Source organism: Lepidochelys kempii, chromosome 3, assembly GCF_965140265.1.
Source record: "Lepidochelys kempii isolate rLepKem1 chromosome 3, rLepKem1.hap2, whole genome shotgun sequence".
NCBI lineage: Eukaryota > Metazoa > Chordata > Testudines > Cheloniidae > Lepidochelys > Lepidochelys kempii.
In genome coordinates, this window is record NC_133258.1 from 160,121,003 (window position 1) to 160,181,719 (window position 60,717).

Genomic DNA, 60,717 nt, shown 5'->3' on the forward strand with positions numbered 1-60,717 from the left:
CTCAAACCCCTCAGTCCCAGCCCAGAGCACCCTCCTGCATCCCCAACCCCTCGTGCCCAGTCCCCACACACCCCGTCAGAGCCCTCACCCTCTGCCCCAAACCCCCAATTTCGAGAGCATTCATGGCCCGCCCTACAATTTCCATACCCAGATGTGGCCCTCAGGCCAAAAAGTTTGCCCATCCCTCGTTTATATACTCCTCATTGTTGCTTGGTGTGTTTGGACCTCAAGAAACTGGCTATTGCTGTGGGGAGCTGGATGGCTTTTTAGTATTGCTTTGTACTACATAAGACGCAGAAGCCAGACTCTAAGTGGAGGAGCTTATATTCTAAATGAATGGCCAAGACAAGAAGTATTGAAACATCCACAGGAGAAACTTTAATACAAGGACTTAGGCTATAGTGATTCTTAAAACACAGGTCATGACATGGTTCAGCCCTTCTCTATGGAAAACACATTCCCACCCTGCTAGCTAGAATTGCATATAAACATAGTTCTTGCAAGAGTATAGATGTGGCCCAGGAGTGCAATACTGAGGTGAATCCCCAACTTCATATTTTATTTCCATTGGGGAAAAAACCCCTCAACACTTAAAACCACCACCATGTGCCGGTCTGCTGAAATGACGACCAGATAGGATAGGAGAATAAATAATCAGCTTCAAATATTTAAAGTATACACAGCACCCACAACGTACCCTGACTAGAACAGGAAAAGACAACTGTAGCATCAAGGAGTTTACAATTTAAGGGGCAGCAGCTTGCAGGTTTGAAAGCCTGAATAAAGCAAAGGGCATACGAACCAAGTTCAGGCAACAAAATCTTTGTCAGTTGAGCCTCCATGAGTTTGGTAACATCCTTGTCTCTAAATTTTTTTGTTTTAATTAATACTGATCATATAAAATAGTTACAGGTAGGTCTACTACAGTGCTGAGGGCTATATAAGTACCTACAGATGTACTTTTATTAGTAATAGGTTTCTCAAAATTTCTGGAAACAAGTAGTTTAGGCATTTCTTGCAAGAAATGCTGAGGAGGTGGTGGAGGTACCAGTGATGCCCATCTTACAACTTTTAGCCCAGTGGTTAGAGCACTCACCAGGCATGTGAGAGCGCTGGGTTCAATTCTCTCCTCTACTTGATGGGGAGAAAGATGGGAGACACTTTTTCAAATCCTATCACAAGAGTGCCCTATGCACTAGGCTGTGGGATATTCTGATGCAGGTCTCTCTCAGCCTCTCCTAGTGAAGCTGTTCCATTGGTTAGACAGCAGCACCTGAGCAGGGGTATTGTGAATGCCAATGGCATCTAAATATCGGACTACAGCATCTATGGACCTTTTTGTACCTTCTCTGTTAATGTTCTGTAGTTATTACTGTTTTACTTGGGCTCAGGTCTGGGAAAATTCAGCAGAGAGCATCCATCTATTACTAAGTCACTTTTGTTACAGACAGCAGTGAAAAATCTGTATAGCCTGTCTTATTATCTTGTAGCAGTCACAATGCTCTCTATTCCGATTGCTTCTGGTTCTCTCTCTATGGAATACTGTAGTGTATACGTAGTCCTTTACTGCAGCTCCAATAAAACAGACTTTATTTCAATCCAGGCTACTGGTTCAGATATCTCATTGTCAACTGGAAACCACAGGGTGCGTTCCTAGTTCTGATGTGGTTTTCTATTCTCTGGTCAGAAAAAAACTGCTGCTTTGTAAGTTCTTTACTGAAATCTACACGGTCAACTGTGAATCTAACCCAGAAGTCTTTTTCCTTCTCTGTGCCTCTCTCTTTTCCTGACTTTAGGTTTATCATGTAGCGGAGATCCAAGTATTTAAATTTGTGTGTTATGGATACAAATATCCACAATCACACTATTAAAAAAAAAAAAAAGTCAGAAGGAATAACACTACATTTCAGGTTTTAAGACAATCTCTAACTATTATGAGGTTAGGGAGATACTCTTTTGGGAGGTAGATCTTACATCTTATTGTGGCATTTCTTACACCTTCCTCTGAAGCATCTGGTGCTGGCCATTGTCAAAGATGGGATCCTTGGATTAGATGAACCAGGCGTCTGATCCAGTATGGCAAATGCTATGTGTCCAGAACGTCAATTTTTTCATCAGTGATGTTTTGTATTTTATCTGATTTTGCTGTTTGTTCTTCCCACATGACTGGGCTTCTCTGAATGTAGTCTTTGGTACTAGAAAAGCCACTCTGACTTATTCCTCCTGCTTCTTCACCATGGTGGCACGCACACAAGTCTGATTTTGCCAGCCTCTTCCCTTTTGGCATTCTGTACACAAGCACATTGCCCAGTGTCAAATATTTCTGAGATAAAAAATGTTTTAGCACTTGGACAAACACACAGCCCAACAGAGCTGTGTAGCTTAGCAAATGGGTTATAGTAGCTTTCCAGCACTGCTTCTGTTTCAATTCTCAGACTTTGCCCAATATTTCAAGTTAACTCAGATCAACAAGTATCAAAATGAGACTTGGTAACCAGACGAAGTACTTCATCCATTTTATGAGATCTTGTATTCAACTTTTCTTTTACTTAGAAAAACCATCTACAAAAAAATACAACAGTAGTAATCTTCACATGGCCACAAGAAACACATGTGTAATTATCAATTAATTGGTTAAAATTAATCAGGCAACAAACCAAAAATACAGAAAGCGAGAAAGTCCAGCTCTAAGAGCTCAAGTTCATTGTGGTACATCATTTTGTTATAAAATGATCAAATTGTACTATAATCTCACAATAAAAGATTAGCACCATTTCAAAATAAAAGATTATTAGTTTTTCAAAAGGTGGGGATTAACACCTGACTGTCCCCTCCACACACCAGTGTAACTGTTCACAGGGTGCCCAGGACTGAGAGTCACCTTGTTACCCTCCTGTCTCCAGTGAGAAGGAGACTTGCTTGTGCTTAACTGGGTGTCCTGTCAGCACCCTAACAATCTCTGGGCTTTGCCAGCCCTTACGTTGCCTTGCAGGTTAACGGGGGCACCCCAGTACCCAAGCCCTTTGAAGCATTTCCTTTGAGTGTTCAGTGTATGAGGAGCTGAACGCTACGAGTAATACCAAGTATGCTGCCCCAAGGGAATAGAATACACATTAGCTTGAATGATTCAGCTCTGGTTTAGCTCCTTGTACAATACCACAATACTTAGATATAATTTTTAGTGAAAACAAGAATAGGTTTATTAACAAAGAACAGAGATTCAAAGATTCATGTGAGCAGTGATTAAGGATAATGGAAACAGAAGGGTTTACATATACAACAAAATCAATACATGCTTTCTAGGGACCTTTAATAAGCTAACCTCCTGTCTAGAGTCTTATCTCACACACAGCCCTTTTTGCAACGCTTCCAATCAAGGCTGCCTAGAGTCCAGTTTTTGTAAAGGTAAACATACTGTCCATTTACTTCCTAGGTGCAGGATTACAGGGTGCTTTCCTTGTTCCCCAGGTAAAGTCCAGTAAATCTTTGAGGTGCACCCTCAGATTATGCTCTTTTCCCCCTGCTGTTCTTCTTTCTGTTAAATCTCACAATTCTTCATCCGCATTTAGCTCAAACTGCTGATTGAAATGAAAATTGAGTAATGTCTCATTCATATCAGATAAACATACACCTCTGGTCTGGCAGGAAGCCAGTTTTTCACCTCTACTGTGGAGTAACACCTTGATACAAACTGTAGGAACATTTTCAGTACATATACATCACTCCTTATATAGTAGCAATACATATATTTTTCAACAATATTTATAACCAGGGTGACACTGGTTTTCCTTTGATTCCTTATACAATATTCTCTGGTGAACCAGGATGTACACACCAGAATCACAAGATTCTTGTAACCCCCTTTACCAGTTGCCATTCAGGAGTTCTTAGGGTCACAATCCCTTACCTCCAAACTCTGCTTCCCTGCCTGTCCCCATATATACACACCTGTTCCTACAACCAAAGACCCTCTGTTTCCAATCCTCAAATGCATTACTAATCCCTACAAATCCAATGACACTTACCTAACCCTCTTTCCTTAAACTGTGCATACAAACCTATCCCTGACTTCAACATCCTCTGCTATATCCCTGCATAGACTACCTATCCACACTTCAGAGAACTCCCCCACTTCCAGTCTGCTGCACTCCTGTTCTTCCCCCTACATATATCCAGAAACTGTTCTCCCTTTTCCCTACCTGCGTTCTCCTATGCACTACCCCATCCCATTCCAGCCATACATGGTCCCCCCCTGCCCCCCATCATTTCAGTCCTCCACAGCATTCATACAAAAGCCCACCAAACCTTTCACTCTCATTCTTATCCTTTTCCGCTTCCTTGTCTGTCCCCCACACTGCCCCTTCCCCACTTTCACCTCTAAACAAGGACAAACACATTTAATCTGCAGCTGCAGGCACTAACAAAACACTGTCTAGTAAACAGCCCCACTCACTTCCTGTGGGATGGACAATGAAGCTCTGAAAGTTTTTAGTGTTGTACTCTAGTAATAGAACGAGCCTTTAAACGAGCTCACCCCTGCCCCCCTCTTTTTTTAAACTATTATTTCTGTCTTTAAAAAGGACTACTGGACTCCTCAAGGTAAAATGTTACATTTGTAGAATTTGCTTTTTACTGAAATATGATTAGACACTTTTAAAAGGAAGCCCATTCCATCTGCACACTTGTACCATCCCATTAAAATCCTGACCTGTCCCCTGCCCAATGCTCTCAAATAAAGCTTAATTTTGTTAAAATCTTTAACTTATCTAATCTTCTCTCAAGAGTTTGTAATCTCTATTTTGTCAACCATTCTGTTTATCATCTAATACACCTGGAGTGAAATTTATTCTTATGTAATACTAGATACTCTATATCAAGCTATTCCAACGCAGTGGGAAGGAAAGAAGAGCCACAGGAGGCCATGGCTGAACAAGGAGCTTTTAAGCCATCTAAAAACCAAAAGGGACACATACAGGGAATGGAAGGAGAGGCACATCACCAAGGAAAGTATATATGGGGTTAGTGCAAGTGTGTCGGGACAAAAATCAGGAAAGTCTAAGCAAAGAATGAATTATAGCTGACCAATGTTAGAGACAACAAGAAGGGGTTCTTCAAATATGTCAGACAAAAAAGAAAGATCAGGGACAGTGTGGGTCCACTCCTCAATGGAGACAGTGGGCTGGTAACAGAAGATGATAGGAAGGCAGAGCTGCTCAGTGCCTACTTTGCTTCAGTCTTCTCACAAAAAATAAAGCGACTGGACGACTAGCAAAGATATCAGAGACAACGAAGGGGAGGGGATGCAGATTGGGATAAGTAAAGAACACGTCAGAGATCTTTTGAACAAGTTGAAAGAATTCCAATCAGCAGAGCCTGATGTGATTCACCCAAGGGTACTAACAGAATTGGCTGAATAAATCTTGGCATCACTGGCAATATTTACAAACTCTTGGATGACAAGAGAGGTCCCAGAAGACTGGAGAAGGGCTAATGTAGTGCCCATCTTTGAAAAAGGAGGAGCTGGGGAAACTATTGTCAGTCTGACTTCAATACTTGGGAAGCTACTAGAGCAATGTATAAAATATTCAATTTGCAAATACCTGGAGAGTGAAGGGGTAATCACTAGCAGCCAGCATGGATTACAAAGTACAAATCATGCCAAACCGTTTTGCTTTCCTTCTTGACAGGGTAACTGGTTTGGTGGATGAGGGATACAGTGGACATAATATACCTGGACTTTGTCAAGGCTTTTGACACAGTCCTACATCACATTCTCATAAGTGAGCTGAAGAAATGTGGGCTCTGCAGAACTACCATTAAGTGGATACATCATTGGTTAAATAATCGCAAACAAAGAGTAACTATTAATGGAATGACGTCAGATTGGAAGGCGGTCTCAAGTGGTGTTCCACAAGGAACTGTTCTGGGTCCGGTGTTGTTTAACATCTTTATTAATTATGTGCTATCTTCCTACATCCAGGTACTGATCAAATTTGCAGATGACACAAAGCTGGGGTGGGGGGGTTGTCAACACTTTGGAGGATACAGCTAGAAAATTCAGAGGAATCTTGATAAATTGGAGAACAAAATGAAATTCAACAAAGACAAATATAAGTTGTTACACTTAGGCAAAAAACAAATACAAAATGGGGGATAACTAGCACTGCAGCATCACTGCTGAAAAGCATCTGGGAGTTGTGGTGTATTACAACCACAACATGAGTCAGCAATGCAATGCTGTTGCAAAAAAAGCAAATGCAATATTAGGTTGCATTAACAGACAAGGCATGCAAGTCAGGGGAGGGGACAGTACCGCTCTGCTTGGCACTGATTGGACACAGTACTCTAGCTGAGGTCTAATTTTGGTCACCAATGTATAGAAAGGATATGAAGAAACCAGGAAGGATCCAGAGGCGAGCAACAAAGATGAGCAAAGTGACAGAATGCAAGACATAGGAGCAAAGGCTGAAGGAACTGGGTATATTTAGTTTGGAAGAGAGGAGATTAAGGGGGGGACATAACAGTCTTTAGTACATGAAAGGCTGCCACAAAAAGATGGAGAAAAGTTGTTCTCTCTTGCCACAGAGTGCAGGACTAGAAGCAATGGGTCCAAACTACAGCATAGCAGATTTAGATTAGATCTCAGGAAAAACTTCCTAACTGTAAGAGCAGTAGGACAATGGAACAGACTGCCTAGGGAGGTTGAGGCTTCTTCTCTGGAGGTTTTCAAAACGTGTCTGGATAGCCATCTGTCTTGGATGGTTTAGAGCAGGGGTTCTCAAACTTCTTTGCATGACAACCTGCTTCTGACAACAAAAATTAGTCTACAACCCCAGGAGGGGGAATTGAAGCCTGAGCCCGCCTGAGCCCTGCCGCCCCAGGCAGGGGGACCTGGGGCAGCAGGCGGCTTTCCCCCCGCCAAAGCCCCACTGCTCTTGGTGGGGGGAAAGCCGAATCCCAACGGCTTTAGCCTCAGGTGGGGAGCCTGTAACCTGAGCCCCCCCACCACACACACACTCAGAGTTGAAGTCCTTGGGCGTTGGCCCCGAGCAGTGGGGCTTTGGCTTCAGCCTTGGGCCCCAGCAAGGCTAATTCCAGCCCTTGGCAATCCCATTAAAATGGGGTCCCGACGTACAGTTTGAGAACTGCTGGTTTAGACACAACAAATCCTGCATCTTGGAAGGGGGTTAGACTAAATCAGTGGTTCTCAAACTTTTGTACTGCTGACCCCTTTCAGACAGCAAGCCTCTGAGTGCACCCCCCCACTATAAATGTAAAACACTTTTTAATATATTTAACACCATTATAAATGCTGGAGGCAAAGCAAGGTTTGAGGTGGAGACTGACAGCTCATGACCCCCATGTAATAAGTTCGCAGCCCCCTGAGAGGTCCCAACCCCCTGTTTGAGAACCCCTGAGCTATATGACCCTTGCAGTCCCTTTTAACCCAATGATTCTATATACTTAATGCATCTTTTTCCACAGTTAATGAAATTATTCACGTGTAAAGTTAAGTGCATGTACATTTTCAGTATTGGGGCCTCACTTAGGCCATGTCTACACTAGCACTTATGTAAGCAAAACTTTTGTCATTCAGAAGTGTGAAAAAAAACACCCCGAGTAACAAATTTTGCCAGCATAAGCACTCACCTCCACAGCACTATGTCACCGGGAGATGCTCTCCCACCAACAAAGCTACTGCTGCTCATTGAGCTGGATTTATTATGTTGATGGGAGAGCTCTCTCCCATCAATACGGTGTCCAGTTAAGTCTACACTTAAGACTTATTCACACAATGTCACAGCAGCATAGCTACAAGTGCTTTAGTACAGACACTACCTACAACACCAACAGGAGAATCCCTCCCATCCTCGTAGGCAATCCACCGCCCTGAGAGGTGGTAGCTAGGTTGATGGACAAAGTCATAAGTTGACCTAGTACAGGCTACACAAAGTTAGGTCATCTTAGCTATATCTCACAGGGGTATGGACCTCTGACAGACTTAGCTATGCCAATATAAGTTCTCAGTGTAGACTAGCCCTTATCCTGTACTGTACACACTCCAGTTTAACTACATGCTGCTACTGTATCTTGGCTTTTTAGCATTTAATTTGGTTTTATATTAAATCTAATCATACTTATAGGACAATCACTTACCTAAGTGATCAGAGTAACCCTACTTTGCACTGAATAGCTCCCTGTTAATAAATAAAGGAGGTGTATACCTATTTTTTACAGAAATTACAGAGTTATATCATAGCACATGAAAACAGCCACCTAACCTGAAGAGGAGCTCTGTGTAGCTCGAAAGCTTGTCTCTCTCACCAACAACAGCCGGTCCAATTAAAGCTGTTACCTCACCCACCTTGCCTCTCTCATGTCCTGAGACGGACATGGCTACAAACAACGCCACACATAACCTTGCTGTAACCCTTGTCCCCTCTCTCCCCCACCGTCAGCAGTAAAAAAGTGGGGCTTTTTCCTTATCTCACAAGCCGGGCCCCGGCCCTAGCGCTGTACGAGGCAACAGATCCAGGCTCAGGCAGGAGTCCAGGGCTGGCTCTGCGTTACCCAGTGCCAGCGTCTGCGGTCACAGCAGGCCCCGAATCACATCCAAGCCCCGCAGCGCGGAGTCACACGGGAGCCCGGTCCCGCGTCAGAGGGCCGCGCCCAGCGGGGTTGCGCTGGACACGCCAGCGAGGACCGGACACGCCCCGCGCGGCTGGGGCCGGGGCTGAGCTGAGCCCAGCTTCAGCCTGCCCGGGCTGCCGGCGCCTCCCCCGCTAGAGCCGCCCCGCAGCCTGGCTCGGCTGCGGCTCCTGCCTACTGGCCCCTCCCCCATTCACTGAGGGAGCGGGCGCCGCCACAAGGGAGGCGGCGGGAGGGGCCCGCACGCACCGCACCGGCCGCGGCTCTCAGCGCGCGCGAACACCCAGGCGCACGCGCCGATCCCTCCGTCAGTCACAGGCAGCTTCCCCACTCCCGACTCCGCCGCCGGCCCCAACACCGCGCGTGCGCATCAATTCGGCGGCTCCGCCCCGTGGGTCAAAGTCACGCGTTAGCGCGTGTTCAGAGCGGCCTCTCGGCACCCGCTTTTAAACCGCAATGTCGCCGAAACGGCGCGCGGCCATGTGAGTAGACCCCGGATAGACTCGGTTGCGCAAATTCCCCCGTGGCCGCCTCCCTGGAGCCGTGCGGAAACGTCCGTTGGGAGCGGCCCAACCAGGAGGGAGGGTGGGGCGCTTCGGGCCCTTTGCCCTGCGGGGCCAGGGGTGAAAGGGCCGGGCTTGGGCGGATCCCTGGCTCCTGTTTAGTGGGCTTAGCTGCAGTGGCTCTGCACAGCCCTGGGCTGAAAGCGGAGAATCCCGTGACTCCCGGAGCTGGGGAGTTAAGGCCAGTGAAAAAACCATGAGTTGGCAACCCTGGGGTGGCCTTGGGCATTAGGCACTGACCTGGGCCTCAAGAGTTCTCGATTTAGCTACTGGCTCTGTCAGGGGCCCCCTGTGTGATTTGGGTAAGCCAGTCTCTGTGCCTCAGTTTCCCATTTGTAAAGTGATGCTCTTGTAATAAAACTACTCTGCTTCCCTATCCCCTCTCTTATAAGACTTTAAAGAAACGGTACATATCTTCATTATTTCATGTGTGTCAATTTTTTTCAGGTGTAAAAGTTTTCCTCGCACTTTAAAGACATGGACAGTTTTGTTGAACAACTGAAAAGGGGGACAGAGGAAGAGTTTACAGAAGAGTCTGCATGGGATGGGTCTGCAGTAAACACCACAAGCAGTTCACTTCCGGCTATCTATTTACCTTTACTCCCACGGTACCTTCTGCATCCAAGTAAGTGTAATTCTCTGTTGACTGCTTATCCTTACTAGCACATGCTGGTAAATAACATAGTAGTATTAGAGATGTCACTGCCGCTGAACTCACTGGGAGTTGAGGGCTCTCCCACAGTACAGGACTGGGAGGTGGGAGTGCCATAAAGATGCTATCACTGCTTTCTGTGTCTTGACACAGACCTGACTGTACCCAATTTAAAAAAAAATGCCACGTTGCGAACTTCTAACATCTTTAATGCTACTATGTTAATAGTATACAGTACCTGGCTCCTTAGCCAGGATTGAGGCCTCTATTAGCTTCTAATACAAATACTTAGTAAAAATAGAGAATGGGTCAAAACCAAAACTTTAGAACAGAAATCTTCTATATTTTGAGAGAGTCTGGATCTGAATTTTGCAGCATGGACCCATCTCAAGGGCAGTAGTGTACAATGAATGACCCTTGTGTAATTCCAAAATTTCCTTAACTCAAACAGGTGAGAGTGCCATTTAACTTTGCATTTATAGCCCTTGCTATGGTCTTTTGCTCCTCTGCTATTTTTCAGACAATATGTTTCTCTGAATAACTTCAGATCCACACAGGTGAAGATAGCTTTCCATAGCTTCCAAGGCAGATATAGTTTAAGAACAAAACATACTGGGTGGCCATACTGGGTCAGACCAATGTTCCATTCAACCCAGTAGCCTGTCTTCTGACAGTGGCAGGTGCTAGATAGTTCAGAGGGAGCAAACAGAACAGGTGAATCCTGTTAAATTGAGTGATCCATCCCCTGTCATCCAGTAAAAGGTATTGGAACACCCAGAGCATGTTTGTTTAGGTGAGCTGCATTCATACTGGTGAGCAGTTTTAAGAGCTTGCAGCTTGCAGGGTTGAGTCCCTGATCATCTTGGCCAATAACCATTGATGGACCTATCGTCCATGAACTTCTTTTTTTGAACCCAGTTATGCTCTTGGCCTTCACTGTGCTCCCTGGCAACGAGTTCCACAGGTTGGTTGATCATTGTGTGAAGAAGTACTTCCTTATTTTTGTTTTAAACCTGCTGCATGTTGATTTCAGTGGGTGGCCTCTGGTTCTTGTATTATGGGCAGGGGTAAATAACACTTCCCTATTCGCTTTCTCCACTCCCTTCATGATTTTATAGACTTCTACTGTATCCCCCTTAAGTCATTTCTTTTCTAAAATGAACAGTGCCAGTCTTATTAATCTCTCCTTACATGGAAGCTATTCCATACCCCTAGTCATTTTTTATTTCCCTTCTTTGCACTTTTTCCAATTCTGATATATCTTTTTTGAGATAGGAGAACCAGAATTGAATGCAGTATTCCAGGTGTGGATGACTGACGGATTTTTGTAGTTGCATTATAATATTTTTTGCCTTATCTATCCCTTTCCTAATGATTCCTAACATTCTGTTAGTTTTTTTAACTGCTGCTGCATATAGAACAGATGTTTTCGGAGTACTATCCACGATGACTCCAAGATCTGTTTCTTGAGTGGTAACAGCTAATTTAGACTCCTTCATTGTGTGTGTAGTTGGGATTATATTTTCTGATGTGCATTACTTTGTACTTATCAGCATTGGATTTTATCTGCCATTTTGTTGCCCAGTCACCCAGTTTTGTGAGATCCCTTTTGTAACACTTCACAGTCAGCTTTGGACTTTAACCCATCTTCAGTAATTTTGAATCATTGGAAAATTTGTCACCTCACTGTTTACCCCCTTTTCCAGATAATTTATGAGTATGTTGAACAGCAATGGTTGCAGTACAAATCTTTGGGGACCCTGCTGTTTACCTCTCTCCACTGTTAAAACTGACTATTTATTCCTACCCTTTGTTTCCTGTCTTTTAACGGTTACTGATCCACGAGAAGATCTTTCATCTTATCCCGTGGCTGCTTACTTTGGTGTGGGACCTTGTCAAAGTCTTTCTGAAAGTCCAAGTACAGTGGCTCAACGTGTTTGTTGACCCACTGAAAGAATTCTAATAGATTGGTGAGACATGATTTCTCTTACAAAAGCTGTATTGACTCTTTCCCAGCATAGTGAGTTCATCTATGTGTCTGAGAATTCTGGTCTTTACCATACTTTTAACAAATTTGCATGGTACTGAAGTTAGGCTTGCTACATTGTAATTTCCAGGATTGCCTCTGGAGCCTTTTTTTAAAAATCAACATTACATTAGCTCACCACCAGGCAGCAGGTACAGCGACTGATTTAAGCCATATGTTACATACTAGAGTTAGTAGTTCTTAAATTTCATATTTGAGTTCCTTTGGAACTCTTGGGTGAATGCCATCTGGTCCTGGTGACTTATTACAGTTTAATTGATCAATTAGTTCCAAAACCTCCTCTACTGATGTGTCAGTCTGGATCAATTCCTCAGATTCATCACCTAAAAAAAAGGCTTAGGTGTGGGAATCTCCCTCGCATCCTCTGCAGTGAAGACCAGTGCAAAGAATGACAGGTTTCAGAGAAGTTGGTTAGTCTCTAAGGTGCCATAAGTACTCCTTTTCTTGGTGCAAAGAATTTGTTGCAACAGTCTTGTTTACCTTGAGTGCTCCCTTAGCACCTCCAACATCCGGTGGCCCCACTGATTGTTTGGCAGGCTTTCTGCTTCTGATGGACTTAAAACAAATTTTGCTGTTAAGTTTTTGTCTATCCTAGTTGCTCTTCAAAGGTTTTTTTGGCCTGCCTAATTATATTTTTATACTTGACTTAACAGCGTTTATGCTCCTTTATATTTTCCTCAGTAGGATTTGACTCCCAATTTTTAAAAAAAGAAAAGGAGTACTTGTGGCACCTTAGAGACTAACCAATTTATTTGAGCATAAGCTTTCGTGAGCTTCCGATGAAGTGAAGTGTCACGAAAGCTTATGCTCAAATAAATTGGTTAGTCTCTAGGAGTGCCACAAGTACTTCTTTTCTTTTTGCGAATACAGACTAACACGGCTGTTACTCTGAAACCAATTTTTAAAGGATGTCTTTTTGCCTGTAACTGCCTCTTTTACTTTGTTGTTTAGCAATGATGACTTTTTTTTTATTTGGGATATACATTTAGTTTGAGCCTCTATTGTGGTGTTTTTAAATAGTTTCCATGCAGCTTGTAGGCATTTCGTTCTTGTGACTGTTCCTTTTAATTTCTGTTTAACTAGCTTCCTTATTTTTGTGTCATTTCACTTTTTGAAGTTACTTGCTACTGTGATGGGTTTCTTTAGTATTTTCCCCTCTACAAGCGTTTACATTTAACTTCATTATGGTCGCTATTATTGCGCGGTTCAGCTATATTCACCTCTTGGACCAGATCCTGTGCTCCACTTAAGACTTTCCCCTTGTGGGTTCCTGGCCTAGCTGTTCCAAGAAGCAGTCATTAACGGTTTCTAGAAATTTGATCTCACATCTTTTTATCTTGCATCCCATCCTGAGGTGACATATATCCAGTCAGTAGGGGATAGTTGAAATCCCCCATTACTATTGGTTTTTCTGTTTTTTGTAGCCTCTCTAATCTCCCTGAGCATTTCACAATCGCCATCACGATCAGATGGTCCGTAGTATATTTCTACTATACTCTCATTATTTAAGCATGAAATTGTTATCCACAGAGATTCTATGGTAGTGTTTGATTCATTTTAGATTTTTACTGTATTTGACTCTATGCTTTATTTCATGGGATAGTGCCACTCCCACACCAGTATGATCTGCTATGTCATTCCCGTATGTTTTGTACCCTGGTATCACCATGTCCCATTGATTATCATCATTCCACCAAGTTTCTTTGATACCTTATATCAGAGGTGGGCAAACTTTTTGGGTTGAGGGCCACATCTGGGTGGGGAAATTGTATGCAGGGCCAAGGCAGGGGGCTGGGGTGCAGGAGGGAGTGTGGGTTGTGGGAGGGGGTGCAGTGTGCAGGAACGGGCTCAGGGCAAGGGACTGGGGCAGAGGAGGGGTGCGGAGTGTATGAGTGGGCTCAGGGAAGGGGGTTGGGGTGCAGGAGGGGTGCAGAGTGCAGGAGGAGGCTCAGGGGTGCGGACTGCGGGAGGGAGCTCAGGGCAGGGGGTTGGGGTGCAGAGTGCAGGAGGAAGCTCAGGGCAGGGGGTTGGGGTGCAGGAGGGGTGCGGAGTGTGACGGGGCTCAGGGCAGGGAGTTGGGGTGCATGGGGCTCAGGGCAGGGAGTTGGGGGGCGGGGTGCAGGAGGGGTTTGGGTTCTGGCCCGGAGCCGATTACCAAAAGCGGCTCCAGGGTGGCAGTGGCGCACACTGGGGTCAGGGCAGGCTCCCTGAATGCTTGCCCTGGCCCCACGCTGCGCCGCTCTGGGAAGCAGCCGGAACCACGTCCCTGCACGGCCCCTTGGAGAAGTAGGGTCACAGGGCTCTGCACCCTGCCCTTGCCACGCCTCCAGGTACCTCCCCCCGAAGCTCCCATTGGCCGCAGTTCCCCTTTCCCGGCCAACAGGAGCTGCAGGGGGGGACGGTGCCTGGAGGCAAGGGCAATGCACGAACACCTCTGGCGCCTCCCAGGGCCCCAGGGACGTGGTGCCGGCCGCTTCTGAGAGTGGCGCGGGGCCTGTGGCACCACGGGGGGCAATCCCGTGGGCCAGATCCAAAGACCCAAAGGGCAGATCCAGCCCGTGGGCCATAGTTGCCCACCCCCGCCTTATATCAATATCCTTGTTTACAGCTGGGCATTCAGTTTCGCCCATCCTAGTATTTAGACTTCTAGCATTTGTATACAAGCACTTATAAAATTTGTCAGTGTTTAGTTGTCTGCCTTCATGTGACATAATTGAAAGGGATGGTGTCTTTGACTGTTTCTCTTCATTTCCCACCTGTTCTTTATCAACTTCTATTCTCTCCTCTTTATTAAGATATAGACCATCCCCTTTAATTAATCCTCCCCTAAGGTATGTTTCTGTTCGAACCGGGTGCTCCACACCTCTGCACCTGTTGGTTTTTCCCCAGCTCTTAGTTTGAAAACTCCTTCGTAACCTTTTTAATTTTACATGCCAGCAATCTGGTTCCATTTTAGTTTAGATGGAGCCCATCCTTCCTGTGTAGGCTTCTCCTTTCCCAAAAGGTTCCCCTGTTCCTAATAAACTGAAATCCCTCCTCTGAACACCACTGTCTCATCCACGCATTAAGACCCTGCAGTTCTGCCTGTCTAACTGGCCCTGCATGTGGAATTGGAAGCATTTCAGAGAATGGTACCTTGAAGGTCTTGGACTTTAATCTCTTACCTATCAGACTAAATTTGGTTTCCAGGACCTCTCTCCTACCTTCCTTATGTCAGTGGTACCTGACCACTGGCTCCTCCCTAGCGCTGCTCTTATATCTATGTAGAGGTCCACAACCTATGCCCCTGGCAGGCATTTCACCTTGCAGTTCTCCTGGTGCAAATCAAACCCATCTATGTTTCTAATAACTGAATTCCCCATGACTGTTACCTGCCTCTCCCTATAACGGGTTCCCTGTCCTTGGAGATGTATCCTCCGTGTGAGAGGATAACATGACATCATCTGGAAGGAGGATCCCAACGATGGGATTGTTTCTCTCCACTCCACCTTGATGTTCTCCTTCCTCAAGACTTTCATCCTCAGCACAGAGGCTGTCAGACTAGGGGTGGGACTGCTTTATTGGGTCCCTGAAATTCTCACCTGTGTATCTCCCCGTCTCCCTTAGCTCTTTCAGTTCAGCCATGCTAGTCTCAAGAGTCCGTATTCAGTCTCTGAGGGCCATGAGCTGCTTGCTCTGAATAGACGTATATGCCACCAGTCCATAAGGCAGGTAATCATAAATGCTGCAATCAGTGCAGTATAGTGGATACCCCCACTCTGCTGCTGGACTTCTGTCAGCATTATTTCTACTCTTTCAGGGTTTTTGATTGTTTTGGGAGGGGGGGAGTGCTGATCTCCGTTTAGCGTATGTTAGGTGTATCTGGCTTTTATGCTCCTTCTCTAAACTCCTGTGTTTGCTGCTTCTGTTCACTAGCTTCTCTGTTCATTTAGGAGCTGGTTTTTTAAATCCCTGTTCTCCCTGAGTTTTTCCTACCCCCTTGTCAAGGGATCCGAAAGGGATTAAGGATCAAAGGATGGAAGACTAGAGCCTTGTTATTGGCAAAGATATAGATACTAAAGTAACAGCTGTGCTGTTTTGTTTTTGTTTTGTTTTGTTTTTTAAAGATCACAGTCAGTAGTTAGCCACTAACCTTATTTTTTCAGCAACCAGAGGTCGAAAGTCAACAGAATTTCAGGAGACTAAGAAAGCTTGTTTAAATTACATTCAGGATGCCCTGCTACAACACCAGTGGCAGAGGGCTGCGGAATTCATGACTAACTATTTGGAAACATTGGAGAATACTTCTGCTGAACAACGGATGGCTGCCCCAGAGGCAAGTACAAAGGAAAAATCAGTACGCTTTTCCTTAGTTGATGGAAATAATTTAAAGGGGTATCTGGGATAATCCAGGACCCATACTGATGCTTTGTTTATGTAAAATATAAATCCCTAAAACTTCACAAAAGTCTAATTGTGTCAAAGATGTTTTCATAATTTTCAGGTGTCACCTCTCATCTGTTTGCACAACAGATAAGAACATGGGCCCAAATATGAATAAATAGGCCACATGTCACACCAGTAGCATGTTCCACTTAAAATACAAAAAGAAGTACTTGTGGCACCTTAGAGACTAACCAATTTATTTGAGCATAAGCTTTCGTGAGCTACAGCTCACTTCATCGGATGCATACTGTGGAAAGTGTAGAAGATCTTTTTATATACACACAAAGCATGAAAAAATACCTCCTCCCACCCCACTCTCCTGCTGGTAATAGCTTATCTAAAGTGATCACTCTCCTTACAATGTGTATGATGATCAAGTTGGGCCATTTCCAGCACAAATCCAGGTTTTCTCACCCTAACCCTAACCCCCCCCCCCCCACACACACACACACTTTAGATAAGCTATTACCAGCAGGAGAGTGGGGTGGGAGGAGGTATTTTTTCATGCTTTGTGTGTCTATATAAAAAGATCTTCTACACTTTCCACAGTATGCATCGGATGAAGTGAGCTGTAGCTCACAAAAGCTTATGCTCAGATAAATTGGTTAGTCTCTAAGGTGCCACAAGTACTCCTTTTCTTTTTGCGAATACAGACTAACACAGCTGTTACTCTGAAACTTAAAATACAGGTTTTCATAATCTCATTCTGAAACAGAGAAATAAGCACATTTGCCACTGGGTTCCCCTACATATTGGTGTCCATTTGAAAACTGCATCTTGTTTTTAGTTCTCCACCATCTTTCTCCAGTACTGCATGAACCTTTTTGCTAGTCCCTTCACAGCTTCCTCTGTGCATCTCAACAGATGGAAAGGGTAGTAAATTACATTGACAAACAGCCATTTAAAAAAATAAATTCAATGCAGAGATCATTGGATGCTGCCAGTTTGTTGGAATTGCTGATCTAATTCTGTAGACAAATCTTGATCACAGAGATATTTGGGGGAGGGGAGGGTGTGTCCGGATGGAGGGGATGTATTTCAATTTACAATTCATCTAATTATCCTTACATTTGTTGTATCAAGGTAACATGAGCTACCTACACCCTACATTTTAGTGGGGTAACATGAAAGGAAAATTTCTTGTTTGCTTGAGTTGTTGTCAGTCCATGGCAGGCACCTTCTGGCTTCTATATATCGTTTTGGTGTGTTTTGTTGAAGTATGGGATTTTGATGACCACTTGTGAAGTTTCCATTGCATTTAAACTTTATTTTCACTTTTACTACATGCCGGTATATTTTACTATAGCAGCAAATAATACACAATATTTTCTATTTGCAATTTAAACCACACATAATATGGTTAAATATAACGGCCATAGTGCAGTGATGAGAGACTAATGCTGTTCTGGCTGTTGTGTGCAGTGTGTTTTCACTTCTGAAATTTTAATTCTTTTGGGATTTTTTTTTTCTCCGTTGGCAGGTGATTTGGAGAATAGGAACTGAAATTTTGTGCCATCATTCCAAGAGCAGCGTTGAAGAGTTCAACTATTTTGCTGAGCAGATGAAAAATCTAGGAGTGAAAAAGTATTTAGGGGTGAGGATAGCCTTAAAGGGACACTACAGACTTAAATCATGCTTCTCTCTGAAAATTTTACCTTCTGGTATTACAAGCCACTCTTAAGAAACTCTTAACAATATTATCTCTGATAGTTAGTTAGTATCACTGATTATAGAATCAAGAGACCGCACCTCAGATTTATGTAATGGCATTATTTTTTCATCCCATTCCTTATATAGCCTAACGTCTTGTTTGCTTTTTTTGACTGTAGCTGCACATTCTGCTGAAGTCTTCATTGAGCTGTCCACAGGTCCCTTTCCTAAGTTGATAGTTAATTTAGAACCATGTCATGTATATGGATAGCCTGTAATTTTTTTCCTTCCAATGTGTATTACTTTGCAGTTATCAATATTGAGGTTCCGTTACCATCATGTTACCTGTTCACCTGGCTTAGTCAGGTCTTGTTGTAGCTCCTCACAATCTGCCTTGATCCTGGTTAATCTAAATAACTTGGTCATCTACAAATTTTGCTGCCTAATTCCTTCCCCCCTTTCCAGATTCATAATACATATACAAAACACAAGACTAGTCAGGAACTTTGAGATACTTTTCTGTAAGTCTTTTGTTATGATTAAATTTTTCCATTTAGTCCTACTCTTTGCTTTATCTCCTTGCCAATTTGTGATTCATGACAATATTATTTTTTATTGCCATACCACTGAGGAGCCCTAGTCATGGAACAGGACCCAATTATGTTAAGTGCTGTACAAACACAGAACTTGAAGAGAATCCCTGCCCCCAAAGGTTTGGTTCGACTCCCATGCCATGTCTAATTAGTTTCTTTACTAGACTTTCGTTAAGGACCTTTTCAAAGGCCTTTTCAAAGTCTGAATAAATAATCATCTGATTCTCCTCTATATACTACTTTATCAACCTGTTAAAAGAATTGTAATAGATTAGTGAGACACGATTTTCCTTTGTTGAATCTGTGCTGGTTAGGGCACCATCATATTGTGATCTTACAGATGTTTTCTTGTTCTAGTTTATTGTGTTAAACCAATTTGACATTTACAGATGCAAGGTTTACTGGTATGATTCACCAGATGGCCACCATTTCCTTTTAAGAAAAAAACAAACAAAAAAACAAACCCTCTGTATTTTTTAAATTACAGCACTTGCAATCTCCTGTGTTTTCAGGATTTTATTTTGTTCAAAATTTCCCAGAGTTTATTACAGAAATTAAAAAGTGGGTGAAAATCAGTGCAAAAATTAACCTCAGTTTTCTGGGGAAATATCAGAGTTAATATTGGGATGGGAGGACAGAAAAAAAAATCAACCAATAGAGAATCATCAGGGTATTGTAAGTAAAAGCAGTTTAATGCTGTGACTTATTTTGTGAACTGTACATTACCAGTACATAAACGTGTGTGTCTCTGTCTGTATCTTCCCCAACGCTGCCTTACTTTAACAGACAGCTTCTCATTTACACTTAGACAGATTTATTAACAAAAACACATCGACCTAATGTAACGTGTTGGATTTGTTTAACATAATTAGTATTTTCATGTATTTGTTCAAAATTCAGGTGAAAAGCAGTTTAATAAAAAAGCATTTATAAAACCTGGGAAACTTTTGGTAAAAATCAGTAAACTGAAAATGAAGGGCCTTTTATAATTCTCTGGAATAGTGGCTGTTTTTAGTGAGGGATTGGATATTTTTGCTAACAGCTCAACCACTTCATACTTAAGCTCCTTCAGAGGTGTTGGATGTATACCATCTGGCTTGTGACTTATTGCTTTATAAACTGCTTGTCCTAGCACTACTTCTTTTGACACCTCCATTGCTGACAGTACCTCGTATTTATTACCACAAAAGAGCAGGTCTGGGATATGTCTCCCCAGCATCATCCTCTATGGTGAAGACTGATGCAAAAAATCATTTAGTTTCTCAGCAATGTCCACACTTACCTATATCCATACATTTTTCTCTCTCCTTTTCCTAATATTGTATTTATCTCTAACACGTTCTCCAGATACATCATGTGAATGAAAGAATCTATGCAAAATAACTAGGGCTGTTAGTCACAGTTAACTCACGTGATTAACTAAAAAAAATTAATCGCGCTTTTACGATAGAATACCAATTGAAATTTACTAAATATTTTTGGATGGTTTTTCTACATTTTCAATATTGATTTCAGTTACAACACAGAACACAAAGTGCACAGTGCTCACTTTATATTTTTGATTACAAATATTTGCACTGTAAAAATGATAAAAGAAATAGTATTTTTCAGTTCACCTCATACAAGTACTGCAGTGCAATCTATTGTGAAAGTGTAACTTACAAATACAAATTTTTTTTTTTTTTTTGTTATGTAACTCCACTCAAAAACAAAACCATGTAAAACTTTAGCGCCTACAAGTCCACTCAGTCCTACTTTTTTGGTCAGCCAATCACTTGGACAAACAAGGTTGGTTACAATTTGCAGGAGATAATGCTGCCTGCTTCTTATTTAGAATGTCACCTGAAAGTGAGAACAGGCATTCACATGGCACTTTTGTAGCTGGCGTTGTAAGGTATTTAAGTGCCAGATATGCTGAACATTTGTGTGCCCCTCCCATCCTTTGGCCACCATTCCAGAGGACATGCTTCCATGCTGATAATGCTCCTTAAAAATAATAATAATAATGCATCAATTAAATTTGTGACTGTACTCCATGGGTGGAGAATTGTATGTCTCCTCTGTTTTACCTGCATTCTGCATATATTTCATGTTATAGCAGTCTCAGAGAAAGAACACTTTCACAGCAGATTTGACAAAATGCAAAGAAGGTACCAGTGTGAGATTTCTAAAAATAGCTATAGACCCAAGGTTTAAGAATCTGAAGTGCCGTTGAAAATCTGAGAGGGACGAGGTGTGGAGCATGCTTTTAGAAGTCTTAAAATAGCAACACTCTGATGCAGAAACTACAGAACCCAAACCACCAAAAAAGAAAATGAATGTTTGTTGGTGGCATCTGACAGATGAAAATGAACATGAGTCAGTCCTCACTGCTTTGGATCATTATCAAGCTGAACCCATCAGCAGCATGGAAACATGTTCTCTGGAATGGTGGTGGAAGCATGAAAGGACATATGACTCTGTAGTGCATCTGGCATGTAAATATCTTGCAATGCCAGCTACAACAGTGCCATGTGAATGCCTATTCTCACTTTCAGGTGACATTGTAAACAAGAAGCAGGCAGCATTCTCTCCTGCAAATTGTAACCAGCCTTGTTTTTCTGAGTGATTGGCTGACCAAAGAGTAGGACTGAGTGTACTTGTAGGCTCTAAAATTTTACATGGTTTATTTTTGAATGCAGTTTTTTTGTACATAATTCTACATTTGTAAGTTCAACTTTTGTGATAAAGAGATTGCACTACAGTATTTGTATGAGGTGAATTGAAAAATACTATTTTTGTTTTTTACAGTGCAAATACTTGTAATTTGTTTAACAGCGTGGTTAATTGCGATTAATTTTTTTAATTGCTTGATAGCCCTAAAAATAACTTCTAATTAAAATATTCCAATTCAGTCACAGTTCTAATTAAAATGTATTTAGACTATGTTGTATTGATGCCAATAATATGGCTCTTTTTTTCAGGTGTACGGTTAGGAGGTAAAATTGCAGTGTGCTGTCAGGACAGTCTGATCTGTATGACATAAAATTCAGTATTATAAATTGTGTAAATTGTTGTAGGTCTGTTTAGAGCATGTCTTTCACCTCCTGTGTAATGGACTGATAGATGATGCCTACCAAAACCTGTCCCTGGCAGAAGGCTGGAGGTATGGAGAACAAACAATTGCTCAGGATAAAGAATTGAAACTCATTCAAGCTTACAAGGGGCTGCTGGACTACTATAACTGGGCCAAAAAAAGAAAAGCCGTGTTAGAGCTTGGTGAGTACCAGTGCTGCATTCTTTAGATAAAAGGAGCTGTTCAGCTTAGTCATTCTCATAAGTCACTGTGGCTTGCAGATGATTCTTAAAGGAGGAAACATTGGTGGTGAACGCTGCATTCAGTCTGATTGCTTGCAGCAGAGAACTTTTAAAATTCTGACGCACGCTTTTTATTTAAAAATAAAATGCGTTCATCCATTGGATCTGCAAGGTCTCCTCCAGAAGAACTGTTCTGAGTGGAGGACAAGAACCTTGGCTGCCTTCTCAGTGAGAAAAATCTGAATTTCTGGGTGTAATTTTCTATTTACTTCATGATAAACTCGATCTGATTGAGGCCAGGTTTATAGTGGCAGTGTCTTGGCTTCCTGAGAAATCACCTCCGTGTACCACCATGGGAATGGAGATCAGCTGGGACATAGGAGCTAACAGTCCCCACATTTAAATGAGGAAAAGGGGAAGCTGGCTCGTGTTCACAAGGGCAAGCCCTTGACTCTGGAATTCCTTTCTCATGCTTTTTCATGCCAGATAGTTGGGGGAGGAGGTGGAAAGTCACACTGGAATCTTGTTTGACATTTGTTTAAAAAGTCATTTGTTGTATCTATGTGCCCTGAAACTTTTGCAAGAAGTCATATTTATTATAAGCCAAATTTAAAATTAAAGTTAGATGAAAATCCAAGCTCAGGATCCTGGTCATCTAAAAAGGTTGTGTGAGCCCTTAATTCCTCTTACATTCAGCAACTGAGAGTTTTATCTGAATGAAAATTATAAATATTACCTATAAAAATACTTTCTTCTTAAGAGAAACACCATTTATTTTAGATTTTTGCAAGTAGACATTAAAAAACCACCTACCTGAAGCTCCGTGTCCTTGAAAATATTCTAAAACTATACTACTAAAGAGACTTGTCAATTACTGAGTTCAGATAACTTGGCAACAGCATAAATGAGTCTCAAAGATCTTTGGTTCCTAATGGAGAATACTTAATCAAAGGAGTTCCATCAGAAAACTTTTTTGTTTATAGGTAGTCTTTTCTGCATGTCAGCTGCCTGCCATATATGCATATTTAGAAGCTGACTTTCATATTTAATTGTTAATTCTTTAGTTTATTACCTTTGTAGAGCTGACAGGATTACATGTATTATTTGAATAAAATGGACATTTATTTTATTTACCTATTTTGCTGTAACAGAAAATGAAGCTTCAGATAATTTAGTCAGACTGTCATGTCTATAAGGCAAGATCCGTAAGATTTGTATAATTTGTATAAGTTATTATTTGATAATTAACTTAATTGCCAAAACACCCACACCACAAGACTAGTTAGCTCCACAGTTCATTTAACTGTGGGTGGGTGGGTGGGGGGAGGTGAGGCAGGAAGATGGTTACTAATATTTTTCAGCTAAGATCTAATCCTCCCAAACCGAGCTCCTTAAATCTCTATTCAGTATAAAAATATTTATTTCTTACCTTCTGCACTTGTTTTATAAATATACTAACTCTTCCTTTGTCCTTCTCATTTTTAGCTCTCACTGAGCTCCATTCTTTTGGGTTAAGGTGCTTTCTTTGAAGTTGGATTCAAGATGTTGACTTTTTTTCTGTAAAGCCCACCATGGCTTGAGTCCTGACTTTGTGAGACTATCACTCATGTAAATTTTTAAAAAACCTTCCATCTTTTGGCAGATGGTGATTTTGCAGACTCTGTTGAACAGGAAATGCACAGTTTCTTTCGGCAGGCAGCAGTGAATCTCAAGGAGATAATTAAAATACCTGGAGTTTGGGACCCTTTTGTGAAGTGCTATGTGGACGTAAGAGCACTTTTTTTTTTTTTTTTTTTGCAAATATTACTTAAATGCTCCTTTGTCTAATCTTAGACAAAATGCTTAGATCAAAGTATAACGTTTTCTGATGTTTCATCACTTGCAATTATGTTACAGTTAGGAAAGGGACACTGTGAAAATGCTACCTTTTTAAAACAATATATGTAGTGTTTTCATGTCAGATCTGCTTACATTACTTATGAAAGCAAGTTTTTATTCCTGGTGGCACTGCAAGTCCAACATAACTATGAGAATACAAGCAAGGAGTTTACTAGTAAAATCACGAGGTAAACTGATTGCAGACTTTTTTGTTACTGGTGATGGTGCCAGAATTAGAGTATGGCTTGATTTTTTTTTTTTTTTTTCAGATCACAGGTTGTATCTACTGCACAAACGGAACAATCCTCTTTTAATTATCAGCTGATTGTAGTTGGATATTGAAGTCACAGAACAAATATGGAATCCCACAGTCTGATTTTCTGATTATAACCACTAAATCAACTAACTTTTAAAATTGAATTAAACTTAAAATAGCTTTGGAACAGTTTGATTTTTCTAGAGTTGCTAATGGCACTTGATTTTCTTTAGTGCTTGCCTGCCTCACATGATTCTACCTCCTCCTGGGGCTATGCTGTCTCATTAAGAGAGACAGCAGTCCTGTTCACTGAAAAGAAATACTGAAACAGTGAGAGCAATTATTTAATATATAAATATTTAGCTGTTTAATGTATTTGCAGTGCTTTTAATGACTTCTAGATATGAATATTTTCATATATGTAGTGGAAAGTGAATTGCATGTAAGAGGAGCATTATTAAGATCCATTAGATTTAAATGGAAATCTATTAGCATTGTTAAGTACTAGTCCAGAAGCATCTAGTGTTGCTGGGCTTACTGTATTGTGCACTGTAAAATCAAACATTTGGTGCCTCACATGGTTACAGAAAAGCTTCACCGCATTTTTCCTTAATTTTCGCTAGTCTTAGTCCAATTCCTATTTAAATCTAAGGGAGTATTTCCTTTGACTCCAGTAGGATTTGGATCAGAGTCTTTGTTTTCAGAGCTGCAAAGACGTCCAGGATAGAATTAGTCATTGGGAGCACTAACTTGGTGCTCAGAGAGGATCTCTCCAGGTTAAAGTTGGAATGCATTAGAGGTTGTATGGGGAAGCTTGCAGTGCAGTTACTTCTATCTGACCTGTAGAGGACTTAATTCTTCAGGGTTGTCAAACAAGGACCTCTCAAACACTAAAATGGGTTTAAGAGTAACATTTTGAACTACTTTGTGTAACGATAGCAAAAGGCTCCTTTCCATCCTAGTGGTGGTATGAACAGGATTGTCATAACTGTACAGTTTGACAATCTAAAACTAGTTGTGGATATTTCTGATCATTATTACGCTATCAGGCACCAACAATGTGCTCACATTTTCTTTTCCATAGCTATTGGAATTCTATGAGGATTATGATGAAGTCCGGCAGGTGTTAAGCGAGTATGCTTACAACTCGAAGTTTCCTCCCAATCCCAATGCTCATGTTTATTACTATCTTTTCCTAAAGAGACGTGGTGAATCAAAGAAGACACTGATGTCTGTGCTCAAGGTACAAGTTTTGGACTGTTTTAATAGATGGTTTTATAACTTTATTTACAGAACATAAATTAAATTAAAAATTGTTTTTCAAAAGTCTGTCTCAGCTTTATGCTGATGACCTGTATCAGCTATTACAGATTTTGTCCAAAATTTTTAACACACTTGGACAGAAGAGAAATCAAATTCTACCCTCAAAATATTGCGAGCCTCCTGACACCACATAGCAAATCGTGTGAAGTTTAAAATAAACCCTTGAATTCCCCCCCCACACACACACACATGTTTGGTATCACCTTCTACAGCCCTGTAAGTTTTATATTTGTGTTTAACTGAAATGTCAGGAAATTTCTGGATCAACCTGTTCCAGGGAAGGAGAGGTTGATGTTTCATTTAACGTATGCCATAGTTATGGTCTGCTTTGTTAGTTTTAAAAAGCACACAGGCAATTACTTAGGCACCATGTTGGATTGAGAATTTGTCTCATGGTAGTTCTCCTTTTTAGATTATTAGTATTTACCATATAACAATAACAGGTATTCCTCTGAGATTAAACATACAAATTATTTCTGAAGAATAGAGTACCTGCCATTGTAAACACAGAGAGTTGTTGAGGAAAGAAACTCTCTACTTCTCTAGCACTAATGTTGATCTGCCTGTGACTTAACAAAGGTTGTCAGAAGAAAAAGGGGGGGGGTTAAGGGTCGTGTCAGTTTGCAAGGTATTTGAGGGTGAAAGATAGGTATCTGTCTGCAGACAGGTTTCAGAGTAACAGCCGTGTTAGTCTGTATTCGCAAAAAGAAAAGGAGTACTTGTGGCACCTTAGAGACTAACCAATTTATTAGAGCATAAGCTTTCGTGAGCTACAGCTCACTTCCTCAGATGCATATCGTGGAAACTGCAGCAGGCTTTATATATACACAGAGAATATGAAACAATACCTATTCCCACCCCACTGTCCTGCTGGTAATAGCTTATCTAAAGTGATTTCCAGCACAAATCCAGGTTTTCTCACCCTCCACCCCCCCACACACAAATTCACTCTCCTGCTGGTGATAGCCCATCCAAAGTGACAACTCTTTACACAATGTGCATGACAATCAAGCTGGGCTATTTCCTGCATAAATCCAGGTTTTCTCACATCCCCCCCACCCCCATACACACACAAACTCACTCTCCTGCTGGTAATAGCTCATCCAAACTGACCACTCTTCAAGTTAAAATCCAAGTTAAACCAGAACATCTGGGGGGGGGTAGGAAAAAACAAGAGGAAACAGGCTACCTTGCATAATGACTTAGCCACTCCAAGTCTCTATTTAAGCCTAAATTAATAGTATCCAATTTGCAAATGAATTCCAATTCAGCAGTTTCTCGCTGGAGTCTGGATTTGAAGTTTTTTTGTTTTAAGATAGCGACCTTCATGTCTGTGATTGCGTGACCAGAGAGATTGAAGTGTTCTCCGACTGGTTTATGAATGTTATAATTCTTGACATCTGATTTGTGTCCATTTATTCTTTTACGTAGAGACTGTCCAGTTTGACCAACGTACATGGCAGAGGGGCATTGCTGGCACATGATGGCATATATCACATTGGTGGATGTGCAGGTGAACGAGCCTCTGATAGTGTGGCTGATGTTATTAGGCCCTGTGATGGTGTCCCCTGAATAGATATGTGGGCACAGTTGGCAACGGGCTTTGTTGCAAGGATAAGTTCCTGGGTTAGTGGTTCTGTTGTGTGGTATGTGGTTGTTAGTGAGTATTTGCTTCAGGTTGCGGGGCTGTCTGTAGGCAAGGACTGGCCTGTCTCCCAAGATTTGTGAGAGTGTTGGGTCATCCTTTAGGATAGGTTGTAGATCCTTAATAATGCGTTGGAGGGGTTTTAGTTGGGGGCTGAAGGTGATGGCTAGTGGCGTTCTGTTATTTTCTTTGTTAGGCCTGTCCTGTAGTAGGTAATTGTGGAAAAGCAGCATCACTTGCCCCATAACCTCAGCCATGCGGAACGCAATGCCATCCACAGCCTCAGAAACAACTCTGACATCATAATCAAAAAGGCTGACAAAGGAGGTGCTGTTGTCGTCATGAATAGGTCGGAATATGAACAAGAGGCTGCTCGGCAGCTCTCCAACACGAGTTTCTACAAGCCATTACCCTCTGATCCCACTGAGAGTTACCAAAAGCAACTACAGCATTTGCTCAAGAAACTTCCTGAAAAAGCACAAGATCAAATCCGCACAGACACACCCCTGGAACCCCGACCTGGGATATTCTATCTACTACCCAAGATCCATAAACCTGGAAATCCTGGGCGCCCCATCATCTCAGGCATTGGCACCCTGACAGCAGGATTGTCTGGCTATGTAGACTCCCTCCTCAGGCCCTACGCTACCAGCACTCCCAGCTACCTTCGAGACACCACTGACTTCCTGAGGAAACTACAATCCATCGGTGATCTTCCTGATAACACCATCCTGGCCACTATGGATGTAGAAGCCCTCTACACCAACATTCCACACAAAGATGGACTACAAGCTGTCAAGAACACTATCCCCGATAATGTCACGGCTAACCTGGTGGCTGAACTTTGTGACTTTACCCATAACTACTTCACATTTGGGGACAATGTATACCTTCAGATCAGCGGCACTGCTATGGGTACCCGCATGGCCCCACAGTATGCCAACATTTTTATGGCTGATTTAGAACAATGCTTCCTCAGCTCTCGTCCCCTAAAGCCCCTACTCTACTTGCGCTATATTGATGACATCTTCATCATCTGGACCCATGGAAAAGAAGCCCTTGAGGAATTCCACCATGATTTCAACAATTTCCATCCCATCACCAACCTCAGCCTGGTCCAGTCCACACAAGAGATCCACTTCCTGGACACTACAGTGCTAATAAACAATGGTCACATAAACACCACCCTATACCGGAAACCTACTGACCGCTATTCCTACCTGCATGCCTCCAGCTTTCACCCTGACCACACCACACGATCCATCGTCTACAGCCAAGCTCTGCGATACAACCGCATTTGCTCCAACCCCTCAGACAGAGACAAACACCTACAAGATCTCTGTCAAGCTTTCTTACAACTACAATACCCACCTGCAGAAGTAAAGAAACAGATTGATAGAGCCAGAAGTTACCTACTACAGGACAGGCCTAACAAAGAAAATAACAGAACGCCACTAGCCGTCACCTTCAGCCCCCAACTAAAACCCCTCCAACGCATTATTAAGGATCTACAACCTATCCTAAAGGATGACCCAACACTCTCTCTCAAATCTTGGGAGACAGGCCAGTCCTTGCCTACAGACAGCCCCGCAACCTGAAGCAAATACTCACCAACAACCACATACCACACAACAGAACCACTAACCCAGGAACTTATCCTTGCAACAAAGCCCGTTGCCAACTGTGCCCACATATCTATTCAGGGGACACCATCACAGGGCCTAATAACATCAGCCACACTATCAGAGGCTCGTTCACCTGCACATCCACCAATGTGATATATGCCATCATGTGCCAGCAATGCCCCTCTGCCATGTACATTGGTCAAACTGGACAGTCTCTACGTAAAAGAATAAATGGACACAAATCAGATGTCAAGAATTATAACATTCATAAACCAGTCGGAGAACACTTCAATCTCTCTGGTCACGCAATCACAGACATGAAGGTCGCTATCTTAAAACAAAAAAACTTCAAATCCAGACTCCAGCGAGAAACTGCTGAATTGGAATTCATTTGCAAATTGGATACTATTAATTTAGGCTTAAATAGAGACTTGGAGTGGCTAAGTCATTATGCAAGGTAGCCTGTTTCCTCTTGTTTTTTCCTACCCCCCCCCCCCCCCCCCCCAGATGTTCTGGTTTAACTTGGATTTTAACTTGAAGAGTGGTCAGTTTGGATGAGCTATTACCAGCAGGAGAGTGAGTTTGTGTGTGTATGGGGGTGGGGGGGATGTGAGAACCTGGATTTATGCAGGAAATAGCCCAGCTTGATTGTCATGCACATTGTGTAAAGAGTTGTCACTTTGGATGGGCTATCACCAGCAGGAGAGTGAATTTGTGTGGGGGGGTGGAGGGTGAGAAAACCTGGATTTGTGCTGGAAATCACTTTAGATAAGCTATTACCAGCAGGACAGTGGGGTGGGAATAGGTATTGTTTCATATTCTCTGTGTATATATAAAGCCTGCTGCAGTTTCCACGATATGCATCTGAGGAAGTGAGCTGTAGCTCACGAAAGCTTATGCTCTAATAAATTGGTTAGTCTCTAAGGTGCCACAAGTACTCCTTTTCTGTCTGCAGACAGAAGAGGAAGGTTGATGGGATGTACTTGCGCACAATAAGCTCAACACATACACGTTCTTTTCCCTTTGTTAATGCTCTTACAGATTCTCTCACCGTGGAGCTGTAATTTTCAGATCCGGTAGATGTATGTGCTCTAGCTTTGATCGAGCTACTGTGCTAAAAATAGCAGTGTAGCTGTGGCAGCATGGCTGGCAGCTCAGGCTAACTGGCTGAGTACAAAACTGTGGTCCTGGGTGTGATTATACTCAGGCAGCTAACCTACGCCACTGCTCGTGCCAGGGCAGCTACACTGCAGTTTTTAGTGCGCTAGCCCAAGCTAGAAATTACACCTCCAGCTGCAGTATAGGCATGCCCATGTAGGCCCTGATGCAGTAAAACACTCAAGCATGTGCTTAACTTTACATATATGCTTAAGGGCTTTGCAGGATCACAATCTTAGTCTCTGAAAAAACTTATCTTTTTCTTTTGGTTTTTACAGCCCAGAGCATCATCCGCTTCTTGTTCTGTTCTTTCTCTCTACTGTTTCACTCCCATTATGTTCAGCCAATCACACAGTTAACTCAATAAGTTTCATATTGTATAGCTTGCAGCACATGAGAACTCTTGGCTATCTTGTTTCATTTCTTTGTATAGTGTGCACATGGTGTTGCTGCAAAGTAGAACTTATCCAACCATTTTGGTAAGTCGTATTTTGCAGTCTGCAGTGTACACTGATCATAAAGGAAGTGGGATGCCTAGGTGAGATTGACAGGACACCAAAATGCAGACTCAAACTTGGAATTGGTAGAGTGCAGAGCAAATAACGTCTTCTACTGTCTTACTTTCACACGGCATGTCTAAATTCAAATCTGTCTGTTTAGTCTTGATCAGTTTTGGGACTGATTTCCATTTTATATGTTAACAGTTTCCAGTTAGTTCAGAAAAGGTGTTTGGTATAGTTTTCTGGACCCACGTAAATAGGCTTGCATACAACATACATTGCTGTTGTCCTAGTTTTATCTTTACATTTAATTTACTGAAGAAAACAATTTGGTGTTTGCTCTTTCTGCACACTGATTTCAGTCATCCTGCCTAGCAGTTGGTTTCTCTGACATTTTCAGTGAACTGTGGAACTAAGATACAGTAAAACTTCCTATTACTGTTGTCCATTGGTAGTTGTGCCCTCTCTACGCTAAGCTAATTTTGTTCCCTTTAGGTAATTATGAATTGATTTGCCCTTGCTCCCCAAACTTCAGTAAATTTTTTTGCTTACTGTGTTTATAATATTTTTAACCACTTGGTGGCACCAAAACACTTCCATTAATGTGTATGTTCTAACATTGCTTCATAAGTTTGACTTGTTTTTAACTTAAACGTTGGTGCACCAAATGTTCCTATATTTTACAAAATTGCATATACCCAGTACTATTGTGATTTTCATCTCACCCAGGAGTTTGGGATGAACTAAACAATAGTTCTGCAAATTAACCTCTTTCTACAAATTGGAGTCAAAACAAAAAATTGCACTGAAATTTCTTGAGGGAGGAGACAAGGATGATTTTTACCAGTTTGTCACAATTTTTCTAAAGAAAAATCTTACAAACTATTTGGCAATTAAGAAAGCTCTCTTCTCTTTCAATATAGCTGATTTTCACTTGTAGTATCTTAAATAATATATACAATATTGACTTTATATAAGTTGTTTGAAAATGGGAAAACAGACCATTTTACCAATAACGATACATGTGTACGCAGTGTGCATATCACAGTATTTATAAGGCACAGACCTAGCGATATAAATAATGAGGTTCAGTGCTTTTAAAAAGCCAATAGCCTAATCTTCGAGATGGGGAAAGTAGGCACAGAGTGTGCAATCCTGACACCATTGTAGACAATAGCAAAACTCCATGAGTTCACTCAGATTGAGTGACTTATCCAAGGGCCCATAGTCAGTGACTGGGTTAGGACGTAGAAACCAGGTATCTCTTCCCAGTTCCTCGCTAACTAAAAGGCAATGTGGTCTAGTAATCACAATGCCCCTTTGAGGGCAATGGTTTATAGACACTTTTATAGCGAGGTAAGGTGAAACTCAGTAAGATGAAGTTACTTGTCCAGAATTCCCCAATTAGTCAGTGGCTGTTCTTTGTCTTTTTTTGTATTTTGAAGTTTATTTCTGTTCACCATGTGTTTTGAGATGCTGAGATACTATGGTACCAAGGGCCATAAAAGTACCTAATGAGGGGAATGCTGTTTACCACTGTACCTTAAGTCTTTGATTTAGACTATTTCCATATACTATTCTTTCTACTAACTAATGCATTTTTCTATAGTCTAATGATCAAATAAGTACAAGATATACCTCTTAAAGCTCACCATCTGGATAAACGTTTGTTTAATCTAGTTCTCTCCAGCTGTTGGATGATCTCTTTTCTGGTCTTAGTAGATTTCTTTACTCCAGTCATTAAAATAAATAAATGGAACATCTGACTGGGTCAGTCAAAATGGAAAAGACTGTGCAGAGCTAGTGTACTAAAGAAACCCTGGGGGAAGAGTGAAATTAATGCAAAAGAGGGAAGTAATGAACACTATGAGCTAGGTTGTGCCTAGTCCTATGTGCGTGCACAAAAGGGAGGGCAGGCACAAGGAACACACCTTTCCCCTCTGCAGTGAATTCTCAGTCTGCGCGCTCCTGCTATGCAAGGATTGTGGACTAGCACCAACTGTTGCATTAGAAACTCCAGAGAGAATGAGTGTGGGAGAAAATGAGACCAGCACTAGTGCATCACCAGCCAATGGAATTGGGTCTCTCCAAGAGGAGCGCGCACAGCACTTTGCTGAAGGGTGTATTATATGCTGCCTCCCACAGCTCCTGATAAATGTTGTCTGCATTGGGCACAATGCCTCTGTGAACTGCCTGCCACCGAGATACTGCTCCTCCCCATCATACGAAGTGTCTTAAAACTGCAATCTAGCCCTAAGTGTTGTTTGTTGAAGTTGTTCTGTATGACCAAATTAAAGGACCAAATTGTTTGTTTTAATAAACTGATATCTGGGTGAAGCAGAAGTGTGGACTCTTCAAATCTTTTTGAAGATTCTATAACATAAACTTTTTTTTTTTTCCAGATTTTGCACGAGATTGTTCCCTCTCATGAATTAATGTTAGACTATAATGCCATGCTTCAAAAATCAAGTAAGTCTTTGGATACCTGTGTTCTTTTCCTTTAGGTTATTCTAAATACAAGTTTCCTAGAATGGCTGTTGGCTTTTTCCTATTTTAAAAAAAAAAAAAAATTGTATTTTAAACATACTAAAACTAAGGTGTAAGGAGAACAGGAGTCTAGAAGACAGTTGCATTGACAGATAGTTACAAACCCCTGCAACCAAATGCTTGTCTAAATAAAAATATGCAGACACTAATTGTCAGTATGTAGGCAAACAACCAAGATCTCAATATTGACTAGTGATTTGGGGTACCTTAGTGTCAGGTGCCCAACGTGATACCTTAATGAGGCCTCTGACTTTCAGAAAGGATTGATGTGCAGCACTCTGCCTGAATTCAGTATGTATTATTCATTAAATCCAAGAACAAAACCCACATCTCCTCCAAATGGATCTGATCTTTGTCTATCTGAAAATAATCTCCAGAATTGGCCTAGCCCCCATCTTGATGTGCTAATCACTTACAATGTAAGTCAGACTCTTTTCTCTTGAATTGATCCTCTGAAATGTAGTATAGTGTAGCATGTAGGCAGTGTGGTGATGGTTCTTTAATTCCAAGTTCTTTTCTTCCTTTTCCCCCTGCCTCACTTGTCTTCCTTATAAAGTTCCCCTTTAGGCTGAAGTATCTCTTGTGTTATCCGCGCACACATGATATTTTTGGAAAATCCATTTAGCTGTTTTGAATGATCAGTTTGGCAGGGAACATCTCATATATTAGGATAATTTTTCAGATGCTTTTAAATTAGTGTGCTACCTGGCCTCCATGTGTGTTAAGATTTATTGTTCATTATTGTATTTTACTGTGTGTAGTGCTGAGTCACTTCAAATGAGGAACAAACATAGCTTCCTTGATCTCTTACTCTGACATGCTGCAAGTGAAATTTAAGAACTGTATTCATAGCACGGGTCTGACTATAAGAGAAAAGTATCATTGTATCTAGTAAACAGTAGTAAATGTTGTCTTGTTGGACTATCCTGGAGGTCTGTGGACTAACACTGTGGGTTGCTGTAGGGATTTGTGATTGACTCAGTTTTTTCTCTATGGGCTTGAGGGAACTTGGAACAAACCAGAAGCAGTGTGTTCAGGCCCCTCAGGAAGGGCAGATGATCTTTGGTAGCAACCATTACTGACCAGTCAGGAGCATCATTATTGAGCTCTAGGGATCTGCTGATCAGAGGCAGCAGCCACACTTTAAGACAGTCAGTCTGGGATGAGTGAACTTGGTTCTGCTGCATGGTTGGTCTTGCAGCCTCTTCACTCAGCAGTCATTGAGCAGGATTAAAAGAACAGAGAGCAGCTCCAATATAAACTGTGTTCCAAAAACTAAGCAGCTGTCCTTGAGTACAGATATACCTTGCCAGGTTTCCAGTAGGAGGAGGAAGAACTGGGTCTGGAATTGTGAAGAGGGCATCACCACGGCCAGTAGAATGAAGGCAAACTACTTCTTGTTGCTGCTTGTCTTATGAACAAATGCAGGATTGTTCATTAACTTGACCTATTCTAATTCCAGAAAAAAGAAAACACCATAGACTGGGGCTGGAGATTATTTTCACGCTCCTGGATTTTGCTGGGTGGAAGGAGCATGTAAAAGCTTGGAGCTGTTTAGCAAAACAGATCTTGGAGAAGTAAGTATAGTATATCTTCTATTGCCATACTAGGAGAATTAAACGTTACAGTGTCAGTCCACATGGAAACTAGGATATATGCACTTTGGTAGCAAGAAAATTGTCCTCTTATATCCTCTCACATGCTTGCCATGTTACTGAACAGAAGAGTAAACTGGCAAGTCCTTTCAGTGGCTACACTACACTGTTTGGTCTGCTACTGTTAGAATACTGCAAAAAAAATTTTAAAAAGGTGATCATCGTGTGGATAGTGAGTTTCGGAGCCACTAGGGATTATCTTCTTTGGCTAGCACTGAGTGACATTAACTACAACTCCAAAGGAAGCCATCTCCAAGCAGCCACCCTGGTTAGAAGTTTACTGTGATGAGTAGACTTGAGAGGAGTGGTGAATGAAGGCATTCAAAGGGGTGCTCCTGGAGGCTTCTCTACTCTGTCAAAGGCAAACTGTGCACTTGAACCATTCATAAGATTGGCTGAGTGTGTCAGTGGTGCCCTTTAACATGGTATGCACATTTTGTATGTAAAAGGTGCTCCAGGTTGTTTCTAGCTCCCATCTTTAAAAAACACTTCTCAAATAGTAAGCTCTATGAGGCCAGGATTATATCTCACTGTGTAAAATACCCTGTAAATGTAATGCTTTTTTACAAATAGATCTGGTGTTGAGTAAAAGTGTTTGTTTGAAAAGCATATAGGCCAATGTTCAATGATTTAATACAGCCTTTATTTAAAGATCAACCAATGTTCCTAGGCTTGTGGCTGGTCAATTAAGATATTTTCACTGTTGACCTATTAAACCAGGAATGTCTTAGTGGTGTTTCTGTTTAGTGAAATCTGTTCAAAAGACCAGCCTTATCTGCAATCTCCTGGTCTGTGAGCCAACCCCAGAGTATATCCAAATGACCTGGTAACAGTTCTAATTTTATTGAAAAATTACCTCCATAAAACAGCCAGTTTGTCATCCCTTAGGTGGCAACTGGGACAAATTCATCCCTGGCATCTTAAATTAGACTTCAAATTTACACACCCTTTTAAACTGAAACAACTTCACTATCTGATTTCTTGCAAACCTAGTCATTAAATTTGCTTCATACTATTGTACTAAACTGGCACGCCAGCTAAAATGTCACTCCATTTTTTGTATAAAATTTAGTTCTCATTTCAAACCCTAATTAGTGCCAGCATGCAGACTTTAAATGAGGTGGTGCTGCATTCTGCAGTGTAATGCTTTCTTTTCAGCTGACAGTGCCACTCAGAAAAAATGTGGTAGTGGCCACCGCAGGGCTATCAAATATGTGGTGGATTGAGTACCACACACAGTCCAGGTCCCTGTAAGCAACATATGAAAGGTGCAGCACTCAGAGCAGTGCTTTGGTAACTTCCACTTTATTTAAAAAAAAAAAAAAAAGAAGAAGAAAAAAAAAAAGGGATGCCTCCCACCAAACTCAAGTTTAGCTGTAACCTATTGACTCTCTCCAGCTCTAGCAAGCATCTTGACTGGGTCAGGGAGGAGTGGAACTCCAGAAAGGACTGGTGGCCAGCCTTCCACTTTAGCCACTACTTGGCGAAAAGAAATTGGCAGGAAAATGAAAGTCTTGCTTGTGAAAAAGCATTGGTGGCTGGAATCTTGTTGGGAAAAGGTAATTTTAAATCTTCTTCTTTACTCTGTGGAATAGAAATATTGGCTAGTTCAAGCTTTAATGGCAGGGGACGTGTCTAATTTGTGTTCTGGAAGAATTTTCAGCCTTGTGATTTGAAAAAAGAGGCTGGCTTGATCCTGCAAGGGTGAATACAAGAGAGGCTCTAAAATGCTTGGTATTTGCCATTGAGGTGTAGTTCACATCTCACAGGTCTTGCTGCAGCTATGGGTCCCTTGAAAGGACACAGAGCTACATTCATCCTGTTTTGAATGAATGAATGACCCCAAGAAAGCTAGGCCTGTGTTGGGTGCGGTTTGCCTGGAAACTGTCTTTAGGGGCATGGTTGTTTAGTTGGGTGGCTGACTCTGAGAACAGATCTGCGGTGACCACTCGGATATCAATAAGGTCCCCCATATAGAAAGATGTGTACGCTTGAGAGATACTATCATGTCATCATTCGAACAAATTTCCTAGTGCTTGAATATACGCTGTGCATTTAGTGCTTTCCTGCTTAATGTTGTGTGTCCAAACTTGCATACAGGAGAATGATTTGATTTATAAGCCTTGACACTGGAGTATAGCAGTCCTCTGTCTGTCGAGCCCAGGCAAGCAGAGTTATGGGAGGTGGGTAGCTTGATGGCAGCTCATGGAGCCCACGTGGGAGAAGTGGAATTGAAACAGGGAGGATAGAGATGTGGAGTGGAGCTGTATTTGGGTGAATCACTTGTGGCTCACCAGCGCACAGCTCTGATTTGCTTCACTAGCCCCAGGTTCTTCCAGTTCAAGTCCCACTTCTCATCGTCCCCACAAATAGGCCTGTATTCAAGAGGCGCAGAGTCCTCATGTGACTGTGAGGAGTTGCAAACGGCATAAGCTCTTAATCAGACTTCCAGGTAAAAATCCATGCCATCAGGAGGGGGATGACTGTAGTGGAAAATGGCTGGTCCCTTGCTCCTGCAGAGCACTCTGACCAGAACTCTGGCAGAGGACTTCCTGTGGATTCCCAAGGAGGGCTGCACAATGCCATGGAGGCTGCACTGCACCTTCTTCCTTGCCCCCCAGAGTGAGACCTGTCTGAGTAAGGTCCCTTCTCCCCATGGTAGTAGAGTAGATGGTTGAGGCATTAGTCTGAAGTTTGTGAAGTTGCTGGGATTTTCCAACAAAAGGCAGTGTCATTCATCTTTTAATGGGTCAGCTTTTCCATTACTAACACCTTCCAGACTTATTTTTAATATCAGGAGCCCAGTTTTACTTCCAACAAGCAGCCACTGAACACCTGTCTGTTTCCAGTAAGTGGGCAGTTAACTAATTTAGTTCCAGATGTAGGATGACTTTCTTGAAGCCCATTAAGCTAAGGAAGCGATATGCACATGTTGAAGAGAGAATAGGTCACATTAGTTTTACTAAATATTGGGACTTGTGTATATATACTTACTCTTCTGGGGCTAAATAAACTTTTTTTGCACTCTTAAGTCCTAATATATCTGAAGGGCATTACAAAATTAGACTTGCCAGAAAAACCCAATGAATTGTATAATTATCTACACCTAACTTATCACTGTGTTTTGAGGATGTGTGGGAGACTTTCTTGGTCTAAATATTATACCTGCTTATTTGGTGGTGGTGATATACCTTATGCATGCACCTCTTATACCAGTGACTTCTATTATAGAAACTTTTTTCTTTTAAGGGAACATTTGTGCTCAGGGAAATGCCTCTTGTGCAAATTAAAAGCATTTTGAGTTCTTCAGTTTGTATCACATTGTGGTTTATAACATCATTTCATTTTGTTTTAGATTGCAAATACTTCAAATATGTTTCACATGAAGGCTGCAAAGCCAAGAAGGAAAAGTTTCGGACAATGAAGAAATTTGTGAAGAAACACAGCTCTACCCATTTGAGAGCATCTGGTGTTTTGGATTCCTGCACGCATCTTTGATGTATACAAGATGTCTTTAAAGTCCTCTTATTAAAAATGCTAAATTATTTTCCCAGTTTTTCTGTGAGGCTTTTCTTTACAGGTTCTCACTACAAAGAACTTTGAGAGTGGATTGCTAGCTCAGTACTAGACTCAGTATATTGCTGGCCACATTCTTTGGTTTGTATTCTTATTTGTAATAAAAGGGAAGTAAATCCATTGGTAAGGGAATCTGCTTTCTTTAATATTTTATTCCATATTTGTTTGTGTGAGATTTAATAAGCAGAGCTGATGCCTCAGAACATATTTGAGAGGTATTTAGTAATTGTGGAGCAATGTACCTATGGCTTGCTGATATTGGGACTGATCCTGCTCCCATTTAAGTCCAAATGAGTTTTGACATTGCCTTAAATGGGAGAGGAGGAAGGCCATGTTTCAAATCCAGTCAAATTGACAGTGACATAAAATAGTTAATGTCTGGCTGCAGCTGGAGTTTTCCAAGTCATGTGCCCCCATAGGGGAACTTCCCACCCTCTCACTTGTTATGTTGCAAGAAATGCTGTCTGAGAAATACTTAAACAAGTAAGCAAGACATGTTGCTAGTTGACTCCATCTAGGAATTATCTTCTATGCTGAGAAATCTGTGAAATCAATTACTGTGAAAAAAGTGTGTGGAGTACATAGTCTTAATAGTGGCTTATGGTTAGACTTGGCAGAATTTGATGTATATATATTTAAGTAACGTCACTGGCCAATATCTATTTTTAAGCATTTTTTTCTATTTAAATTTTCACAGTTGCAGGAAATTTGTGGGGATGGGGGGGTTGGACAATAGGAGGCAGGTCAGACAGTGATTATTTAATGATTAAAAACAGATTTAAAAAGTTAAAGCTTTATAACCATGAAAATACAAATAGTCAAAATATACAAAATAAATAACCATAAATCAAACTCCAATAGGTTTTCAAGCAGCATTTTTCTTACTTTGCCCATTTATAAGTTTCTGTTATCATTAAGGCTAAGATTTTGTCAGTTATTTTTAGTAAAAGTCACGAACAGGTCACAGGCAATAAACAAAAATTCACAGAGCCCGTGACCTGTCCGTGACTTTACTAAAAATAACCAGGGGGGCAGCAGGGAGGAGTGAAGTCTCATGGGGGAAGGGAGGACTGACAGGCTGAGCCCCCCCACCATGGTGGGGGCACAGCCGTGGCTCCAGTGGGGGGCACAGCCACGGGGGGGCTCATGTCCCCCCCCACTCTGGAGCTGGCCGCAGTTGCAGAACAGGGGTATACGGCCCCGGCTGCAGCCCCTGCCACCTCACAGCCGCAGCCTTGGGAAGCCGCAAGGGGGGCACATGGCCCCTGCTGCAGCCACTGGGTGGGGGTGCACGGTCCACGCTCCAGACCTCAGCTGAAGTCGTAGGGCTGGGGCACAGCCATGGGCGGCGTGCCGTCCCTGCTCCGGAGCTGGCCGCAGCTGCAGGACAGGGGTTTGTGGCCCTTGCTGTAGCCCCTGCCAAGCTCTGGCTGGAACCAGCGGGGGTGCACACAGCCCCCACTCTAGAGTTGGCCGCAGCTGCTGGACAGGGTCACACAGCCCTGCTGTAGTGTGTGTCCATCCCCTCTCCACCCTCAAACGGCAGGGCAGTGACTGCAGGGTCCTGGTTCCAGCCATCCAAGCCCAGTTGTAGGGCAGGGGTGCTCATTCCCGCCTCCAGCCCTGGTTTCAGTTGGTGACAGCTGAAGTGGAAGAAGTCACCGGAGGTCCAGTAAAGTCACGGAATCTGTGACTAAATTGTACACTTAGTTATCTATGGAAATATTTTCTCATCGAATTGTGTGTATGACTTTTACAGACATTTACCAATAAAAATCTGGTCCTTCCAAACCTACTTACAGTACATTGCAGAACACACTCATCCAGACAAAAGCTATGAAGGTTGGCTTGGTAGCAGACTCTGTGAAGCATTTAGAAAATTGAATCAGAGTCAGGAACATGGAAAATCAATAACTGTTTGCCACTGTGGACCATGTGTTGAACTGTAGCATATCAGAATCTGGTCGCACTGAACATGGTTGCTATGTATTTAGTGTAAAAACCACTAAAGTTCAGCATATCCAAACATCATTTTCCTAGGGCATCTGTCTGTATGTTGTTGACTCATCCACACCCACCATACTACACTGCATGGTTGCATCAATAGAGACTGGGAAAGTCTTTCCATATTCCTTCAGTGGCCGGTGCTATAGACAGAGGATTGTGGATATTTTTTCATGTGATGCTGTGCTCTTGGAGACGACATCTTTGGAGAAACAAAGGACATAGGACTGTGTAAGATTTCTCCACTCTGCAGAAGAAACCTTATAGAACTTGTTTGCAGTCCTGTTCATGGGCAAGACTGAACATGGAACACCCTGTTACATACAATACGTTGTGGGAGTGTCTTGTAAAAGACAGTTACCTTTTCTGTAACTGGTGTTCTTTGAGATGTGTTGCTCATGTCCATTTCATATTAGGTGTGTGTGCTCGCCACATGCACCGGTGCTGGAAGTTTTTCTCTAAGCAGTATCTGTAAGGGACCAGCTCTGGTGCCCTCTGGAGTGGCGCTGGCTCCCCCCACCCTCAGTTCCTTCTTGCCGGAAACTCTGACAGTGAGGAAGGAGGGCGGTTTGTGGAATGGACATGAGCCACACATCTTGAAGAACACCAGTTACGGAAACGGTAACACTCTGTTCTTGGAATACTTGTTCACGTCCATTCCATATTAGGTGACTCAAAACCAGTGCACCTGGAGGTGGGTAGGAGTTCACGGATGTGTAGATTGCAACACAGCCCTGCTGAACCCAGTGTCTGTCTCTGGCCTGTTGGGTGATGGCATAATGAGAGGAAAGCTTGTGAATCGAGGACCATGTTGCAGCTCTACAGATGTCCTGGATAGGGATGTGCGCCAGGAAGGACTCTTGCTTGGACCCTTCAGGTAGCAAGACCTCAAATTTGGCCATAGACTGCCACATATTGTAGTCATAGCAGCCAAGGAGGGCTTGGTGGTTGGCCACTCTCAAATGAAGGCTGGAAGACTAATACATTTTTCGCCCAAACAGATCCAGTCTCTTAGAGTATTTATTCTTGGGCATAGCCCCAGGTTGACCCTGCCTCTCCCTCTGGTTAACGGCCTCCACTACGAGGGAGTTTGGGGCCGGGTGAGTATAGAGATACTCATGGCCTTCAGCTGGCACAAAATATTTGCTCTCAGCCCTTTTTGAGATGGGTGGCAGGGAGGAGGGGGCTTGCCATAGGGCATTAATTACTTTCGATACACCCTCACGTAGGGGTAAAGCCACCCTAACAGGTGCCATGAAGCAAAGGATGTCAAACAGTGTATCTGATGGATTCTCAAGTTCCTTTGCCTGGAGTCCTAGGTTAGAGGCGACCCTCTTCAAAACTCCTGATGAGCCTTGGCGTCATCTTGCAGAACTGGGTGAGGGGGACCCATAATCGCTTTGTCTGGCGATGATGAGGATGAAACCAGCACCAAGGGTTCCACCACTTCCCCTGATGGTCCAACTGGCTGCTCCCCTAGGTCCACATGGGCCTGGGGGGGTCTTCCCCTCTGGGACCTCCACCTCTGGCAGAAGGGGGGGGATGTGCAGCTGATGGCCTATCTGAGGTCCCCGCCACTGATCGGGCAGCCTGGGAAGGCTGGGTAAACTCCCATGGATTCCAGGGTACTACGCTGCCTACTATTGGCCTGGAGGCCATGGGGTCAGTTGCAGCGCCGATGAGGTTGATGGGGCCTATCCTGCTACCAGGGACTCCTGATCCGCACCGGAGTCGTAAGTGGAACAGACGCCTCACTGCAGTGCCAGTCGCTGTGCTTCGATGCCGACCTGTCTGGAACGAGTTCCTCCTGTGGGACCCTGGGGATTTTCAGCGTTGGGCCGATCTGCGTTGGTAGACTGGCGATCTACACCTCATGCTGCTTGACCTGTATCCCCTAGAGCGGGACCAGGAGTCGGAGCAGGCTGGTTGTCGATAGAATCTCCCTGATCGAGGGGATTCATGTGTTGGTGATGGGTGCAGGGGGGCGAGTGACTGGTGACCCCATTTTGTCGATTAGTTGCACGACTGGTGCTGAGACATTGGAGACCCGATGGGTCGGTCTCGACGCTCATACCAGGGACGCATGCCTCTGCAGGTCTGCGCCACCTCGAATCCCGCTGTCGGTGCCCAGGGTCTGGAGTCCGAAGAGGGCTTCTCTGAGTCTGCCTCCCAAAGTCCGAGGCTTGACGGCTCCATGTAGGCAAGCGCTAGCGGGATGTCCCCCGCAATGGGGAGTGGTGCTGCTGAGGCAGGGACACTCAGAATGGTCCCAAGGCAGGTTCACCATCAGGATCTCCTGCACTTCTTGCAGGGCCTTGGGCATCGACGGGACTTTGAGTTGACAGAGCCCCTTGTCGCTGTCCGCTGGGGCAGGCATAGTAAGGGAGGGGCTTGACTGCTCAACATGAGCTGGGGCCCAACTCCCTGACGGAGGTGTCGAGCAACCCAGCGCAGATCTTGGCTCTCCTCTGGCCCCTCCTTTCCCTTACGGGAAGTGGAAGATCTTCCCCTCGTCTATCTCTTGGGCTTCTTGGACGGGGAGCAGGGGGGGGAGAGAGAATCAGTGCCGGCTCGTAAACAGCACCGGCGGGGCGCTCCATACTGATACTGTGGTGCTCGGGGCCGAGTCAGACCTTTGCTCTGGTCCTAGGATCAGCGCCCACTCCATCAGGAGTGCCCTGAGATGGATGTCTCTCGTTTTTCGTTCTGGGTTTGAACGACTTGCAGATGCGAAACTTGTCGCTTACGTGTCCTTCTCCTAGACCCCTTAAATTGCTAACGTGTGGGTTGCTGATGGGCATAGGCTGCTTACAACGATCGCATGGTTTCAAAGCCTGGCGATCGGGGCATGCCCCATCCCTAGGCTGAGTCCCATCCGGGGCCAACTAACTAGAACTAATACTAAGGGTAAATACTAAACTATATACAACTATTTTACAAAGAAATGTTCATGAGACCGTGAACTAAGCACAAGCTAGGCGAAGCAGAAGTTGCAGCACCGTCACTGGTGGCAAAAAGGAACTGAGGGTGGGGGGAGCTGGTGGCGCCCTTTATACCACACCAGGTGGGCGCCACTCCAGAGGGCACCAGAGCTGGTCCCTTACAGATACTGCTAAGGGAAAAACATCCGGCACCAGTGCATGGGGCGAGCACACACTCCTAATATGGAATGGACATGAACAATCACTCGAACAACCCCCATATTCCTCATTTTTATATAATTGTGATCTTGCATATAAAGCATGCCTTGTAAGGTATCCGGCGTTGTGTGAGACAGCCCAGGCTGGGGAGAGTTAAGGAGGCACAACAGTCCCACAGTCACAGTCTGCACCCCAGGATCCCATCTCAGTGGTGCAGCAAGCAGGGTGAAATACACAGCTGCTTGTATTGAACAAGATTTGCGTTTCATACACTGCTATAAAGATTTTAAGTGTGGTGGCTAAGGACAATCAGGAGGAGGCTACCGGTTTGTTGTTTTCTGTTTGCTTATTTTGGGAAAGGGAAGTAGGCAGAAAAGCAGGAAAATGACTGAAAGCAGTGAAGTCATTCAAAGTTGGAGCTTTTTAGACTGCAGGTTGCAGAAAGAGAGAGAGCACCAGAGACCATTGGAACTGAAATAATGGGAGATAAACGAGAAGCGGAAAGAAAGAAAGCAAAAACACCAACTGAATCTGCTAGAGAAGCAGAACGAGCATCCACCAACCCCAGCGATTTCCGTCACGCCAAAAATCCACAGTTGGGACCATTTATGTCCTGCATACAATGAGGCAGATGATATTGCTGAATATCTGGTCACCTTTGAAAGGTTGTATGCAGTGCACGAAATCCCTGGTAAAGCTCTGAGTGTATTCGGTGAAATGCCTATTGAGGATGCTTTAGACTACTGTAAATTCAAAAACAGTTTTACAAAGGTTTCAGATTACACCTGAAACACAGAGTTAAATTTTAGGGACCTTAAGAGGGATATTGGTATGGAGTAATGGGGAATATGTGAACAAAATAAAAGAATGGATGGGAAAATGGGTAAGGGGCAAACGTGTTCCAACATTCCCTCAAAGCTTGTATCTTGCTGCTCAAGAGCATTTCCTAGGTATATGTAAGGTGGATGTAAAGCAGTATCTATGGGACAAAGATGTAAAGTCTGTGGATGAGATGGCATCTCTAGCTGTTGCCTTTGAACAGACCCAGCCATCTATTGAAAACAAACCCCTGAAAGAGGTGTTTAAAGCTGGTGAGACGGGAAGATCCCATTTTATTCCTAGCAACAAAGAGGGTGGCTGGGATGCTGGGTACTCACCTCTCCCAAATCATTCCTCTAACCCTCATCCCAAATCTCCTGTAAAAGCAGAAGAGCCCAAAATGTGCGATCAGTGTAATTCACTGATCATCTGAGGAATAAATGCCCTGTGCTCAGAGGAAGCAGGCAATGAATAGCTCATGTTAGTTCTGCTGTCCTCAACACAGAACCCCCCACCCCCCCTCAAGCAATTGAAACCTATCATACTGGTTTTGTGAGATTAGCCTCTGCAGAACCAGATATGGCGCACGTTAAGGTTGTCAGAATTAATGGCAGGGAGTACTTGGGGCAGAAGGATACAGGGCCCCGGATTTCTCTGGTTAAGAAGACCATGGTCCCAAAGGCTAGTATATTACCTGGCCAAATGGCCGAGATTGTGGGGGTGGGCAAAAGCGGATTTCTCGAACCACTAGCTAAATCCATGTGGTGTGGGAAAGTTTGGAAAGTGTTTTGACTGGGGGGGTAATTGTCAACTAGGAAGTGTCCCTGTTTTTTGGTAATGATTTTATTTTGTGTAGCTCAGGTTAAAGTATTTGCCTGCAGCGGGAGGGAGTCTTATGCTGGGACCTCCGAGTGAAAGGATAAGGTTTCAAACTGCTGAGGGAATGGGGGAGAGCCTTTTTGATTCCTCTACAACAGGGGGAAGCCACATGCTTCCAGGTGTGGGTGTGGTTGAGCCCAGCTCCTGCACTGTATCCGGAGGCAACACCACATCAGGCAAGGGATGAGGGGTATAATGCCTGTCAGGGAGAGAATTGTCCCAGCTGTTAGCTGCCAGCAGTGCAGCTCCGATGCCTGTGATAGCAGAGGAGTTGAGACCAGGAAATTGCCAGGTGGTGGTTTGTGAGAATGCAAATGACCCAACTGGCAGAAAAGGGGGTGTCTTCCCCCAGGCTGGTGAGACACAGAGAGCGGTTATGGGAAAGCTGCTGTAAAAAGGTGCATCTGATCAAAGGGTAAACAAACCTAGCACAGATCACAGCCCTCTAGGGGGCAGGGAAGAACTCAGTGCTGGGAGGGGAAAACACAGAGTAACCTCAAAAAGGAACTGGATTTTTTGCATATGTACAGTCCTGGGCTTGAAAGACAGCTCCCCAAAGAGCCAGCCTATATGCAGGATCCCCCTAAACTCCTGTCTTATCAGACCCTGAGGTACCAAAATCCCAGAAACATGATTAAAGTAAGAAACCAGGCAGAGGGGGACACTGGCGGGAAAGAAAAGTCAGTAATTGATTACATGGGAGAGAGTCAAAGGACACCATGGGCAATGAACAAACCAACCTCAAACCAGACTCTCTGAACAAAGGGTGTGGTATGATACTTGTAAACACCCATCTGTGATAAAAATTTTGGTATTAATGTTAAGTATTGGGATAAGAATTTTGATACTGATGTTAAACCTTATACTAATGCTACTTCTCAGTTAATATCTGTAAACAGACTTAAAGCTTATCACAGCAGAGAAACCATAATAAACCTGGTTTGCTGTGTAAAGGGGAAACTGAGGCATGTCGCCTCATGGCCTTGATGGCTGGATGCCAAAAGAAGTATAACACAAACTGCCTTCGAGATAGCCACTGACTAAGGGGGGAGGTGTGACATACTGTACCTTGGGGGAGCGTCTTGTAACTTCCATATTCCTCATTTTTATATCATTGTGATCTTACATATAAAGCATGCCTTGTAAGGTATCAGGAGAAAGGCTATGATCTTCTGAAAGTCATTTCTTTACCCATATATGTATATCATTAATGCATATGAAGTTATGAGAATTGTGTTGTATGGTTGTCACTAAAATATGCTGCAAATTGGGGAATCAGCCAGATATTAGCTCCCCAGAGGCAACAGCAAGGAAAGTAACTAATGCCCAGGTGTGGTATCAAACAACCCATCAACAGCCATTGTCTAGCAAGGGAGCTACAATGCAATGACTCACCTGCATGAAGAAAAGGAGTACTTGTGGCACCTTAGAGACTAACCAATTTATTTGAGCATGAGCTTTCGTGAGCTACAGCTCACTTCATCGGATGCTTCACGAAAGCTCATGCTCAAATAAATGGGTTAGTCTCTAAGGTGCCACAAGTACTCCTTTTCTTTTTGTGAATACAGACTAACACGGCTGTTACTCTGAAACCTGTCACCTGCATGAGGCCACCCCAGGGGAATTGCTCAACCTTGCCTGGAGTCTCAGAAATGCCCCTAGGCATGCCCAGACTTGTGCTCCCCAAGCACACAGGACCGAGGGTATAAAACAGACACAGTGCCCACATGCTGGGCCTTTCTCCTTCACCCATCTATGCTGCAAGCAAGAAGGACGCTCTGAAGACTTGAACGGAAGGGACTGGCCCAGATTTCAAGGGTGAAATCTGTGTACTATGAACTGCAATATCCAGTGGGGTGAGAAAAATTGCTTAATCTAGTTGTTGCCCAGTCTAATAGGGATGAGAGTTTAGACTGCATGCTTATTTTTTATTTCTTTTGGTAACTAACTCTGACTCTTTGCCTATCACTTAAAAATCTATCTTTTGTAGTCAATAAATTTGTTTAACTGTTTATCTTTACCAGTAAGTTTGTATGATGTGTGTGGCAAATCTGCTCGGGTTTTGCAAAAGCTGGTGTATAGCCACTTTCCATTGATGAAGTGGTGAACCTATTAATAAATCTGCATTGCTTGTCTTGAACAGTGCAAGACGGTATATTCCTGAGGTGCAGTGCTGGGAGCTGGGGGGATTTGGCTGGTGCCTTTCTCTGCGTGATTCATGAGTGGCTCTGGGAGCATTCATGCAATCTAGCTGGGTGTGGGGCTCCACATGCTGTTGTGCTGAGTGATCACAGCACCTGGAGGGGTTTGCTGCTGGTCACTAGCAAGGCAATGTGAGAGACAGCCCAAGCTGGGGAAAGTTCAGGGGGCACAGTGGTCCCACAGTCCCAGGCTGCACCTTGGGGATCCTTCACAGCCCCCACTCTTCTTAGGATTCAGGTGTTAATATCATATGGTCATGAACTATATGTGAAATCAGTCATGATGCAACCTGGTTACAAACTTGGTAAAGGTGTTAGGTTCACATATTGTTTATATTAAAATAAAACTCATACAACTACCTTTCACACAGTAGTTACTTAGAACTGTTACTGCTAACAACCAGTTCTTACAACTTACCGGTATATAGGGTCTTTCCTCTGTACAGAACCTGTAAAGCATGTTTTGGTGAATTGCCACTGGAGTGGAATGAAGAAGTTCTTCAACAACGCAATAGCAAGTGAATAACGATAGAACAGCATGTCCAACTGAAACTGCATGGTAAGTGTAGATAGGCAGACTGTAATTATCCAAGTGGGAATTTGGCCAGGAGTAATATTGGCTCATGGGAAATGTGCTAGCTGATCTTTAATAACATCAAGTGGTCAGGACCTTAAATGTAAAACTAAACTGAAAGACATTCCATCCCTGCCAAATCCAGCACTAAAGTGGACATTAATTCAATTGGGACTTAGTAATAAGAATGGTAACACCACTTTTTGCAATACCCTGGGGTTTTGTTTTTTCTTGGCAGTCTCTAAATCAAGATTTGATCAGGCCTTATTTGTGAAATCTGACAAGATTACAAGACAAAGTTATATGATTGCTAGCATTAGACTTTCATCAGAAGAACAGAACTTCTGAGAGACAAAGTTTAGGTTCATTCTACATATCCTAGCTAGGATGAACTTCTTAATGTACAAGATTAATAGAAGTTATGCTTGATTTTTCTTTAGAAATCACAGGTACCAGTAGTCAAGCTAGGTAGACTTGAAGAGAGGGTTTGCAAAATTCCCTGTGTTTAGGGAGGGTTTCTTTCTCCCGCAAAAACAAGGAGTCCAGTGGCACCTTAAAGACTAACAGATTTATTTGGGCATAAGCTTTCATGGGTAAAAAACCCACTTCTTCAGATGCATGGAGTGAAAATTGCAGATGCAGGTACTGACACATTCTCTTCTTGTGTCAATATATGCCTGCATCTGTAATTTTCACTCCATGCATCTGAAGAAGCAGGGTTTTTTACCCATGAAAGCTTATGCCCAAATAAGTCTGTTAGTCTTTAAGGTGCCACCAGACTCCTTGTTGTTTTTGTGGATATGGACTAACATGGATACCCCCTGATGTTATTTCTCTCTACAGATCTCATTACTATTCTCTTTCAGGTTTAGCATGTTTCTGGAATGGTCCACACAAAGGTACTTGCTTCCCTTAAGGCTAGTTTGTCAGCCTGTTCTTTTTCTGGTCTGTGCTTTCTTCTGGGGTCTTGCACTTCAGGATGGCTCCATCTTTCTTTGACTCGACAAGAATTGAGAGGTGCATATCACCCCTTGGAAGAGAAGGGGTTTCCAATAATCCTTCTGAATCGTAATTGTCTCCTGAAATTAAAAGTATTAATCGGGGAAGTGAGGGGGAGGTTAAAGAACAGAGATGTTAAACAACTTAAGTCCAGTAACTTCCAAAGAAAAGGAAAAATGGTATTTGATTTTAGGCTCATCTAAAAACAATTGCTAAACCTTTCTAGAATATTTTTTTAAAAGTCAGTTCCTGTAGACCCTGCTGTCTGACCTGCTTGGCAAGTGATGGAGTCCTTAACTAAGAATCACAAACCCTTCAAAGCTCTAGCATCAGCCACCTGGGAGGAAATATGTGCACTACATATTAAAGCTTACAGTAGCTGAGACTCCATCTATTTAATTTAGGAAAAAGAAACATGAAACAAAGCAGCAAGGAGTGGGGTGCAGGTGAGGGAAATAAGAGGGTAGGGAACAGCTTGATGTCTTTGAAGTATCTCTGCACTAAAGTAATTAGTTACACCAGTGTGAAACCAGGCTAATTGAGAGGAGAATTTGGCCCTATCTCCGTCCTCACATTATTTAGGCCTGATTTTCATCTCAGTTACAACAATGCAAATCCAGAGTAACTCGTATGAACGGCCATACTGGGTCAGACCAATGGCCCATCTAGCCCAACATCCTGTCTTCGGACAGTGGCAAATGCCAGATGCTTCAGAAGGAATGAGCAGAACAGTGCAATTATCAAGTGATCGATCTCAGCATCTGGCAGTTAGAGGCTTAGCCATTTTGGCTAATAGCCATTGGTGGACTTATCCTCCATGAACTTACCTAATTCTTTTTTTAACCCAGTTATACTTTTAGCATCCACAACATCTGCTGGCCATAAGTTCCACAGGTTGACTCTGCGATGTGTGAAGTACTTTTCTTTTGTTTGTTTTAAACCTGCTGCCTATTAAGTTAATCAGGTGACCCCTGGTTCTTGTGTTATGGGAAAGGATAAATAACACCTTTTCTCCACACCATTCATGATTTAAAAGACAGTTATCATATTCCCCCCTTACTCATCTCTTTTCCAAGCTGAATGGTCCCAGTCTTTTTAATCTTTCCTTGTATGGAAGCTGTTCCATACCCCTAATCACTTTTGTTGCCCGTCTCTGTACCTTTTCCAATCCTAATATATCTCTTTTTGAGATGGGGCGTACAATGGATTTATATAGTGGCATTGTGATACTTACTGTCTTATTATCTTTCCTAACAGTCCTAACGTTCTCTTAGCTTTTTTGACTGCTCCTGCACCTTGAGCAGATATTTTTCAAGGAATTATCCATAATGACTCCAAGATCTTTCTTGAGTAGTAACAGCTAATTGAGACCCCTTCATTTTGTATGTATAGATGGGATTACATTTTTCAATGTGCATTACTTTGCATTTATCAACACGGAATTGCATCTGCCGTTTTGTTGCCCAGCCACCCAGTTTTGTGAGATCTCTTTGTAACTCTTCACAGTCAGCTTTGGACTTAACTATTTTTGTATCATCTGCAAACATTAGCTCCTCACTGTTTACCCATTTTTCTGATAGTTTATGAATATGTTGAACAGCACAGGTCCCTGTGCAGATCTTTGGGGGACCTCACTATTTACCTCTGTCTACTGTGAAAACTGACCATTTATTCCTACACTTCGTTTCCTATCTTTTAACCAGGTATTGATAAATGAGAGGACCTTTCCTCTTATCCCATGACCGCTTACTTTGCTTAAGCACCTTTGGTGAGGGATTGTCAAAGGCTTTCTGAAAGTCCAAGTACAATTTACTTCAGTGAATACACATTATATAAATGAAATCAGAATTCATCCTTTTTGCCTTCAGTAATAACTCTCACTGTTGCAACCACCACCCTTGTATCTGTCCGTCCTCAGGTTTTCTAAGGTATTTAGAATGTTTTTTCCTAATAAAAACTCTAATCACTAGCTGCTCCTAGCTCAAGTTTTGGAAAGACTGCATTTTGGGGGGTTGGGGGAGAGGACAGAATTTCTTTTAGAAGAGATCTTGCTGTTTCTGAGTGTTGTAGTAGAAAGCCTGGGCCTGGTGCAAGACCTAAGGCCTGAACCAAAGTTGGCAAAAGTTATGCTATGAGCAAGAGTTAGGCCTTGTCATAAAGCAGATGCTTGCCTGCAAGTTCACTGTCCGATATATGAACTTGGCACTGGTATTGCTAACATTGCTAAAACACAATGTGTAAACACATTCCAGCAAGCTAGGACAAGAACACCCCAACCTAGCAGAGGATCAGACAATTTGATAGAAGTGATGAATAGTGATGTTTTGCCTGAAACATGAGGAGAAAAAGTACAAAGACAGGTGCTGAAATGGGATGGTTGGTCTGAAGCACCAGGAGAGAGTTACAAGGGGAGGTAACAAATATGTCATGTTAGGAGGTACATAAGTTGTTTATCCCAGATTGTTTATCTCAATCTGTAAATGGTGGGATGCCTCGCCTTAACCCTTTGTCCGCCCTGGGGAGGATTGGAAAGTCCTGCCACTCACTGAGCTGGGTCCATTGTCATGGGCATACATGTATTAAGTGTACCTGATGCACGTATAGGGCACTAATACCGTGCCTTGTCGGTAGTAAAACGGGCCGAGCACCTTTGCCGCCACTGACCTGAGTCTGGGGTCATCTTGGGCAGTTTGATTGAGGTTTGCTGCCTCAGCTATCTGCACAGAGCTGGTGCAGTACCCAGACAGAACACACACACAGCCAGCAACTGACAAGTGGTGTGAAGAATGCCCATGTCCTGAGAAGAAAATATGGGGATATCTCTTTCTTGGATCATGTTTTATCTGGCCTTTTCTGCTAGGAATCTTATACCATTGTCAAAATATCATCATTAGAATAATTACAGATAAGACTACACTGCCAATTTCAGATCTGGAGCAGATCTTACCAAATGATGGGGATATACAGATCAATGATACACAGAATAAACGGTGAATCTGAACACTATGTTCAAGAACACAGGGGAAGTGTTGAAAATTTGCAACCTGGACCTGGGACAGGTTCCCCCTAGGGTGCCACCTGGAACTGGGGTACCACTAAGCTCCCCTGACCCACCAACCTGGGATCCCTTTCCAGTGTACTGCTGTGACGAGCTGCCCAGCCCACATACAGGTAGGGACACATCCCGCTGCAGTTACATGCAGATGCTGTGACCAGCCCTGCATAGGGAAGTTCCAGATAGGGAACTTCCCAGCTACTCAGGCACGCACCCCCTCTGGAGTGTAAACCTAAAATTATACCGTCTTGCGCTGCACAGCTTAAGCTCATGAAATTCATCCCCTCCCTCAATATGGAGAAGAATACACAACAGCTTCTGCCCCAAGTTATGACTCCCATACACTGGTTTTAGACACAGCAAAAACAAGTTTATAAACTACAAAAGATAGATTTTAAGTGATTATAAGCAAACAGATCAAAGAAGATTACCTAACAAATAAACAAAAACACAATCCAAGCTTAATATACTACTGGATATGAACAGCAGATCGTCACCCTAAGAGATGATACAAGCAAACTACAGATTCTTAAGGGGCTAGTATAGGAGCAGGATTTTATAATTGTACTATAAGAATTAATGTATAATTTGATTCCATCCTGCCGGACACCCTTTTTGAATAAGCAGAAAGGAATGACCCTCTGGGACTATGGGATCCTGTTTCCCATATGCATTACAAATTAGGCCCTTTTAGTTTTTGTTGTATGGTTTAGTTAGCCCTGGTCTACACTACGTGGTTAGGTCAAATTTAAAATGAATGAGTCTACACAACCAGCCCTGTTCTGTCGACCTAAAGGGCTCTTAAAATCGACTTCTGTATTCCTCCCTGGTGAGGGGAGTAGCACTAAAATTGACCTTGCTGGGTCAAATTTGGGGTAATGCAGACGCAATTCGACGGTATTGGCCTCCGGAAGCTATCCCAGAGTGCTCCAATGTGACTGCTCTGGACAGCACTTTGAACTCCAATGCACTAGTCAGGTACACAGGAAAAGCCCCGGGAAATTTTGAATTTCATTTCCTGTTTGGTCAGCATGGTGAGCTCATCAGCACAGGTGACCATGTAGTCCCCGCACAATCGCAAACAAGCTCCAGCATGGACCAAAAGGGAGACACTGGATCTGATTGCTGTATGGGGAGAAGAATCTGTGCAGGCCGAACTCTGATCAAAAAGAAGACATGCTAATATATATGAATAGTATATATTCATATACTAATATTATACATATTCAAAATTGCACAGGGCATGGTGGAGAGAGGCTACAACAGGGACACACAACAGTGCCACGTGAAAGTCAAGGAGCTCAGGCAAGCTACCAAAAGACAGAGGAGGCAAACGGTCGCTCCGGGTCAGAGCCCCATACACGCTGCTTCTATGATCAGCTGCATGGCATTCTGGGGGGGGCCCTACCACTACCCCACCACTGTTCGTGGACACCTGCAAGGAGGGAGTCTCACGCAACAGGGAGGAGGATTTTGTGGATGAGGAAGAGGAGGAGGAGGAGAATGCGCAGCAGGCAAGCAGTGAATCCGATCTCCCCGGCAGCCAGGACCTTTTCATCACCCTGGAGCCAATACCCTCCCAAGGTGGGATCCCCGACCCTGAAGCTGGAGAAGGCAGCTCTGGTGAGTGCACATTTGTAACTACAGTACAGGGTTTAAAAGCAATAGTGTTTAATGTTTGATTTGCCCTGAAGAATTGGGATGCATTTGTGGCCAGTACAGCTACTGGAAAAGTCTGTTAACATGTCTGGGGATGGAGCGAGAATCCTCCAGGGACATCTCCATGAAGCTCTCCTGGAGGTACTCTGAAAGCCTTTGCAGAAGGTTTCTGGGGAGGGCTGCCTTATTTCATCCTCCATGGTAGGACACTTTACCATGCCAAGCCAGTAGCAAGTAGTCTGGAATCACTGCAGCACAAAGCATGGCAGCAAATGGTCCTGGGTTTTGGTTGCATTCAAGCAACATTTGGTCTTTACGTTTCAGTGTTAGCCTCAGGAGAATTATATCGTTCATGGTCACCTGGTTGAAATAGGGGAATTTTTGTAAGGGAACATAACCCTGTTCATGCTGGATTGTTTGCACTTGGCTAAAAGGGATCATCTCGGAGAATAGCCACGTGGCAGGAGGAGGGGTGAAGGGATCATGCCAGAGAATAGCCATGCGGTGGTGTGGGGGGAGGTGTGTGCTGCACATCCACCCAAAAACCGCAGCCCCTCCTTTTAAATGTGAAACCCAGCCGGCATTGCTTGCTTTGGGAAAGGATGGTGCTGCAGTTTGAAACCATTCCCACCTGTTATGAAGGCGTAAGAAGCCAACACCACATACCAAAAGGCTTACCATGGCTGCCTGGAAACCGAATTCTGTTGCCCAGCCATTTGTGATGTGTCACCATACCGACAGGCGCTCAATATAAAAGGCAAAATGCGACCTTGTACCTAAAGCACATGTGCTGTCTGCTGTGAATTGCTTGATTCATTGTGAAAGAGTCTCCCTTTTGTTCTCATAAATGTATCATCTTAAATTTTACTCTCCCTTTTTATCTCCCCCCAGGTGCAAATGTTTCTATGCTCCCCCTATCATCTCCGTCCCTGAGGTTATCGCAGATTAGAAGGCGAAAAAAACGCACTCGTGATGACATGTTTTCCGAGCTTTTGCAGTCCTCCCACACTGACAGGGCACAGGTTAATGCATGGAGACATTCAGTGGCAGAGGCCAGGAAAGCATTAAGTGAGCGTGAAGAGCAGAGGCAGGAGGCGATGCTGAGGCTGATGGGGGAGAAAACAGACATGATGAAGCATCTGTTGGAGCTACAGGAAAGCCAACAAGAGCACAGACCCCCGCTGCATCCATTATTTAACCGCCTGTCCTCCTCCCCAAGTTCCATATCCTCCTCACCCAGATGCTCAATCAAGAACGTGGGGCGGGGAGGCTCCGGGTACCCAGCCACTCCACTCCAGAGGATGGCCCAAATAACAGAAGGCTGTCATTCAAACAGTTTTGATTTGTAGTGTGGCTACAATAAGCAATGTGGCCTTGTCCTTCCCTCCTCCCACACCCCACCCCACCAGGGCTACCTTGTCAGGTATCTCATTTTTTTTTTAATTAACAAAGAAAGAATGCATGGTTTCAAGACAATAATTGCTTTTTTTCCTTTGCCAGCTGCGATCAAAAGGGGGAGGGTGTTTGGCTTATAAGGGAATTTAAATCAACAAAGGGGGTGGGTTTGCAGAAAGGAGAAACACACACAACTGTCACACCGTAGCCTGGCCAGTCATGAAACTGGTTTTCAAAGCCTCTCTGATGCACAGTGCGCCTAGCTGTGCTCTTCTAATCGCCCTGGTGTCTGGCTGCTCAAAATCAGCCACCAGGCGATTTGTCTCAATCTCCCACCCCACCATAAACTTCTCCCCCGTACTCTCACAGATATTATGGAGCACTCAGCAAGCAGCAATAACAATGGGAATGTTGGTTGCGTTGAGGTCTAACCTAGTCAGCAAACAGCGCCAGCGAGCTTTTAAACATCCAAAGGCATATTCTACCACCATTCTGCACTTGCTCAGCCTATAGTTGAACTGCTCCTTTCTACTCCTTGCAAACAGGGACCGCTAACAGGGAGTTTGAGAGCGAGTTCTCCAGGTGAAGGAGGAACAAATATGGGACCCTTGGTAAATGGCTGTCTGTAGTGTATGTTTGTGTTTGGGGGTTACTTGCTGTGTGCTGAGCTTGTGTTTGTCTGTCTGGAAACAAGCACTGAGTGGTGAGATCACATCATGATGCATGTCTGGGATGATGAGCAGTGGCTGCAGAACTTTTGCATGAGGAAAGCCACATTCATGGGACTGTGAGGTGAACTCGCTCCAGCCCTGCAGCGTAAGGACATGAGAATGAGAGCTGCCCTGTCATTGGAGAAGCATGTGGCAATTGCACTGTGGAAGCTGGCTACTCCAGACTACTACTGATCGGTCGCTAACCAGTTTGGAGTGGGAAAGTTGACCATTGGACTCATGTTAATGGACATGTGCAGGGCCATTAATTGCATCCTGCTCTGAAAGACCATAACTCTGGGTAACGTGCGTGACAATGTGGATGGCTTTGCACAAATGGGCTTCCCTAACTGCGGAGGGGCACTAGGTGGCATGCACATTCCATTTCTGGCACCAGACCACCTAGCCACTGAGTACATTAATCACAAGGGGTATTTCTCAATGGTTCTCCAGGCGCTTGTGGATCACCATGGAAGTTTCACGGACATTAACGCAGGCTGGTCTGGAAAGGTGCATGACGCAGGCATCTTTCGGAACACTGGCCTCTTTAACAAGCTGCACATACTTTCTTCCCAGACCAGAAGATCACTGTAGGGGAAGTCAAAATGCCCACTGTGATCCTGGAATACCCCGCCTACCCCTTAATGCCATGGCTTATGAAGCCATACACAGGGCAACTTGACAGCAGCAAGGAGCGGTTCAACAACAGGCTGAGCAAGTGCAGAATGACTGTTGAGTGTGCAGTTGGCCATTTAAAAGCCCATTGGCGATGCCTGTATGGGAAGCTGGACCTGGCCCATGACAATATTCCTATGCTTATAGCCGCGTGCTGTACGCTCCGTAATATTTGTGAAGGAAAGGGTGAAAGATTCACTGAGGGCTGGACCACAGAGGCTCAGTGCCTGGAGGCTGAGTTTGAACAGCCAGAGATCAGGGCTATTAGAGGGGCGCAGTGCAGGGCCATAAGGATCAGGGATGCCTTGAGGCAGCAATTTGAGGCTGAAAGCCACTAATATTTGTTGCTATGCTTGGGATTGCAGTGCTTGTAATGCTAGGAGGTGATTGGTTCACATGATGCAAGAAGGGGCCTTAATATAATTGTATTTTGCTTTCACTTAATAGAATAAAGATTGCTTTCAAACCAACACAATTCTTTTATTAAGAGACAACAACCAGAGGAGAGAGTCAAACGACAAAAATACATTAGCAGGGATGGGGAAGGGAAGGTCTCCAGAGGAGGAGGAGGGGTCCCAGGACAGCTAAAGACTTGTATATGTCCAGGGATCATACCCAACCTTCTCCTTTGGAGTACAATGCAGCAGGTGCTGTACTTCAGCAGGGCCAAACTGCAGAGAGACGGGTGTTGAGTGCAGTGGGTAGTGGGAGTCCACAGTGCTGGACTGTGAGGAGGGAAGACTGGAATACTGTGGGTAGAGCCTGGAGCCAGGAGGTTAATAAGAGTGTGTTGGCTGGGTTGGTGGGGGCACATGGGCAAGAATTTTGTGACAGCGGCTGCTGGGGAGGGTGGGTGTGGAGCTGCTCGGTTTGAAGAGTATGTCCACTTGGTGCTCTATAACATTTAAGAGCCACTCCATGGCTTTATTCTGGCGTGCTGCATCTTCCTTTCAGTCCCTCTTTTTGCTGTCCTGCCACTCCTTCAATTCTTGTTTCTCAGGGGCGGAGTGCATCATTACCTCACACAGAAAGTCCTCCTTAGTTCTTCTTGGATGCTTTCTAATTCTGCTCAGCCATTGTGCCACTGATAAGGGAGGCTGGCCTCCCAAGGTCATCTCTGTGAAGTTTAAAAGCATTTTACAGAAGCAGTATTGTTTGCAACACAGACAATGCTGACAGTGTTTTAAAACACAGCCAGTACTCACACACCTGTCACTAACTGGCTGACCCCAGGCAAGCACATATGAGCCACAAGACCCCCAAAATGGTAAGTAGCCACAGGGGCAGGGTGAATCACTCTTCCCGGATCCTGATGTACACTGCGCACGTGGCTCTTGGGGAGAGCCAGCACTGTAGGGGGTGGCTTGATAATCATTCCTGTCCCCACACTTTCCACAGGTTGTGATCATTATGGAAGATATCGCGCTGAGGGTAAGCAGGGAATCAAGGGAGGGTCTTCTCCAAGCCTGCAGTTTCCGCCCTAGCCCCTATGCAGCTCATGCTCCCACCTCCCTGTGATGGCACAGTGGCATGGGAAAGTTACCATTAATGGGGGAAGAAACAAAGCAGCTCTGCCAAGGAACCTGTGGCAGCGGATTGCCCAGTATCTCCATGAGAGTTCCCCGGAAATCTCTGAGGGAGATTCCCTTGAAGTGAGGGAGTCTATCAACAGCCTGTTCCGCCGCACAGAATAGGCATGCGGCGGGAGACAAGCCTGCTTTCTGCAACCATCCTGCCCCCAACAACTTGCTTCAGGAATTCCCAACATCAGATCCACTTACCAGAGGCCTCCTCTCCTGTTTGCTCTTGCTAAGATCCAACTGCTGTGACTGGCTAGGCTTCTCCTGGGTAGAAAAGAGCTCCTGACTGCAAGCATCTCTGGCCTCTGAGACATCCTCTGCCTCTTGGTCCCCCTCCCCATCTTTGTCCAAGATTTCCTCCTCCTGGCTTGATCCACTCTCGACTGGCACGTGAACCAATGAAGTATCCACAGGGGCCTTCGCAGTGGAGGTGGGGCTGCCACCGAGTATCACATCCACTCTTTGTAGAACCGGCAGCTCGTGGGCGCAGCACCGGAGCGGCGGTTTGTCTCCCGCGCCTTGTGGTAGGTGTTCCACAGCTCCTTCACTTTGACCCTGCACTGCAGTGTGTCCCAGTCATGGCCCCTTTCTGTCATGCGTCGTGAATTCTGTCCATAGGTATCATAATTCCAATGGCTGGAGTGCAGCTGGGACTGCACAGCTTCCTCTCCCCAGATGCCGTTGAGGTTCAGCAGCTCGGCACTGCTCCAAGCGGGGGATCGCCTGATGCGTGGAGCAGGCCTGGCCACCTGGAAAGATGCGCTGAGACCACTGCACGCATCACCGAGCAAACAGAAAGGGGACTTTCAAATTTGCAAAGGTTTCTACGGGGTGGAGATGACGGGTGGTCACCCGAGGGCAGGGCAGTAGAGTTCAAACTGATGACCAGAGAGGTGAGAACAGGCATTGTGGGACACCTCCCGGAGGCCAATCGCAGTGCTGTAATCGCCATGGTGTCTACGCTGGTACTGCAGCGCTGTAGCCCCGGCGCAGAAAGCTGTACGCCTCTCGTCGGGGTGGTTTTTTAGAGCGCTACAGCGGGGCAGTTTCTGAGCACTAAGTGGCTTGGCAGTGTGTACACCGTGGGAGTTACAGCGCTCAAAGCCGCTTTACTGTGCACAAACTTGCCAGTGTCGATGGGGCCTCAGTGTAGCCATCTTCTGAGTGTCCGTCTGTCACATTGTAAACGGTCTAAGGCAGAGCCTGTCTTTATTTTTGACATCTGGTGCAGCTCTCAGCACATTGTGAGCACTAAACAAAGAAAGATATTCAATAAATCTGAAGAAATCCCAGCTAAGATCTGATTCCACAGTTGCGGTTTTCCTTTTAATGCTTTTCATTACCAGAGTCTCATTTTCATAATATAAACAGTTGGTGCATCTGCTTTTGGTCCTGTTTTGTTGCCTTCAGACAACGTTCGCCTTTTTTTTGGTTAAGAAAAAAAGCCTAGTTTAAAAAGTCTTTGGTGGTTGGGCCATGGGGGTGAGGATTTGCTTACTAGTGTTCTCTGTGGTGTATTGTGCAGTCTCTGAGCACCCAACATTCTCATTCTCTCAGCCCAAACTTGCGTAAAGCCATACTAGCTTTTCCCTACTCAAAGGAGAGACAGGGAATGCTCTTGTCTACAAGTAGAGATATCAAGTAACTCAGTAGTTGCAATTTTCTACACAGCTGACTCTGTAGCATTTGAATTTGTGAGGCTGGATGCAGCACTTCTTGCATAACGGCAGAGATGGGCTTGAATTGAAATGCTCTTGCCACTTAGAAAGGAGAGTGCGTGAGGAGGAAGGATACCACACATCGAAGAACCCAGTAGCACTAAAAGAACAAAAGCCACCGAAAACCCCTTGTAGGGCCTGATTTTCAGAGACAGTTGTGTTGGCACCTGCAAATTGAATAATTAGGTGTCCATTAATATTTGTGCCTGCAGTTCACTGTGGATGCAAAAATGAGGATGAAATTATTTGTAGATGCAAAAGCAACATCGTGATGTTGCAGTGACTGGTGCTACACAAAGATAATAGGTATGTTAGGGAAGGGCAGGCCAGGGTGAGGCCTGGCTGAAAACTGAGCCTTGAGTATTTAAATCTGTTGAAGGTACTTTAGTCCAGTGGTTCTCAAACTTTTGTACTGGTGACCCCTTTCACATAGCAAGCCACTGAGGCATTTTATAAATTAAAAACACATTTTTATATATTTAACACCATTATAAATGCTGGAGGAAAAGCGGGCTTTGGGGTGCAGGCTGACAGCTTGCCCGTAATAACCTCGTGACCCCCTGAGGGGTCCCGACCCCCAGTTTGAGAACCCCTGCTTTAGTCCATGCCAGCATTGAATCTTCTGGTTCTGCTGTACTTGCAGTTTGTTGGCAGCCTAACCAAAGCTGGTAGATTGTGGGTACTGAGCAGCTGGCTGATGCAGTCAAAGCTCTCCAACCTGTGGTAGCAACAAAAGTTTGTCACTATTTAACATCTCTGGGCTGAATAGTTACCTAGTACGGATATGGTATCAGTGACCATCACAGTGCAGCTGTGCATTGTTTCATCTGGTGCTTACATTTGTCACTTTGCAGAGGTACTGTGCAGACAACGAACTTTGGCTGTACGGCCAGAGTTACAATATTTTCAGGGTGAGACACACGAAAACAGATTGTGGAAGCAGATAGTAAATGGGGTTTTTTGAAGGGAGGAAGTTGAAGATATCCCAAGGGCAGAGACCAAGAACTCTTCCTTCACACAGAGGCAGAGGTCAGTGGAGGCTCAGGGAGAGTCACAGCAAATTGTGGAAGAGCTGCAGTGGGTCAGGGCAGCACGGAACCAAAGACCTTAACACAGGAAGCTGAGGTGGATTCCCCGAGATCTGTGGGGGTCTGAACTCCCGCCTATTCTGCAGGGCATAAATTGCCTCCCAAAGATGATCTGTTCTCAAGGGAACTTTTTGGAGTTTCCTGTCCCCTGCACGAGTTTTTCTATGTAGAAGAACAACTGG

The 60,717-nt window shown here is 43.8% G+C and overlaps 1 protein-coding gene across 4 annotated transcripts; it reads left to right on the forward strand.

Moving 5' to 3' along the window:
* Positions 1-8,725: 8,725 nt before the first annotated feature.
* On the forward strand, positions 8,726-38,159 carry TAF1A (TATA-box binding protein associated factor, RNA polymerase I subunit A). Of its 4 annotated transcripts, none has more exons than XM_073338820.1 (11): positions 8,726-9,131; positions 9,660-9,837; positions 16,057-16,226; positions 17,817-17,930; positions 21,639-21,837; positions 23,519-23,643; positions 25,212-25,253; positions 32,664-32,730; positions 34,271-34,385; positions 35,862-36,022; positions 37,819-38,159. In XM_073338820.1, exons 2-11 carry the CDS (start codon positions 9,690-9,692, stop codon positions 37,959-37,961), a joined length of 1,284 nt encoding a protein of 427 aa, XP_073194921.1. In that variant the 5' UTR covers positions 8,726-9,131; positions 9,660-9,689; the 3' UTR covers positions 37,962-38,159. The 4 variants fall into 4 exon arrangements, with proteins under 4 accessions (XP_073194921.1, XP_073194919.1, XP_073194920.1 ...); XM_073338818.1 differs by having other exon boundaries at positions 8,728-9,131; positions 25,095-25,253; XM_073338819.1 differs by lacking the exon at positions 8,726-9,131 and adding an exon at positions 9,361-9,514 and having other exon boundaries at positions 25,095-25,253.
* The last annotated feature ends 22,558 nt before the right edge of the window (positions 38,160-60,717 follow it).

Coding starts and splice junctions, on each gene's coding strand:
- TAF1A (XM_073338818.1), top strand. CDS start 9,690: ATGGACAGTTTTGTTGAACAACTGAAAAGGGGGACAGAGGAAGAGTTT. Junction 16,227..17,816: donor AACGGATGGCTGCCCCAGAG/GCAAGTACAAAG, acceptor CTCCGTTGGCAG/GTGATTTGGAGAATAGGAAC. Junction 17,931..21,638: donor GAGTGAAAAAGTATTTAGGG/GTGAGGATAGCC, acceptor AAATTGTTGTAG/GTCTGTTTAGAGCATGTCTT.